This window comes from Miscanthus floridulus, chromosome 17, assembly GCF_019320115.1.
Source record: "Miscanthus floridulus cultivar M001 chromosome 17, ASM1932011v1, whole genome shotgun sequence".
Taxonomy (NCBI): domain Eukaryota; kingdom Viridiplantae; phylum Streptophyta; class Magnoliopsida; order Poales; family Poaceae; genus Miscanthus; species Miscanthus floridulus.
The window spans coordinates 31,159,133-31,231,221 of record NC_089596.1 but is presented as its reverse complement, the minus strand read 5'-3'; the positions used below and the strand labels follow the sequence as shown (position 1 = coordinate 31,231,221).

The 72,089-nt window shown below is 43.6% G+C and overlaps 2 protein-coding genes and 1 pseudogene across 2 annotated transcripts; 2 read left to right on the top strand and 1 right to left on the bottom strand.

The window, feature by feature from the left end:
• The first annotated feature begins 46,277 nt into the window (after nucleotides 1-46,277).
• On the top strand, nucleotides 46,278-58,419 carry LOC136518125 (NAC domain-containing protein 10-like). The gene is made up of 7 exons (XM_066511791.1): nucleotides 46,278-46,537; nucleotides 52,978-53,110; nucleotides 53,205-53,382; nucleotides 55,304-55,830; nucleotides 56,414-56,629; nucleotides 56,806-56,895; nucleotides 58,093-58,419. Exons 2-7 carry the CDS (start codon nucleotides 52,994-52,996, stop codon nucleotides 58,174-58,176), a joined length of 1,212 nt encoding a protein of 403 aa, XP_066367888.1. The 5' UTR covers nucleotides 46,278-46,537; nucleotides 52,978-52,993; the 3' UTR covers nucleotides 58,177-58,419.
• Nucleotides 50,263-51,207, bottom strand: LOC136515489 (uncharacterized). Its single transcript, XM_066509062.1, has 2 exons — nucleotides 50,800-51,207; nucleotides 50,263-50,409 (listed from the first exon to the last, which is right to left on the bottom strand). The coding sequence occupies exons 1-2, from the start codon at nucleotides 51,205-51,207 to the stop codon at nucleotides 50,263-50,265; spliced, it is 555 nt and encodes a 184-aa protein (XP_066365159.1).
• A 12,240-nt stretch (nucleotides 58,420-70,659) lies between the features above and the next one.
• Nucleotides 70,660-71,633, top strand: LOC136518398 (stem 28 kDa glycoprotein-like; annotated as a pseudogene).
• The last annotated feature ends 456 nt before the right edge of the window (nucleotides 71,634-72,089 follow it).

The window sequence follows — 72,089 nt, the reverse complement described above, 5'->3', positions numbered from 1 at the left end:
GCTTAAGGTTTAGGATATACATGTAGACATGTTGATTCAGATATGATTATAACTTATTAGAGAACAACTCATCGATTAGGTGTGGTAGGGAGCTAGCACCCTACCCTACACACATTTCAAACTTGTTCATTCAATGTACAAGCAATACAAACACGTACCATTGTACACTAGACGTAGGGGAACCAGTATAAATCCTCATGCCATAAGTATCCTGTAACTCATAAGTGATACACCTCTGATTTACTGTATGGAATAAGTGGTGAAAACACTGATAGTTGACGCATTAGGTAGGGCTTTTGCACTACTACAGGATGGCCTTGTTGTCCCAGGCGGTAACGGCCTTTAGTTCCGGTTACCGCGCCGGGACAATGATCCCAGGACTAAAGGTGGAACCTTCAGTCCCAGGTCATCGAGCCAGGACTAAAGAGGGACCTTTAGTCCCGGTTGGTGTTACCAACCGGGACTAAAGGCCCTCCAGCCGAGCAAACGTGGCCGCACCCTTTAGTCCCGGTTGGTAACTCCAACCGGGACTAAAGGTTCCTTTTCTTTTTCTTTTTTTGTTTAATTTGTTTTTAGTTTAGTTACACATATTTGTTTAATATATAATGTTTTTATGTACGTATTCTACGCTGCTAATATAAATACACGCACGCAGATAATTACATCTAATTCTCATCTCGAGTATTATTATATTCGAATAAAGTATGAAACTATATATATTATAGATATATATGTATATATACAACACTTTCATAATCTTGTTCTTGAAAATAATGATGTCAATAAACATTTAATTTACATCATTTATTCTTTAGGATCAAAGTAGAACTCGTCGTTGGGATTTAGCACTTTTTCTAGAAGAAATCCTGCTATTGACTCTTGAACTGCTTTCAGATGGTCTTTTTGCATGACCCTTTGTTTCCACCATTCAGTCTTGCATTTGAAATAAAAGGAAAAGTATTAATACATATATATATATATTCATTTAAAAATAAATAAAAAATTGATATATACGTACTCTGAGGACATCTTCAGGAGTTCTTATGTGTGCAGTGATAAATTCGCAAACGTAGTATCCACACAAGTTATTACTTGATTGCTGCCGCAAACACCACTGTACGAGAAGAAGATTATTCTCATCATCTCACACGTAAATTGAAGTACGATATAGTAATTATACATGTGAGGAAGTATATATAATACAACTTACTGGTATTTCAACTACATTAAGTGGTGCCTTGCAATCCTTGCGGTGTTGCCGAATAAACTCTTTCCAAACACTGTGCGACCAATAATGTACGATCGTTAATAAATTATAGCAAAGTCTATTCAATAATAGTTGTGCGTGAGAGATCAAAATTACCCCTGGATAATGTCTATCATATCTTGGTATAGTGCCCGCTCTTTTCTCAACGAGTCCAAGATTACTAACCGACTTGAGTTTAACTCAATGACAATGAGTATCCAGTGAAACCTGCATTGGTTTATAAACACACGTACATGCATATAAGTTGTATTGATATTACATAAAATATGTAGACTACATTATTATTAACACTTACTCAAAGTTGTACGGGAAAAGTATTGTTGTCTTGTCGTGCTGCTTCACGAAGATCCTCATGATATTCTTCTGTGCTCCAGATACCCACTGCTCCTTGACAATAATATCGGTTTTGAATACGATATAAGGATCAATGAAGCCAACACTGGTGTCTTGTATTCTTTGGAGCTCTGACATCTAGAATCTGTATATAAATATAAGTTACATGTGAGGATAATTATATACACGTACGCATGGAAATGAGTTTATTAAATAAAAGTAAGAATCACTTACAAACAAAAGCAGCTAATGATTGATTTGTCCAAAGCGTCCATGTGGTATAGTTGATGCAATTCTTCGAAACTAATATGTAAGATGTCATTGCCACGGAAGTAATGATGGTCTCTAAATCTAACAAAGATCCACTCCTCACCCTTGCCACATGCCTGCATGTACCACTTGTTGAGCAAGTACATTTGCGTACCCAATTCATTCAGAGCCGCAGGGTTGTACAGACTTTTGCCAAATTTATAAGTCTTCTAGGTATCAACTTCTAGGTTCTAGATTGGAGCTTTGCCCATCAATTGATCCAAGGTTAAACCAGTTAGTTCAAAAAAAGCATTAAGGTCTTGAACCGACACTTCTCTAGAGTTGTCTGGTCGATAGACTTCTATGTTGGAACCATATTCATTAGCAACAACAAGATTTTGCATTAGTTGCTTCTGTTGTTCGAGCTGTGGGACATCCTTCCCTGATGCTCATTTCCTTTTCTTATCTGCATCATGTGACTTCACGAGGGAGCGGTCATAGTCTGATAGTGGCGGAGGCTTATGAAGTTTAAGCATCTTTTTCTTGTGAGCTTCGACCTTCTGCCTCAGCAGATCTCGTGGTATGTAAAAGTACGGCTTCTCCTTAAGCTTCGCTTGTCTCTGCTTTTCGATATCTATAAAAAAATATTTCACTTTTTTGTCTTCTTCAGCTGCTATTTGCTCATCAGTCTTTTCAGGAAGTATTTCTTGAGAAATAACTCTTTTTTTGGGGTCTTCTTTGCCACCGGGACCTTAGACGTCTCTATAGTGCGTCGCTGTGGAGGGGGTGGGGGCGGTGTTGGAGACTGGCGTGGAGGCGATGAGGCCGGTGTTGGAGACCGGCGTGGAGGCGTTGGAGATCATTATGGAGGCGGTGGGGCCGGTGTAGGAGTTGGAGATCATTGTGGAGGCGATGGGGCCGGTGTAGGAGTTGGAGATCGCTGTGGGGATGAAGTCGTCTCACCCCCTGTGACGCTGTGATGAGATGGGGAATGAATGATTGGGCTAGGCTGGGGGAGACCCTGCTACAAAAACAAGTTGTGAGTCAATTATTTTTGAAGCCAATATAAAATTAATGGAAAATAATATTTCATTCACTTTCATTCGTACCTAGGGTGAGGTAGGGGAAGCGGTGGCACCCTAGGAATGATGATGAATCGTTTGCACCATTGAATAAATGTCTTCTCTGCTTCTCCTAGTGTCTTCTCCCCATCACCACCTTCAATGTCAAGAGGAACATTGTTGTAACCTTTGAGCACTCTATCGACTGAGACGCTAGCATATCCAGGTTGAATAACTGACCCATGGATTCTTGGTGTCTTCGTTCAGTCTATTAGAGATACAACCCCGACAGCCACCATGATTGATGCATTATTACCATCTGGAATGTGCAGCTCACATGTTGTTAGAGGCTCGGTAATGTCATCAACAAGGAAGCGCAACCCAGCGTCATCTTGAATAACTGGCAGCTCCGTGGAAGCACAACTGCTTTTCATCTAACCAACGGGGCTAATGGTGACTCCCGGCGTTGATTGCGATTGCATTTGACTCATTACTAGCTGCACTTACCTCTTGATCTCCTCCTGCATTCTTGCCTCAAGAGATTTTTCTCGTTCACGTGATTCAAGCAATGCTTGTCGTGACTTATTAACAAATTGCTCCAATACACGGATTCAGTCTGCCTCCTCATCCTTCTTTCTCTGGCGGCTTCTGTAGGTATCCTTGTATGCTGGGAATGCTTATAGCCATGGAACCGCCCCATAGCCTCTTGTTCGACTACCGTGTTCAGGATTCTCTAGGGCATATATCAATTCATCCTTCTCTCTATTGGGCTTGAAAACACCACTATCAGCTTCTTCCCTAGCACGAGCTAGTCTCTGTGTTGCTCTCTCAATTTTTTGGCCGAAAATTAGCTTGCCAGTGTCTGGGTCTAGGCTTCCCCCATGAGCGTAGAACTAATTCTTCGCGCGTTGAGGCCAGTTCTTCTCTATTGTTTTAGGTATGATTCCCTTGGCAGTAATCTCTGCTTCTAGGTTCTGCCACTTGGGAATAGCACTCCTATAACCACCTGATCCCATGCGATGATGGTATTGCTTCTATCGGGCATTCTGCTGATTCCTCATCACACGTTCCTCACTCTCTTAAGATGTCTTGTATTGTATGAAGTCATCCCAATGGGACTCCAACTTGACAAATGCCTTAGCATTGAAATCCGACGTATCATTCTTCAAGATAAACTTTTTATACAATGTCTTCTTCCAACTCTGGAATAATGTTGCCATCTTCTTCATTGTCCAATCCCTCACTAGCTCCTTCAAAGCATCATCTGCTTGTAATGTGAAATGCTGAGTGATATCTCTCCAAGCTAGGTTCTTGTCACAATCAGATACAAAACTAACATTAGGAGCGGATATCTTCTGATTTCATTCACGAGCACTAACTGGGATCCTATCCCTTATAATGAACCCACATTGATTGACATATATCTGAGCATGTGGTCCCAATGGTTTGCCAATGTTGATGTCGAATTCTGATATTATGAAACAGCCTTCTAATGGCTTTTTTGGCCCTCGGACTTTTCTACTCTTACCGGTGGTTGATGTAGATCTAGAGACCAGCTACATGAGTAGAAACACAATGATTAACAACAAATATGCGTACGCATGCATCTATAAGAGATGATAGATAATCGAATATACCTCGCCAGTATTTTCTTGCACGACAATTTATTGATCTTCAACCACCAGGATATTCAGGATATCCTCATAATCAGCAAAGTACTGACTCGTGTCATCTACATCCACATTGGTGCCAGCGTTGATAATATCCGCCATTATGTCATCATTCAAGTTATCATCCGGAGCAGCCATTTGTATCTTCAAGATAACACGTAGATAGAATTACTATGGCACATAACATAAGTACATATGATAACACATATAGAATTACTAAATCTAATTAAATATAATAACACATAATATTTCATAAGGATAAACAATAATAAGGTATAGGCTTTGGAATCGAATCAAAAACACTTTCGATCCAAAAACATGGAAATAAATACATGTATGTATACACATAGAATGATACAATGTTCTCTCTCTCTCTCAACACATAGAAATAAGTGCATATGTATATATCTCTAGATATGCATGTGATAACACATAGAATGTCTCTCTAGATACAATTTTCTCTCTCTCAACACATAGAAATAAGTACACGTATATATACACATAGAAATAATTAAGTACATATGTATACATATAGAATCTCTCTCTAGATATGCATGTGATATAGATAGAATTACTAATAAAATATCCAAGTGATATATAGATAGAATTACTAAAATAAAATATGCATGTGATATAGAGATAGAATTACTAATAAAATATGCATGTGTCAATTACTAAAACAAAATTAAATCTACCATATATATAGAGAGATAGAATATAATTACTAAATCCAATTAAATATAATAACACACATATATCTAGATAGAATTAATTACTAAATCTAATTAAACCTAACATATATACATAGATAGAATTACTAAATCAAAATTAAATCTAACACATATATAGAGAGAGATAGAATAATAATTACTAAATATATCAAAAACTATAATAAAAAACTATCTAAATAAAGTACTAATTAAATTTTAATACATTTAAATCTAACATATATCAAAAACTATCTAAACAACTAACAATAAACTACTAATTAAATTTTAATACATTTTAATCTAACATATATATCAAAAACTATCTAAATAAACTAGTAATTAAATTTAACATACATTTTAATCTAACATATATATAAAAAAAATCAAAAAAAATATGGCCGAGATCAGCAGCTAGCTAAGGCTAGCTGGGGCGGATGGGTGGGCCGGGCAGGGCGTGTTGGCCGGCCACGAGGCCGAGTTGAGCACCTTGCGCGAGGACGACGACGGCGCGGCGCGGCAGACGAGCTCGACAGCCGCTGGGCGGGGCTCGACGACGAGGCCGCGGGCAGGAAGCGGTCGGTGATAGAGGGTGTGGGCTCGGGTGCGGCGGCGGAGAGATGGCGGATGGTGTGGCCGGGCAGGGGTAGACGACGGCGGCGGCGCGACAGAGACGAGCTCAACGGCCGGGCGGGGCTGGGCCAGCGACGGAGGCGAGATCGAAGATGGCGATGGCAGCGGCAATGATCGACGTGTAGATTGAAAAGTAGAAGATGAATAGAACAGGAACCGTTCGATATATATAGGCCAGGACCCTTTAGTCCCGGCTGGTAACACCAGCCAGGACTAAACACCATTTAGTCCCGGCTAGTAAGCCGAACCGGGACTAAAGGTCCAACCCTTTAGTCCCGACTCGGCTTACCAGCCGGGACTAAAGGAACTTTAGTCCCGGTTAGTGTTACCAGCCGGGACTAAAGGTATTTTTGGCCGAAATTGCCGCCCACCCTTTAGTCCTGGTTCCTGGCATGGGCCGGGACTGAAGGCCTAAAAATTTTGACGGCCTGCCAGAGTAATTGGAAAGGCCTAGGATTTTGATTTTGTTCTCCTTGTTTAATACTAGGTTACTCAATTAATTCTATAGCAACTTCAATACTTTGCAATATTTATTTTAAAAAATACTATTGATTAACTAATTATTTAATGTAAATAGGAAAATTTTGTAACTTAAAGTTTTTAATTTCTTTTATGAATATAGAATATAAATGTTACTAATACTAAGTACTTTGTTAATGCAAAAATATATTTGTAACTTAAAATTAATAAAACTAATATTATTCAATAGGAAATTTATTATCACATTATTATAACATCAATGTTTCAATTTTTTCTCGTTTTTTTATCAAAATAACAGAAAAATTTTGTTGAACCTATAAAAATAAAGAAAATATAGTATTTTTGTTCTACAACTTTTTCAAATGAAAAAATAGCCTATATAAGGATTGTAGATCTTGATGAGTTGAACAAACTTAATATTCAAAACTTTTCAATTTGAGACAATCTATGGTTCCGAAAACTAGTTTATAGGCGTTAAAATTTAAAAATCACAATTTGAATAGTCTAAACTTTCTCAAATGGAAAGTTGACCAAAACAAAAATTGTATATCTTGATGAGCTGAACAAACTTGGTATTCAAAATGTTTCAATTTGAGACAATCTAGAGTTCCGAAAACTAGTTTGTAGGCGTCAAAATGTAAAAATCACAAATTTGAACCGTCCAAACTATCTCAAATAGAAAGTTGACCAAAACAACAATCGTAGATATTGATGAGTTTAACAAACTTGGTATTCAAAACTTTTCAATTTGAAGTCATTTAGAGTTCATAATACTAGAGTCAAAGTGTTGTTTTTTCATTTGACCAAATTTGACTTGGTCAAACTTGCTCAAATGAGACACTAAATGACCTCAGATGAAAAATATCTAAATACCAAGTTTGATCATCTCAGCAAGATCTACAATTGTTACATAGCTTATTTTCCCATTTGAGAAAGTTTTATCAAACACTAGTCACAAATTCTTGAATCTCATATAGACTTTCTAAAACTATGTCACATACTTGTGAAATTTGAACTATATTTTATTCAAACTTTCTCAAATGAAAAAATGACCTATATAAGTATTGTATATCTTGATGAGCTGAACAAACTTGGTATTCAAAACTTTTCAATTTGAGACAATCTAGGGTTCCGAAAACTAGTTTGTAGGCGTCAAAATTTAAAAATCATAAATTTGAACCATCCAAACTATCTCAAATGGAACGTTGACCAAAAGAAAAATTGTAGATATTGATGAGTTTAACAAACTTGGTATTCAAAACATTTAAATTTGAAGTCATTTAGAGTTCATAATATTAGAGTCAAAGTGTTGTTTTTTCATTTGACCAAATTTGACTTGGTCAAACTTGCTCAAATGAGACAGTAAATAAACTCAGATGAAAAATCTCTGAATACCAAGTTTGATTATCTCATCAAGATCTACAATTGTTACATAGATCATTTTCCCATTTGAGAAAGTTTTATCAAACACTAGTCACAAATTCTTGAATCTCATATAAACTTTCTAAAACTATGTCACACACTTGTGAAATTTAAACTATATTTTGTTCAAACTTTCTCAAATAAAAAAATGTCCTATATAAGGATTGTAGATCTTGATAAGCTGAACAAACTTGGTATTCAAAACTTTTCAATTTGAGATAATCTAGGGTTCCGAAAACTAGTTTGTAGGCGTCGAAATTTAAAAATCACAAATTTGAACCATCCAAACTTTCTCAAATAGAAAGTTGACCAAAACAACAATTGTAGATATTGATGAGTTTAACAAACTTGGTATTCAAAACTTTTCAATTTGAAGTCATTTAGAGTTCATAATACTAGAGTCAAAGTGTTGTTTTTTTATTTGACCAAATTTGACTTGGTCAAACTTGCTCAAATGAGACACTAAATGACCTCAGATGAAAAAACTCTGAATACCAAGTTTGATCATCTCAGCAAGATCTACAATTGTTACATAGCTCATTTTCCCATTTGAGAAAGTTTTATCAAACCCTAGTCACAAATTCTTGAATCTCATATAGACTTTCTAAAACTATGTCACACACTTGTGAAATTTGAAATATATATTAAACATATTACAATGTGAAGTCATAACATATTACATAATATCCATCTCTAAAACATAATATATTAAACATGCATCGTTGTATCATGCGGGCACAATAGTAAATTTCTTCTTGACGTATGACCCTTGGTTATGATCTTGTCGTAACCATGGAGTGTCTTCATCATTTAACATGATGCTTGGATCTTTCTTCACTATGAAGGGTAGAATTCAGACATTTCTTTCATAATCTTCTGACATGTCTGACTTGTCTTCAATTCTCACTATATTTATTTTCCCAGAAAGAACTATGTGGCGCTTTGGCTCATTGATCATTGAGTTGATATCTTTGTTTTTTCCTCTCTTTGATTTTGTAGACATGTCTTTCACATAGAACACCTGACTCACATCAGCAGCAAGGACGAATGGTTCGTCTTTGTACCCAATATTATTGAGGTCCACTGTTGTCATTCCATACTCTTTGTCGAATGTTACCCCTCTTCTGGTCAGCTTCACCCATTAGCACCGGAACAAAGGGACTTTAAAATTAGGTGTGTAGTCTAGTTCCCATATCTCTTCTATGCAGCCATAATATGTTTGTATATTCCCATTTGGATCTGTACCATCTATGCGAACACCACTATTTTGATTGGTGCTCCTTTTATCTTGGGCAACTGTGTAAAATATATTCCCATTTATCTCGTACCCTTGGTACGTGAGGATATGCCACGATGGTTGCCTAGCCAACAAATACAGTTGCTCATCAATATTGTCATCGCCTTGACATTCTTTTCGCAACCAACCACTGAAACTTTCCATGTGCTGACGCCTAATCCAAGCTTCAGTCTTCCCTGGAAACTTGGATCGTAAGAACTCCTTATGTATCTCGATGTATGGATGCACCAATGACGAGTTTTGAAGAACTGTGTAGTGTGTTTTATTGAAATAATCGTCTTCCATGCCAATATATGTTTTCTTCCCTAAAGTTCCTTTACCACTGAGTCTCCCCTCATGTCGCGATTCAAGAACGCCAATTGGGGCAAGGTCAGGAATAAAGTCAACACAGAACTCAATGACCTCCTCTGTTCCATAGCCCTAGGCGATGCTTCCTTCAGGCTTAAAACGGACTTTCATATATTTCTTCAAGACTCCCATAAACCTCTCGAAGGGGAACATGTTATGTAAGAGCACATGTCCAAGAATACTAATCTTCTTCACCAAATGAACTAGGATGTGTGTCATGATATTAAAGAAGGATGGAGGGAACACCAACTCAAAGCTGACAAGACATTGAACCACATCATTCTGTAGAGTAGCTAGTTCCACTGGATTGATTGCCTTCTGAAAAATTACATTGAGGAATGCACATAGCTTCACGGTGGCTAGACGTACATGTGGAGGTAGAATTCCTCTTAAAGCAACTGGAAGCAAACGTCATAAGCACGTGGCAGTCGTAGGACTTTAAGTTTAGGAATTTCTTCTCTGGCACATTTATTATACCCTTTATATTGGAGGAGAATCCCGATGGGACCTTGATGCTGCTTAGACATTCGAACATGCTATCCCTCTCTTCTTTGCTAAGCGTGTAGCTAGCAGGACTTAAGTAATGACGTCCATCATCTGTCTTCTCTGGATGAAGGTTGTCTCGTTCTTTCATGCCCTGCAAGTCCTGGCATGCTTCAAGTGAATCCTTTGGATTCCCGTACACACCCATAAATCCTAACAGGTTCACACAAAGATTCTTTATTAGGTGCATCATATCGATTGCATTGCGGATCTCTAGGACTTGCCAATAGGGTAGCTCCCAAAAGATGGACTTCTTCTTCCACATGGGTGCATGTCCCTTAGCATCTTTGGGAACAGATTCGCTGCCTTGTCCCTTTCCAAATACTACTTTCACATCCTTAACCATTGCGAGTACATCTTCCTCGGTTTGGTTATGAGGCTTCTTCTGGTGGTCTGGCTTACCTTTAAAATGCTTCCCTTTCTTTCTTACTTGGTGATTCAAAGGAAGGAATCGACGATGGCCAAGGTACACGACCTTTCGACATCTTTTCAAATATATACTGTCAATGTCATCAAAACAATGTGTGCATGCATTATATCCTTTGTTTGTCTGACCTGAAAGATTACTTAAAGCAGGCCAATCATTGATTATTACGAACAACATTGCTCATAGGTCAAAGTGTTCTTGTTTGTACTCATCCTAGACACGTACACCTGGTTTGTTCCATAAAACTAGAAGTTCTTCAACTAATGGCTTCATATAGACATCAATGTCGTTGCTAGGTTGCCTTGGACCTTGGACGAGGATCAACATCATAATGAACTTCTGCTTCATGCATAACCTTGGAGGAAGGTTGTAGATACATAGAGTAACTAGCCAAGTGCTATGACTAGTGCTCTGCTCCCCAAAAGGATTCATACCATCTGTACTTAAGGCGAACCTTAAGTTTCTAGCCTCATTTGCAAACTCTAGAAATTCCCTGTCTATCGCTCTCCACTAAGACCCATCAGCTGGGTGTCTCAGCATATTGTCTACCTTATGGTCATCTTTATGCCACCACAACAACTTTGCATGGTCTTTATTTCTAAACAAATGTTTTAAGCGTGGTATTATAGGAGCATACCACATAACCTTGGTAGGGATTTTCTTTCTAGGATGTTGTTCACCCTCGACGTCACCAGGATCATCGTGCCTGATCTTATACCGTGATGCTTTACATACGGGGCATTATCCAAATTCTCGTATTCATTGCCATAGTAGAGGATGCAGTCATTAGGACATGTATGTATCTTCTAGATTTTTAATCCCAAAGGGCAGACAACCTTTTTTGCTTCGTACGTAGTGGTGGGTAATTCATTTGGCTTCAGAAGCATCTTCTTTATAAGGTTCAATAAATTCCCAAATACCTTGTCGGATACACCATTCTTTGCCTTCCACTGTAGCAATTCTAGTGTTGTACCCAGCTTTTTTTGCCCCTCTTCGGCCGTCGGGTATAGCAACTTCTTATGATCCTCAAGCATGTGCTCGAACTTAACTTTCTCTTTTTCACTTTCGCATTCTTGTTGTGCATCACGAATGGCATCGCCAAGAGCATCACCGAGATCATCTTCTGCCGCTACCTCTTCTTCATCTCCCCCATTGTAGTATCATCAAAGGCACCATATTGAGCAATAATGTCATTAATGTCTAAATCTTCTCCTTCACCTTCTTCCATCATGACCCCACTTTCTCTATGCTTAGTCCAACATATATAGTTTGATATGAAACCTGACTTAAGCAAATATGAATGAAGACTCATTGAGCTTGAATATTCTTTTAAATTCTTACATAGGGCACATGGACAGCATATGAAACCATCCCGCTTGTTTGCCTCGGCCACACCTAAGAAATAGTGCACACCCTCAATAAAGTCTTGGGAGCGGCAATCGGCATTGTACATCCAATGGCGTGACATAATCTGCATTACATGACAAATTATGAAAACCTTGAACATAATTAAGTATTTTATTACACAACATAGATGACACACACACGGTTGATTAATTAACTAAGCCTAGCTACAACGTAAGCAATCCCAACTATCACTAAACAAACTAAAACTACAATGTACTTCAATAACATAATTATTTCATGACTGTACGCAACTAAAACAGACAAATCATTTGTCTGTTGAATATCAATAAGCTTCTCCTACTGACCCACTGCCTCATCATCAGCAGCCGCTACCTCAAGCGCACCCGAATTCTGCACGTATGTAGCATAATCTTCCTCCTAGTACCAACCATCGCATCCATTGCCCTCCCACTGAAATTAAAGCCAAAAAATATTTAGTAAAAAATATTCAAGAAAAGCAGGTCAATTAGCCATAATAATCAAATGTGTAAGAAACTCACATCGCGATCCAGGCACTTGTAGAAAACATGACCCTTGTTGGGTCCCTGTCTCTTGACTCGGTATTCCATCACAATCTTCTGCTTACACTTGCCGCAGATAATGAGAGGGAGTTCTGGCCTCAGTCATTTCGCAACCAAACGAGAGGCCGAGGATCCAGTACCAGTTGTCATCTACTTTCTATACTTATTTTTGCAAACTAGTGCAAATTTCACATTTTCTAAAATAATATATTTAAACAAAACTAAAATTATTTATTTATCTAACTAAACCATGAAATATGTACTATGTATAATAGTAAAATACCAAACTATCAAGTGATTTTACTATTGTAAATCATCATGTGATTTTGAGCTAAAATGACATAGAAATCATAATCAAATCCACCATATCAAGTTACTTTCTATACTTATTTTTGCAAACTATTCTAAATTTCTCATTTCTAAAGTAATATATTAAAAAAAATATTTATTTATCTAACTAAACCATGAAATATAGTACATATACTAGCAATACTAAACTATCAAGTGATTTTGATGAACTAATTTAACTTTTGTTTATCCAAACATATATGCAAATCATCATGTGATTTTGAGCTAAAAATGACATAAAATCATAATAAAGTCCAACATATAAAGTTACACATGCATCTACATCGCAAAATGAGATAAGCTATTGATAAAACATAAGAGGATTAAGTTTGTTACCTCCAAAATCGAAGAGCAACACCAATGGAGGGGGAGAGAGCAAGAACAACAGTAAGCTAAAGAACAGAGGCAGTGAGTTTGAATGGAATGGCTTGGGCTCGGGGAGGAAGAAATGAGCCAGTCTATAGGCTAGGATAATTAGTCCCGGTTAGGAGGCCAAACCGGGACTAAAGATTACTCTTTATTCCCAGGGCATCACCCAAACCGGGACTAAAAGCTTTAGTCCCGGTTGGTAATACCAGCCGGGACTAAAGATCCCTGCCCCGCGGATGACTGTTGGGTAGGAACCTTTAGTCCCGGTTGGTATTACCAACCAGGACTAAAGGAACCTTTAGTCCCTAGGGCAAAAAATGCCGAGGCTAATGCCAAATTGAGACATCGTTCTAAAGTCTGTTCTCTAGTAGTGTTGGATGCACATTCTTGCATGCATCCTATTACCCAACAACTAAGTACTCCCTCCATTCCAAATTATAAGTCATTTTAGCTTTTTAGATTCATAGCTATTGCTATATGTATCTAGACAGAGTATATCTAGATGCGTGATAAAGGTTATGTACCTAGAAAAGTAAAAAAGACTTAGCCTCATTTCTTACCATAAAATATGGGTACCGTCCGTGGCTATTTGTGATCTTAAGAGGTGCCTCACTTAATGGACCTTTAATCATCATATGCCTAAGTTCCCCAACAACATACAACACTTCCTTGAAATATCTACTATCTGTCTCTATAGATCTCCTCCAACTTTGGTGAATTAATCTAAAACATCAGTTGTGGCCAACCACATGAAAAAATATTGCAACTTGCTCTTCTACACAACTATGAATGTTGTCCCTTAGCAAGTTTCTCTCCCTAAGCAAGCTACATATCTTAAAAAAGGGCTCTCCTCACGCAAAGCATGTTTACACACTCTATATCCCCACATCAGGACATAACCAATTCGATATCTGTAGGGCTGACCAACTCTCCTACTCATGATGAATACATACATAGCAGTCACGATGAGAACATAATAAGCATGTGCCTCTTTTCTTCTGGATCCATCTATGTACACGATGAGAAAATAAATAGAGCTAAGATTTAAAGTAAGTAACATCATGCATGGACATCATCTCATAATAAAATATATCATATCATATGCAGGGACAAAGTTCATGAAAATACATCAGAGGCATGGACAATAGCTTAGAAAATCATATCTATCATAAAAGGCATGGACAACAACTCACATAATTACTTGAACCATCATAGTCATGTGGACAATAGCTCAGGTTAATAATCACAAACATGGACAATAGAGAACCATCTCATCGAGAAAGGCATCACATGCAATCAACCACAACAAAACATTACCACTACCAGCAAAAGAAGTAAGGAATAGGGTTTATTCATCTTTTCTGAGCCTGGTCGGAGAAGGAAGCCACCAACAAGGACATATCAGAGGGGAAAAGAGGAAGTACCACAAGATCTACAAACCTACACAAGAAACATCCAGTTAATGGAGTGAAATAGATGTGCCACATCCTAATCTAGGGTTTGCAGCAAGGGGAAATCAAAAATGGGAGGGTGGAACTTGCCTGCACAAACCCACTCACCAGGATCTCACCACTACAAATCGATGAGAGACAAGAGGTTAGGTGCCACCATGGAATTGAGGGAAAGATTTTGAGAGGAGAGGAGGGGGTTCGCCTGATCGATCCTAAGGGATGAAATGGTGAGCAAGCAGAAGAAGAGCGGGTCAACAAGGAGGATTTATGGCGATTGATGGTGCAAAACGGGGGTGGTAGCCCCAACCTTCCCATGAGTGCACCATAGCAAATTTGGGAGCCCACATGCTCCCCCATCCACTGCCATGACTAGGCTCCAAGGTGATCCATGATAGGAGGCGGCTTTTGCATGGAAGTGACCTGGCGAAAACCCTAGACTAGAAAACCAATCACGTGTATGTTGCATCTGGTAGGCCCTGGTTGGGCCTCATATAGGCAACCAATCATGCCCTAAAATATAGCTACAAATACAACAACAAAGTGACTATCTTATATTTTAAAATAAAGAGTATATAGCTCCATAAAGACTATAATAAGTAGATAAGTCCTTCTCTAAAGCTTTGGCGCTGAGTACGAGTATAATTAAGGAATTGTGTTTATTCACAAAAGAAAATATTTGATTTTATGCAACTATTAAACCATATTTTTTTGTAAATCACGGTACCAGCATAGACACTCATATACATGGACGTATACATACATCCTATCCGAATGTGTACACCCACTGAAAGATTGATCCGGTAGATCTCGATAGTGATAAAATTGCCACAATTGTTTTGCTATTGATGACATGTTGCCTATCGTGGAAAATGCGAGCATCCACATCAAGTATAGAAATCAAAATTAGACGAATATATTTCACCATAGAAAATCTAGAGTAAATTGAATCCACCATACAACAACTTGTATGGTTGTATGTCTTTGGTCTAACAAGTTGTAAAACATGTAAATAAATACACGAACTTGTCACATACGTGCATATCTTCAGTCACATATATGTCATGTTGTGTATTTTTGCCACCATGGCAGGTGATACTGGCAATTTTATGCATGTTGCCTCCTTTCTTCTTTTCCTCCTCTCATTTGGGTCCTATGTGGTTTATTTCCATTCATTTCATCAATTGTTCGTCTCTTCACACATCACCTGGAGTACTATAATGAGTAACGCCAGATCAAATCAGATCAGTGATGGTACCTGCTGGTAGCCTTCAATGTCGATGGAGCCACACGGCATGAACAAGATGGACTTCCTTCGATTCTGGTTCATAATTATTCTCCTATTTTTGTCTGCACAAGTTCACTTTTAGTCTATCCACCATTACTATAGAATAGCACTTCACTGCCGGCCTCATCACTGTCGGAATTAGGAGAACCGGCAGTGTTGACCCTTCACTACCGGTTCTTTGCTCTGAAAGCCAGAAATTAATTTGAGATGTGACCAAACTGGCAGTGATGACAACTATCACTGCTGGTTTGTGTCTCTAACCGACAGTAGCTTGATGGCCGCATATCACTGCCGGTTCAAGCCAAGAGCCAACAGTGATTGGGCTCTATCACTGTCGGTTCTATCCATGAACCAACGGTGATAAGCCTACAATACAAAAGACTGCATCCGTCCTCTCCTTCCTGCTCTCTTTCATCCCAAGAACAGAGGCGCGTATTTGGGCCCTTCCCTCCATTGTTGAGGCTGCTCTTCACCATGAAGCTAGCACTTGGATTTTGAAGAATGGCTTGATCTTTTTGCTTTAAGGTTAGTAACAAACATCCACTCCTTTGATTTTATTGCTTAATTAGCTTCGTTTTGATGGCTACATTGCTTGATTCTCATTCTAGTTCTTTCTCCATTCTAGAGAGCACTTTTCCAATTGGACATTTGTGCAAGGCTCAAATTGTGGTAAATCCATCATCCAAAAGGTTGGTGTCTATGAACATATTTAAATTCCTAGCTAATTATTTCATGGTGGTCAAGATCATCATTGTTAGTATGTGATGTTATAATTTGTTCTTAGAAGTAGAGTAGATTCTTTTACAATTTGTTGAGAAAATTAATCTATGTGTCACATAACAACACATTGTTTGGAGCTACATTGTTGTTCATGATCATGTCTCCAATTTTAGACTTATTTTTAAAATTAGTGTCTCCATTTTTATGTGACATGGAGTAGAATAATTGTTCTTCATTATTGTGCAATAATTTTTTATGGGGCTGTGTTTTTCAATTTATATGGGCATTGTTTGGTGCTACATTGTTGTTCATGATCATGTCTCCAATTTTAGTCTTTTTTAAAATAAGTGTCTCCATTTTTATGTGGCATGGAGTAGAATAGTTGTTCTTCATTATTGTGCAATAATTGTTTTTTACTACGATTTTCAATTTACAAGGCCGGGGCTACCAATTTCAATTTTTCAATAATTAGTGTACAATAATGTTTTCCAAAAATGGTACCTTTGAGCTACAATTGTTGTTCATGAAGCTCGATTTCTTATTAATTCTTTGTAATTACTGTCTCAATAATTTTTTGTGTAGAGATGGATCAAGAGTGGATGCATCTATCCTGAATGGACAAGCGGTACATGCATGGCGTTAGCCAGTTTATCACCGATGCCAAAGCCCATGGTAGGAATGGGAACCATGTCTTCTGCCCATGCAAAGATTGCAAGAATCAAAGGAACTTTCATCAAATTGAGTATATACGATCGCACTTGATTACCAGGGGGTTTATGCCAAACTATACGATATGGACTATGTATGGCGAGGTTGGTGTGAATGTTCTATAGGAAAATGATGATGATGTGGACATGCCTGACATAGCCATCCACGTGCTGACGAGGACCCGGTGTCAACACGGAACCTATGGACACAGTTAATAATGTGTTTAGGAACACGCTTGCTGACAACACCGAGGATAATAACGATGGCATTTCTCAGCTGCTACGTAATGTAGAGGTCGGATGTCTTAGTGAAAGACAGCTGAGAAAGCTAAAGAAAATGAGACAAGATGTCAAAACACCATTGTATAAGAATTGTCCAATGAGCAAACTAGAAGCCGACATCATGCTGTTAGAGTTCAAATCGACAAACGGATAGGGCAATAAAGGCTTCGATCAGTTGTTAGGTATAATAAGGAAAATGCTCCCAAGAAAAAATGAGTTGCCAAAAAAGACATACTTGGCCAAGCAAATGATCTGCCCCATTGGCCTCGAGGTTGAAAAAAATCCACGCATGTTTCAATGATTGCATATTGTACCGTGGAGAAAAATACAAAGACTTGGACAAGTGCCTCAAGTGTGAAGCTCCATGGTACAAGGAAGGGCCCTCAGATGAGGGTACCAAGACCAGAGGAGGTCCCATAAAGGTCGTTTGGTATTTCTCTATGGCTCCTCGGGTGCATAGGCTTTTTGCATGTGCAAAGTCAGCCTAGCTGTTGCGCTGGCATGATGAAGATACAATGATGAGGCACCCCACCGATGGGCATGACTAGAGGACTGTCAATACTATGTTCTATAAGAACATCGGTGGAGAGGTAAGGCACCTTTGGTTTGCTTTGAGCACAGATGGGATGAATCATTTCAACCAGGTTAGAAGCAATCATAGCACCTAGCTAGTGATGCTCTGTATATACAACCTTCCACCTTGGGTCTGTATGAAGCGGTCGTACATCTAGATGCCACTACTAATCCAAGGGCCAAGACAACCTAGGAATGACATCGATGTGTTTCTAGAACCAGTGATTGATGAACTAGTGGAGATGTTTGAAAAGGGTGTGCTGGATGTTTGGGATGAGTACAAAAAGGAACATGTCATGATCAAGGGAGTACTTATTGCTACAATCACCGACCTGCCAAGTCGAGGTTTGTTGTTCGGAGAGATGATAAAAAGCTATACTGGATGTGACGAGTGCTTGGATGACACTAATGCGGTAAATCTGCCAAACAACTCAAAGATAGTTTATATGGGACACCATAGGTTCCTACCTAAGGATCACCCTTACCGTAGGAATAGAAAAGATTTCAACAGTACTATTGAGAAACACTTAGCTCTAAAATATTGAGATGGGCCTGCGATACTTTGAGAACTCAACAAACTGGAGGTTGTCCTTATGAAGGGGAACAATGCAGTAGTAGTGCCTAATGGGAGCATTTGGAAGAAAAAAATGGTTTTCTAGAAACTACCTTACTGGCCTTTTCTAAGTGTATGCCACTATCTTGATCCCATGCACATCACTAAAAATGTGTGCGCTAACACGCTTAACACCTTGATGGACACCGGGGGGACATCGAAGGATTCACTAGCCACACTCCTGGACATAAAACACTTGGGAATCAGGAAGGAGCTGTATCCTGTGGAGCTAGAGAATGGCCAGTTCGAACTTCTGGTTGCGTCATGGATATTAAAGAAGGAAGAAAAGTGTGCGCTTATTTCTTTCTTCAATGAACTCAAAGTCTCGACGGGCTATGGTGCGAACCCCAAGAGGCTAGTTGTGGCAGAACCTCCTAAATTATAGGACCCACATGCACTTATCAGTGTCCAACGACCTTTGACGACTATGCATATGTTCCTGGTAACTTAAGAAGTCTGTCGGGTGTCCTCGGGGAACCCCGAATCATCCACGATTTCTGAGCAGGATCCCATTACAGAGTCATTGTAGTATTACAACATTTATTCAAATATATATACATCAGAGTAAATTAGCGGAAGTCTTATGATAACATAGTTTACAAACCAATTGTTTCAAACCTTACAAACTAAGTTTGATAATTATTACAAACCATAGTAGTAGCAGAGTGGCATAACTAACATAAACATAACACACAAAATAAGTATCCTACCCAAGGATCACACATTCATTTATCGTCATCGACCTGAACAATGGTCATGCAGCAAGGTCCAAAATAGACCTACTCATGAGGCTCACCTGCAACAAGGGTTAACAAACCCTGAGTACAAAAGTCTTAACAAGACTGACCTGACGTAAAAGGGGGTGAAAGACTTTAGAGATGCAGGTGTTGGGACAAGGTAAGGATGTAGCAAGATTCAAAAGTTCTTTGCTAAAAGCTTACTATTCTTGATCCCATTTTCAAGTTTTCCCTTAAGTCTTCTTAGTTCATTATCTCAAACTAAGTGTTCATATCCCATGTTCCAATCCTTTTCATTCCATTCCTTTTCTCAAATTTTAGTAATTCACCAGTCCTGCATTGCTTCTATAATGAATCAAGTCTCCATATCCGCGGAGCACCAGCAATTCGAATTGATTCAAGTCCTAGCTGGGGATTCCTTATCACACGACATATGTAGAACTTAATCTTGCATATATCAACCTCGCTACTGGATCCTCCTATACTAAGCTGTCTCCACGCCACCCGAGAGCACAGCACACCTCAAATCCGGCCACATTCCAGCTACGAGGGTACACGCTACTCCCACCATCTCTCCACTCCTAGTGCGTGGGCATTCGTCTTAGTATCAGATTAGCCGAAGTAGGCTTACTGGAGTATGTGACCAGTACTACAAAGTGTCTCGTTTAGAAGATCCACAATGAGTGGCCTTTAAGCGACATAGTCGGCAACAATACCCAACATTCAAGATAAGTCACCCGACTAGTCTCTAGTTCATTCTACCTTCTTTCTTTCTTTGGCCAGTATGCCATCTTTGATTGTATCAAAACTTTTATTTTGAAAGCCTATCATAAAGCATACTAAGCATTCTACGCCTTTGTAAATGAAAGCATCTTCAAGGACGGTAAACAATTAACAAGGTAGGCAATGCATCAAGTAGGTAACATTTGAATTAATCAACTTAATGCAATAAGTAACATAGGTGATAAACTTTTCAAAGTAACAAGGTAAGGGTTTAATGCATAAACCGGGGCTTGCCTTGGTCGGCAGAAAAGGTCAGTTCCACAGAGAGATTATGGAGTTAGACTTGACAGCATCACCATTGATGGATGAACCTTCTCCAACACTTGATCAACACGAGCACCATTGAATGATGACACTCATCCGAAGATGAGTCAACGCAAACCTTCTCACTCACGTATGCACTACACGTAATTAAATAATGCATGCTTTAGCATGATGGATTGTATGACATGATGCATGGAGGTGCATTGGTGAAAGCATAAAAGATTAACTAACTTGAATACAACTCTCCTTCATGGTACAGTTACAAGTCAAAACTAACTAAACCTTTTTTATAAACCCAACTACTTACTTTAAGTACCAAGAATCATCTTATGCTAATAACCCAAGGTCATCACTCAATCAAAATTTCAAACAAAACCTAAGTCATCAAGGTTTACTATTGAACTAACATCACACAACTAACTATAGAGAGCAAGCACATCAAGCAAGACACAAGTTTAACAAGGTCACAAGTATCATAACTTGACCATCAACAAGGGTATAAGCCACACTTAGCAACACATGGAGTAAACAACCATAACTAGCATATGTCTATTTCTGGACTGGAAACAATAGGTTCATGTTTGGATCATAACTAGAGTTTTACAAACCCAATAGCCATGCAACAAGACATTCTGGAAAGCTTATGAAATTTTCTACAACTCATCTTTAATCATCTTAGCATGATTCTCAAGATAACTAAGTCAAATATACTCATTTATAGAAACTGGTCCATAATTGACAGAGAGCAGCCATTTCTGAAACCCAACTTTAAACAGGCATAACTCACAAACCACACGGTCAAATACCACAAAATTTTAACAGCAGCTAGATACATGAATTATCTACAACTTTGTTATTAACAAGTTTCCCGAAAAACATCATTATCATGATGTAATCCAAACAGTCCCAAAAACTGTCTCGAAACGACAATTGCAAGAAAATAATTATTAACTCACGAATACAACAACCAATGACCATGAAATTTTTATCACATATCAAACATCACATGAGTAGCATGCCATAAACATTTCACTTCATTTGGAGCCCTACATCTGTAGTTATGAAAAAGGACAAATACAACTAGCATTAAAACCCTAACTTCACAAATCTATTTTTGCAGCTAAAACTTTAAACTAAAACATGCCATATTATAGATCTATTGCATAGATAATTTCACAAGGATTCAAAAAAGTCCTCATTTGCTATTTTACGAATTTCCTATGAATTACTATGAATTTTCAAAGTTCTAGCCGATTTCAAAGCAAACAGGTCCAAAAGGCACTATTCACATGAGTCTGCGGTTCACAGAAAAGCCCCTCACAATTCTTGAATTCAAAGCCAAAGTCCCTGGTCGCGATTTGAAGAACAAAGGACGCCGGAGAAGCTCGATTTCCGGCCAGCTGATGCTCGCAGGCGGCGAAGGAGAGGTGCTGGAGCAAGCAAGGACCTGTGCACACCCGTGTGTGGACGAATTGTTGCCGGAGATGGCCGGTGAAGGGCTGCCCACGTGCACCGGTGATCTACAGTGGCGGACATGGCGGCAGGCTGCGTTCCGTCGTGTCCTGTGGACAAGACGAGCAACCGGTTTGCTTGTGAGCATCACGGCACAGATGTAAGCGCAAAACAAAGAGAGAGAAATGTGTGAGAGCAGCCGGAGTAGGCCGGCCACGGCGGAGGTGAGCTCGGCGGCCATGACGGATGGCCGTGGCGTGAACGACGGGCGCGGCTGTTCCGGTGGCTACAGAGCATGAAAGGTTTAATCGGTAAGCTTCTAAGCATCAACAAGGTACAAGGAACATAGAACCAGCCTTGGAAGGGGAAGAGAGCTACTGGAGCGTGCTGGCCACGGTGAAGTGAGGCTCGACAGAGCTGTGGCCGGTAGTGAAGGAGACGACGTCGTGTGGCGGCTTCCGACGAAATTAGGTGGCAAGGGTGGGTCGGCTAGGTCCGTTAGGTGATTGCGGAACTGGTGGTAAGTGCAATTGGATAGATAGCAAGCGAAGATGGTGAATTGCGTCGGCGAGAGCTGCTCGGCTAAGACGATGGCAGAGAGAAAAAATGAGTTTGATGACGACCGTCGAGCCAGTCCAGGAGAGAAGTATGGCTTGGCAACCAGGCTGGGGATGTGGCGAAGCCGACCAACCTATCGCCTGCTCGGCATGGCACAAGAAGGTGCCAAGAGGACACGACGATGGTGAGGAACAGAGAGAGAAGAAGAAGCTCACGGTAGGTTACTGTTCACCGAATTCACAGAATTGCCACTCGTTTTGAATCCCAATTTACTCCCAAATTTATGTGGAAACTCAAAAATCTCGAAAAATAAATGTTGTTCCAAATTAAAAGTTCTACAACTTTGCTTTTATAACCACCCCCTAATTCGGTCTACATTTTGAAATACAAATTTGAATTCAAATAGGGGACATTTAAAGAATTTCGCCTTTTCAAATTACTTCAATTTTTCATAACATCTTTGAAAACTCCAAAAACAAATCTTGTATAACTTGACAAGCTCTACACTTTTGCTTTTAGGCTCAACCCCAAAATATGCTTAGATTTTGAATTGGGTTACCCAGGGTAAACTTAAATGCTGGAAATTCGGGTTTTCGAAAATCTAATTAAACACAAATGTTTGAAATTGTTTCATCCATACAAGTCAACACATATCATAAAACAAGGTCCACACCAAGCATTGCAACAAGATTTGACTTGTTTAAAAGATTCCCACATCAAGATTCACAAAGTTTCCTAATCATTATTATTAACATTATTTTAGGAAATATATAAAACACTCCATAAAATAACATTTGCATACTATAATATAAACATGAAATGCACTCATGAGTTGATGTGTGATGATTATGCATAATGATGACATGATCACCTTCTTAATTATTATTTTTTTAACATCGGGGATGTTACACTAGTGAACATGAGAGAACTCAAGTTCAATTATGGCTCTATGATGGCCCATGACTGTCATGTCATTATGACTCAGCTGCTCCCTATTGCCCTGTGTGGTATCCTCCCCCCAAAGGTCCGCACCCCAATCATAAAGTTGTGCTCATTCTTCAACGCGATCTCAAAAAGGGTCATTGATTTGTCCACCCTAGAGCAGCTACAGCGGGATATAGCCAAAACTCTCGTTAGGCTTGAGATGCATTTCCCGCCGACTTACTGTGATATCTCATTGCATCTGCTCATTCATCTTGTTGACTAAATTAGAGCCCTTGGCCCAATGTACCTGCATCAGATATTCCCTTTCAAAAGATTGATGAAAGTTTTCAGGAGGTACATTAGGAACAGATTTAGGCCAGAAGAGGGCATGGTTGAAGGATGGTCAACGGAGGAGGCCATTGAGTTCTGCACATATTATCTGGACATCAAAAGGGCCAGAGTTCCACAATCTCATCACAAGGGAAGACTACGTGGCAAAGGAACGATCGGGGAGAAATCAGTTATAGTAGATGACCCTGTTTCTTTTAGACAGGCATAGTTCGCTATTCTCTAGCAAGCCGAGGGTGTGATGCCATACATTGACGAGCATAGACAATTGCTGCAAACTATGTATCCGAGCTGGTCAGATGCTTGGCTAGATAAAAAACATAAGGAGGAATTTGTCAACTGGTTGCGACGCCGCTTGCTTAGAATAAAGTTGGGTAATCAACTAGATGCCTTAGCCAACAAACCTTCGAGTACATATCTTAAGTACCAAGGGTATGAGATCAATTGATTCACATTTTATACAAACAAGCAAGATGGAAAGAGCAGATACCAAAATTGTGGTGTTTGTTTTGATGCTCACAATGAAAATGGCAACGTGCAGGCGACATACTATGGTTTCATAGAGGAGATATGGGAGCTAGCCTACAGTCCATTGAAGGCAGCTCTTTTTCGCTGCCAATGGGTTTGGCTCGAGGAAATCAATATTAACAGCGAAGGGTTCACTACCGTTGATCTCACTAAGACCGCATATAGAGACAACCCTTTCGTCCTTGCAAGAGATGTTATGCAAGTCTTCTATGCAAGGGACAACAAGATAAAAGGAAGGCTAAAAGTAGTTCTAGAAGAAAAAAGGAAGATTATCGGTGTTGATGGAGTGACGGATGAAGAAGACTGCAGGGGCTGTTAGGAAATGCCTCCATTTGGCATGAACGTACCCCTACCTATCCTTCAAGAGGGTGACGAACCTGCTTACGTATGGCTTGATCACAATGAGGCCCTCATTGTTGATGCACCTAAAGATAGTTAGATTATAGTTAACTATCTAATCATTATTCGGACGTTGTTCACCAACTATATAATCTAATTGATATTTTATACGCTTCTCTAAAATTAAATAATTGACTATGTAATCAAATATTGAGATGATGTTCAGAAACACTATTATTTGATAATTATAGACCATTAATTAATTATCATCGAATTAAATAATCAAGACACAAATATTTATATTTTTTGCAATAAATTATATGTATTTACATGCACTAAATGGATAAAAGAAAAAACATAACCTAAACTAATGTAATCCCTAATGCTAGCATAGCGGTTAAGGCCCTATAATCTGGACCTCGAATTAATTAACTCCCGTTCAGAGGATAAAACAAAAAAAACATACCTTGACGTACTCCCTATCATAGCGCAGTGGTAAAAGTTAGCTACTGTGAAGCCCGCGCCCTTGCTTCGAATTCTAGGTGTGGCAAACTTTTTTTTATATTTTTATAGAATTAAATGAACCTCAACTTAAACTATAAAAATGATAACAAAATGTTTCCTAACGCAGATCCTCCTTTAACACAGTGGTTAAGCCACTAATCCCTCTTTCTCGCTCCCTCGGTTCCAAACCCAGGCAGGACAATTTTTTTATTTAGAGCCCGCGGCAGTGGCTCTGATTTCAAAAAAAAATAAAAGCTGAGCGCCTACGGCAGCGACAGCTATTTGCTAGGCCTATCACTGTCATTTTTTTCATAAAAACTGACAGTGATACATGGAATCATTGTGGTTCTAAAAACCGGCACTAATGACCCCTATCACTGCCTGTTTTTTTATCAAAACCAACAGTGATAAGAATATTCCCTCCACGGGCCAACAGTGCTCCCGCTGATCACCACAACAGGAGCGCTACTCCCACCTACCACGATAGTTAGCCTATAAAATGGCGCCCTACTAGGGAACCTCTCCACAGATTGTTGATTTTAGCTAGGGCTTATCAGCCATGATATAATATTTTCCTCTCAGAACAAACCAGCACCAGCCAAGCTTATCTGCCTAGAAACCAACCAGTAGGTTGTCTATTTGTTTGCTGTTTACTTCTCTATATCGTTCTCTGCTTGCTAGTTTCCACATACATGGCCTCTCTGTGGGAGAAAGCCCTCGACATACAAAATTGTTATGCGTCGTAGTCCACCAAAATGGTGCACACAAGAGGTACTAGAAGAATGCTACTGAAGATAGAGCAACGCCGAAGATTGGAGACATCGCGAGGTTCATAGAGCCATCTACTGTGGTGCGCTCTGGACTGTATGTCTAGAGAGACATGGCATCCTCCATGCTCGGCCTACCTGGTGTGCTCTGGGCAATTTCCTGTCCTAGAGCAGCATTGGTTCATCGGTGCGGTGCCGAGCTGAATCCGGTGTGCTCTGCTGTGGACTGTACCGAGAAAAAGGCCATGTACAGCAGAGGCATGGATTCATCGATGCCACCTTGTCATCTCCAACTGGTATTGCTTGTGGACCACCTCAGCGCTGGTGTTTGACCCTAGTTGGTGCTAGAAGAATGCTACTAAGGTGGTTAAATTATAATATGTTGATACACATTGATTATAACATTGACTTGTATGCAAATAGGTCTTTGTTATCGTATATGTAATTTATTTCTAATATTTTTGTTATTTTTTATGTATTTTTGTACTCTATCTAAATAAATATATCGTTGTTGTTAAAACTTTCCCACGGTCCTTTACATATATGCACCTTCACTGTCGGTTCTATTTAAAAACCGACAGTGATATTCACTTTCACTATCGGTTGTAACTGAAAACCGACAGTGATGTCCATGCCCCCCTATATAAAACAAACCGCCAGCCACATACATCGATCCCACCCACCCATGAACTCTCATAGTCTCATTTCTCATATTTCACTCTCACTTCTCAAGAAATCCACTCTCTCTCTACGTGATTTGGTCATGGCTCCTGTATTTTTTATTGGTATTGATATGTTGTCTTCTCCAATATTCTATCTATATTCATTTGATCTATATTTATATTCTTGTTTCTTTGCATTCTACATTTATATATATTCTTATTCCATGCATTCGATCTACATTTAATTATGTTGCCACATTTTACTTGGAAGAATTTTTTGTGCATATATTTTATGTTCATATTTTTGTTGCATTTTATCGATCAGGTGGTATGAACAACGGACCTCCCCCACTGCAAGGACCAGGTTTCCACCCTAGCGATGAGCCATTCGCTCCTAATATGGCCTTTCCGTGATTCCCTATTCCAGCTATTGTATAAAATATTTTCCAACATATTTTGTTTTTTGATGCTAACAAATAAGTGTAATTAGTTTAATATCATTGTTGCATACATATATGTCGCAGACTATATCCCCAATAGATTGGCTGCGAACAACACTTAGCTGGTTCTTTATCTCGAACATCATCGAGAACATGACATCTAATGCAAGTGGTCAGCTATGGACGTGTGAACTTAGTTTTTCCATCCCTTTGAGGGGTGCAAATCATCGGCACCTTATCCACGAGACGGGAAGACAGAGCCCAGATGTGATAAGCGCCCAATTCAGTCATGGTTATTTATTGTTTATTATTGTAATAACAATCTCTATTTTTTTCTTTTTCTCCGCATGCAGATTGCGCTCCAAGACCTTACCTATGCTGCATGTGGCTTGTGGGCCGTTCTAGACCAAGCTACGGAGCAACTCAAGTATGATTGAGACTTTTGCAATGGAAACCTCGGCCAGCTCACTATAGAAGGACGCCAGTACTGCATAAGGATTACTAATAGGGGTAGGAATGAGACGAAACCGACAGTGATGTTGGTTATCAATGTTGGTTTGTTTTGAAAATCGGTAGTGATTTATAAAAAAATTAAAAAAATTGTGCTAGCCCTCGGGTTCGAGCTTGGGTCTCGAGGAGCAGAGTTCTGAGTCTTCACCGCTATGCTAGTATAGGAGGTGTGTCAAGGCTAATTTTATTTTTTCTTTTTAACCTTTTAGAGCACATAATAATTTATAAAATTAAACCAAAAAAATTGGGCTGCTTAGGACTCAAACACGGGTCTCGGGGGCTATATTGCGCAGTCTTAACCATTGAGACAGTCGAAGAATTTCAAAAGAAAGGTAAAAGATATGCTTCTTAACCCGTAACCGCTACACCCCCATCACTATCGGGTCCAGGAATAGCCCGACAGTGATGTTGCCTCATCACTGTCGGTTTAGACCTTGCAACCGGTAGTGATGAACCATTGGGATAAAAGCAAGGCGCGGGGTGAAATTTTCCAAAGTCATTTCAACCCTGTGCCAACCCCTCCCCCCGCGTTGCCGGAGCTCCACCCCGCGCCGACAGACACCACCGCCCCCCGCGCACCCATCCACCGCCCCTACACCACCATTCCTAGCCCCGCGCTCCTATTCTTCGACGCTGATGCCCGTGCGTCCCCTCGATGCATCCCCGTTAGTCCTGCGCCAGCGACCATGACACTGTCCACCGCCCCACACTGGAGCACCACGCCGTCCATGATGTCGGCCGTGCCCCTCCTCCTCCATGCCTGCACTCCCACCACCGAGGCCTTTAGGAGCACATGAACAACTACTTCCCCACCCCCCATGGTGTGTACATGGCTCATTGCCCACTATGTGTTTGATGAAATGCCCCACGGTGAGTACGTGGCGGCGACAACCAAGATTTGGTAGGTCCTCTCCTACATTGACTCGTGATCCATGTGGGACTTTAGGGGTGGGCATTGGGAGGTTTTTAAGGCAAAATGATAGTATCATGGTTTACTAGTGTGGAACTGAGCATGCCGGTGTGATCTGTTTATCTATACCGCTGACCTCAGTGTACATCATCCTAATTTTGGCAATGTCACTCTCATTGCTGTTTTTTGTTAGCTCTATTCAGTTTGTTAGTAATGAGCTACTGAACAAGCACTGCAGCTGTAGCTAGTGGTGTAGTGACTGTAACCTATTTGTAGTTGAAGTAAATTTGGATGCATTAGAAAAGTTTGAGTTTAGAACTGCAAGGGCCAAAAAATGCTTAGAAAGTCCTATAAATTATGGGAATGTCAATCTGGTATAAAATTATCTGGAAGCTTTATCAATACCTTTACGCCTGCTTTGCTAGTATTAATTTTTTTAGAGCCAACTTATGAGAAGAACTGCAGTTACTTAGCGGGGAAAAAACGTTAGGCCAATCCATTGTAGGAGTACTAGCAAAAGTACCTAATGTGGTTAAACTCTATACATTCACTGTCATATACTTATAATCATGTTGTATAATTTATCATTCAGATATGAGGGTTCAATAAGATAGCACAATTACTCTACACATAAATGTCATTCTTATTGTGGTATTGCAATGTTTAAGAGTGCCAGTTTTTGCTTGGCAACTTAACTTGATGGCATGATCTAGCCTTTAGGAAGCAACTGTTTAAATTGGCCATGTTGAGTGGTATGTTCTTGGTATTTGGTAACTCCACTTTTAGTGTGATATTTGCTAGAACTATGGTAGCATGGTCCACTCCATGGTTCCTATATAATTTTGGTATTGTGCATGAGTATACAACCTATAAAGGCTTGCAATTAGAATGAGCTTAACTAGATGTTGGTATCTGCATTTATGCTTGCATTTAGTAGCCTACCATGATTGCATTGTTAGAAGTCATACTAATCATATTGGTGGGTGAATCATTATTGGTCATATATGATCTATGATTTTTTTCAGTGGTTGCTAACTTGCTATGACAGTTGCCCTTTATGTTCATGAATCATGTTTTGTGTTGAATGTTGGCATGTGCTTCGGCAAGCTACACCTGGAGCATCCTAGAGAAGATTTCGGCTTCCCCGGCTCACCGGAGGCACTTCCTCAGTTCCAAGGCTTGCCGATCATACTGCTCATCTAGAGAAAGTAGGTATGTGGTCAAGTGAACCACAGTTGGACTGTCCTCTTGCACATCCCACCCTTGCAAAGCCTCCATGCGAGCCCTCCATGCCCATCGATTCTTTTCCAAAGGTGGAAAGAACCTCATGGGAGTACGAGCAATGGGCTCTTCATAGATCTAGCAAAGATACCGCAAGGCTTTGTGGGCCACAACCTGGTAGGTGTCAACAAAGCGAAACCCGGTTGCAGTCACATTCCAGGCTTCAATGAGGTCGAGAAACTCTTCACTCTTCCCAATGTAGATGGTAACCTCACACTGCTCGGTGCCATGCTTCTCATACTCATGGCCCTCATACTTAGGATGATCTTTGACTCCGAGCTTTTATAGGGTGGCATGCAGGATTCTAGGAAAACCCTCAACGTTCAGGCAGTAACTACTAACCTAGGCTCCTGCCATTCCTGGCGGTGGTTGCAAAGGAGGACTAAGCGAAAATATAGCTCAAAGAAAAACTAGACGAGCTAAAGTGCATCGAGTGGTGGTACCAATGGCTAAGTCAGGCTCTGCTTATAAAGGCAGAGCGAGTAATGGTCCTAGCACAGTTCACCAGGGTTCCTGCACGAGATCACTACGAATGAATCGACCAAAATTCCGCGCGTTCGAGGCGAGTGATGTCCGAGGCCATTACTGACTAGTACGACTGTAGGGCAAGGGTCCAACAAGAGCGCAGAAGAGGGGTATGAGGAGACGTGGGTCACGATAGGCATGAACCACGAGTGAACACGGAGCATGAAGCCACAATGCACAACCAGGATATGCATGAATGCACATCCTATACACCCTACCACTGTTGCTAGCATATAGGGCAACCGTTCTCAGATTTTTGGCACATCGTTCTCTCCCTGTAGCTAGTCGGTACTATCGAACTATGCTCGAGGTCAATGTACCTACAGAAAAATTGATTAAGTCTACCTAAGTTAGCAGAGTGCCATCTATCCTAGGTATATAACCATAGTAATAGGGCTACTTATATAACTTTGCAATAAAAATCTCCTACTCTTTGAAAAGAATTTGTTGTCAAATTTTATTTTAGAAAAGGTTTTTGAAGCTTTATTTCCTCATTTATGCACTGATACCACCTGTGGTAGAACCGCCTAATCTAATGCCTCCTAGGAGTAGTTGTCTTCCATTAGACACTAAGTACTCAAGGGAGAACACTAAATTACGTAGTCCCATCGGGCACACCCCGAGGGAGAACCCAAAAATCCATATTTTTCCATCAGGATCACAAATGAGATAATAAAGCTTACATCATTATTAATCATTTCTTACATCACCTTTAATACAACATCAGAGTATAATATTTATTACTTATAGTAGTGGAATATAACATGTGAACATAATTACAGCAGAAATAAACATCTATTCATGACATGATGAAGCATTGATATACAAACTATGACAACAGATTATAAAACCTCCATTTATAAAAACATTTAGTGAGAGTTATAATTAAAAACTATGATCGCAGCATAAAGAAATCCTCTCTGAGCCCACCAGGAGGAATCCACACACAAGAGTCAGCTCTAGCATCTGCCTGTCACCTGCAACAGGGGGAAATAAAACCTTGAGTACTCAATTGTACTCAACAAGACTTATCCAATAGCAGAAAAGAAAAGACTCTAAGGATATGCAAGGCTATCTAGCTTGTGGGTTTATTGCATCTGCAGGAGCATTAGTAAAAGTGCATCCTTATATTTGATTTTTATTAGCAGTCGTATTGGTTCATTAACTAACCATTCTATGTAACCACGTGTGCTACTTTCAAGCAGGTGGTAAGCAATCAGATTTCCTTTTACCTTCTTTCATCTTCTAGTTCTTACTATGATGCTAGATTGTAGACAATCCGTATCGGATTGCCTGGCGATTCGTGAATCAATGCCCCCAGCTGAATACCTAGAAAACACACAGCCCGCTTGTACCCTAGGCATAAGTAGGATAAACCCACTACCCTTCTGTCATAGGGTCTAGGTCCCCATCTAAACTGGGACTCCAAGCCCCCGCCCCTAAGTCCTAGACTTAGTGCGGTGCAAGGACCTCCACCCAAAAACCACCCTGACAGTCGGTCCAAAAAGAGCCAGAACCCATGACAAGAGAGTAACAAGTCTTCCCTGCGCCCATACCCAAGTATGTGCTCAGGATAATAAGTCTGTGACTTGCCTAGAGTCCAATGCAATGGCCAGTCGTTAACCAACATAGACAAGGAAAATAATGTAACCAAACTATGCCCTATTGGCCGCAGGACACAACCTTTTACACCCACCAATACCCAAACCATATCCTTGCCTGGTCACCATTTTTTCTTTCCACCATTTATATTTTCCAAGTGATAATAATACAGTAATATATTTCCTATCTCTCGTGAGTGACAGACAATCACTCGACTTCTATCGAAGTCCTGTAGCATAGCAATCTATACGATCCTATCATACTAGTAAGACTCATGGGATAATGATATATATGCAAGTGGGTTTCATTCAACTCCTTAAGACTTAATGCACAAACATAATTTAAAGTGCAGAAAAGTAGGGGTTATGCACCAGGGCTTGCCTGGGTAAAATTTAACCAAAAGTTAGTATTCTATCTTTGTGTCCTGATCCCTGGCACCATCTTTTCAGCTACTCCGTTTGATACCATCGATCCACCGTCGTTCCTATTATGATATGCAATGCGATGCAAAGATGATGCAATAGTTAATTAACAAGTCAACAACAACTCTTAAAATAGGGTACATACTATGAACTAACAAGCTAGCTCTAATGACTAACGTACTAATCTATGTATCAACATCGTCGAGAAAGGTGTTATCTCCCAACAAGTGTTTTAGTTAAACAATTTCAAGGTGTTTCTTTATTTTATTCTATCAATTTAATCATTATTCGAAATAGGGCATCATTATCTACTCTAGTAAACTAATTATTATTGTGCTACAAAAATTACAGTGAGCAGCTAATAATAATAGTAATTTACTATGAAATTTTCAGAGTCAACACTATCATTGATTTATCACAGAAATCCCTACAAGTTTACATTTTAGCAATATTAAATATTTTAAAATAATTAGAGCAACCCTAGAAACATTTTAAAACTAGATGAACCAAATACGCTGATAGATAGATCATGATTTTAGGAGACAAACAAAATTAGTTTCACTATTTTTGGACACCTATACAATTTTATTTTAAATTTATAAATTTACCTTATAAGCTAACTTAGAAATTGCTCTACAAATCGAAACGGGCCGGCGTCAACAACCTTGGCCTAGTGTGGAATGGGTGCATGTGGTCCAGTAGAGCCGGTGGCCCAGACAGGCGGGGCGCGCGCGGGTGTGAGTGGCCCAGGCGCGGCAGTGACCCAGGCTCGCAGTCAACAGCAGGGCGGCCTAGCGCACAGGCGGGACACGCGCAACCACAAGCCATGGCCCACAGCGTGGCAAGCGCAGCCCAACACGGTGTAGGCGGTGGCCCAGCATGTCGGCCCACGGGGGAGAACCCAGTGACGACAGTGCCAATTTGCACTGAGGCCCTCTTTCTATTACTTAATCCACCCGTAGGACATAGCACTACTCAACACTATTAACGTGAGTCACGTATTTAGCAATGAGAACCCTGTATTAGTTTCTTTCACCTTCTCCCTCCTTTGGTGAAGCAGAGGAGCAGAAGACGGTGGCTCCGACGACCAAAATCTAGCCATCCAACGCACCTGCCGGTGGAGGGGAGATGGCGGGGGCAGCGGCGGACCTGGATGGGCATGGGTGTGGCCCAGGCTCTCCCCGCCGTGGCCCGCAGAGACACGACCACGCATAGCGGCGGGCACGACGGTCAGCAGCTAGCAGCGGTGGTGCTGCTAGGCATGGTGGCTAGTAAGGTCGGCTCCTTGGCACCAGGTGGACTTAACGTGGATGATGGTGGGGTGTTGCGGCTCTAGCGCTGGACCAAGGGAGTCCGTGTGCGCTCACAAGGGATGGGCAAGAGGCATGGCGATGGTGGGGCACTGCGAGCTTAGGCGCGCTCATGAGAGGGGAAACCAGTGATGAGCGGGTGGTGGCGTCCGTGGCCTAGTGTTGCGGGGCTACGACACTAGCGTGGGAGAGGAAGCGAAGAGCCACGCATAGGCTCAGGTGCGCTATGGGTCTAGCACGTGCTCGTGATGGAGGTAGGGTGATAGCAGGTGTAGCCTAGGCGGGTGCCGTAGGGCAGTGGCATGGCATGTGCCGACTCACCGAGGCCAGCAGCAGGAGGGGAGCTGGGGAAGAGCAGGAGCTGGGGCGCCTCCAGCATGGATCCAGGGGAGCTTTACGCACACTCACAAGGGGAAAAGGGGTGAGACGACGGACGGGCGATGGTACTTTGGAGCTCAAGGCGAGCTTGACTAGAAGAGGGAAAAAGGGGAGCAAAGACATGTAGAGGCAGACATTGGCATTCATGGTGCAACAGAGATGATGCGACAAAGCTGGCAGATCGACGGTGGCGCTTAGCAGGGGTGTGTGCATGATAGAGCCATGTGCTCCCATTAAAATTACAAGACACTAGCAAGGGAGAGAAAGAGTGAAGGATAGTGGCTCAGGCAAATAGCCACAGCGTGACGGGATAGCGAAGACCACCAGCTCCTTCGTGGTTAGGTGGGTCACGCAGAACACCGGTTCACGGACAGAGCACTAACGACAAGCCCTCAATGCGTTCTAGCAAAGTTCGGTCAATATTTGTGTGGGCATCGTAACTCTAACGTAACCACGACCTGCACCACGTTATAGTATACACCTAACTGCAACCGATCATGCGAAAACATAGATGTAGTGCTTAACCATTTTCGTTGGAAATCAAATGTCAAAATAGCATTGTCTAAGAATTTGAGGTTCCAGCGAGAACTAGCACTACAAATTTTATTTAAGTACCAATTATGAGTTATATTTTATTTTTGTTTATAAAAATTGTTTTTCGTGCCAACAAGTAAACTGCTTCTCGTATTTTCTTGTTAAGATTTCATTAGCACAATCAAGTAATTACTCACTATGTTAATAGATCTATTTCTCCTACCGTAATGTCAGTGCTAAGCGAGCTCGTAACACTAGAGGTGTTACAACCAACCCCCCTTAAAAAGAATCTTGTCTCGAGATTCAGAGCAAGAACCAGAAGAGGGGAAACACGATTACATTTCGTAGATAAAAAATTACACAAAAAAATTACATGACTTCAAATACTAAACCACACCGGGATTAAAGTTACATGGTTAGGAGCAACCTAATACAACTGAGACTTAATCCAGAAGTCGAGATAGACAAGAGCAATGTAGAAACAACAAGATAATGATTATCCAAAACATGGCGTATGACCAACAGATCCAGAAACATGAGACTAAGAAATCAAACATCGTGAACCCTAAGACCAACTTGAACTTCTTTGGAAACCAGATCCTTCTTCTCAGATTACACCATCACCTCAGACTGACGAACCCAGCTCCATAATAACAACTGGATCTCATAGCTCTGCGTTAGGTTCGATGGGATGGGGATGAAGAAGAAGAGCAAGGAGCAAGGGTATCTTATAGTGGCGAATGGAGGTGGAACGCAATGCACCGGAAGTGGAGAAGGCATGGATGGGATACACAGGCAGTTCATGCTGTGGGGATAAACATGGCCATGGTGCGCTCCCTGCGTAAGTGAGTGGAGGAGAAATAAAGGAGGGGAGATAAGAGGGTGCACTCGACGAGGGAGGCGTGGGGGCGGTCGTGTCCCTAAAAGAAGAAAGAAGGGAGGGGGAAGGGGGGGTCCGGTATGAGGGATGAGGCATGGGGTTGAGAGCCGATCGGATGCTGGGAAAAGGAGAAACGCACAGTGCATGAAGATGGCGAGTGCGGCACGATGCCACGGCCACGCAAGAATGGGTGCTAATGGACCCGACATAGACGGCGTTAGTAGGGCACACAGCAAAATAACCCAGCAGGCATAGCGTGGTCGAACTAAACACAAGTCTTAGGACATGACATCCACTCAGGCTTCTATAATCAGTCCCTACTACCCACGACTACTTTCCTTACTGCTCTTCTTTTGCTTTCCCTTCCTTGACCACATCCGTCTTTCATGTAGACTAAGACCATGTCCTACTTTCTTCCTCCAAAACCATGTTCTCTTGCTTACTCTAAGAGAACACTATTTCATCAACCCATTGTGGATTTCCTATTCAAACACCTAAACATTTCCAAGGAAATTATTTGTAGCAAAAGCAGTACGACGGTGCAACTTGGTAAAGGTACTTGGTCAATAACCTCGATACCAGTGCATGCCAAATAGCGTCACCATGTGGCAGCTATTCCATAGGGGCCCCTCAGTTTTATTGTGGCACCATAAGCTATTAACCAGGCAACTACTACCAACTTACACACCATGAAGGCACTGGGGTCATAGACCACAGAGTAAGAGGAGTATTGCAAGGGATGATTCAACAACAAGGGTTCCCTTCACAACAAGGGACAAGGAATTCAAATCCAATGACGGATTTGTTTTAAAGAGATTCAAGTGTTCTACTGGGACATCCACAATTAGTCAATATAGTGGCCTATGTTCTCCAATCATGGCTGGTCTGCTGGTATCTGAATGGTAACTTCTCTTGTAACCCACTTAACATTGCCCTTAAAAACCCTAAACACATCTCATGAAACTTAAGGGTAGATGGACACAATAAACACCATGAAATAAACAAAATGCACATTCTAACGGTCTTATACGGGACATCATACAGGCATCCACTCTCCCTTTCACGACACATCATTCACCTCACCTACTGGCGGACGGTCTCAACAACTATGGACGAAAACAACAGAAATATTACACTACCGTAGGACAGTGATGAAAAGCACTACTACTATGGGTATAGCATCACAAGGCAACTAATCTACTCTAGACCACGCATCTTCATTCCTGAGCTCGGCGGATTCTTCTACTGCCCTAGCTATGGATCTACCTCCTCTCTTGGCAGTGGCTGAGTGAGAGGAATCAAGGGTTCTACTTCTGACACTTCTGAGGGTGGAGGTGCTAGCGGTACTACAACACTGGTTCTCCTTCTTTCTGGCGGGTGGATAGGAATTACCTCCAAGATCGAGGAATCCTGCCATTCCACAGCCAGCATCCTCCGCTTGGCCCTAGTGACAAGATAGGCTTCTCCCAACTGATGGGCATGCCAATCTTTAGCCTCCTTTAGAGCTTCCAACTTGGCAGTCTCCTGACTCTCAACAGTTGTCGCACTGGCATGTGCTTCGGCAAGCTGCACCTGGAGAAGATTTAGGCTTCCTCGGCTCACCGGAGGCACTTCCTCAGCTCCAAGGCTTGCCGATCATACTGCTCATCTAGAGCAAGTAGGTACGTGGTCAAGTGAACCACGGTTGGACTGTGCTCTTATGCAGCCCGCCCTTGCAAAGCCTAGGTAAAATTTAACCAAAAGTTAGTATTCCATCTTTGTGTCCTGATCCCTGGCACCATCTTTTCAGGTACTTTGTTCGATACCATCGATCCACCATCGTTCCTATTATGATATGCAATGCGATGCTGAGATGATGCAACAATTAATTAACAAGGCAATAATAACTCTTAAAACAGGGTACATACTACGAACTAACAAGCTAGCTCTAATAACTAACGTACTAATCTACGTATTAAGGTGTTTCTTTATTTCATTCTATCGATTTAATTATTATTCGAATAGGGCATCATTATCTACTCTAGTAAACTAATTATTATTGTGCTATAAAAATTATAGTGAGCAGCTAATAATATTAGTAATTTACTATGAAATTTTTAGAGTCAACACTATCACCGATTTATCATGGAAATCGCTACAAGTTTACATTTTAGCAATATTAAACATTTTAAAATAATTAGAGCAACCCTAGAAACATTTTAAAACTAGATGAATCAAATACGCTGATAGATAGATCATGATTTTAGAAGACTAACAAAATTAGTTTCATCATTTTTGAACACCTACGTAATTTTATTTTAAATTTACAAATTTACCTTATAAGCTAACTTAGAAATTGCTCTACAAATCAAAATGGGCTGGCGTCAACAACCTCGGCCCTACGTGGAACGGGCACATGCGATCCAATAGAGCCGGCAGCCCAGACGGGTGGGGCGTGTGCGCACAGGTGTGAGCGGCCTAGGCGCGGTAGTGACCGGCCGGCCCAGCGGGGCGTGCGGTCACGGGTGTGGGTACGGGCGGCCCATGCGCGCAGTCAGCAGTAGGCCGGCCCAACGCGCCGCCAGGACGCGCGTTACCACAGGCCGTGGCCCATGGCATGGTGGGCGCGGCCTAGCATGGCGCAGGCAGTGGCCCAACAAGCCGGCCCACGGGGGGAAAACCCAGCGACGGCAGTGCTAATTTGCATCGAGGCCCTCTTTCTATTACTTAATCCACCCGTAGGACATAGCACTACTCAACACTATTAACGTGAGTCACGTATTTAGCAATGAGAACCCAGTATTAGTTTCTATTCACCTTCTCCCTCCTTCGGTGAAGCAGAGGAGCAGAGGATGGCGGCTCCGGCAACCAAAATCCGGCCATCCAGCGCACCCGTCGGTGGTGGGGAGATGGCGCGGGGCAGCGGCGGACCTGGATGGGCATGGGTGTGGCCCAGGCTCTCCCCTCTGTGGCCCGTAGAGACACGACCACCCACAGCGACGTGCACGACAGCCGGCAGCAGGCTGCGGTGGTGCTGCGGGGCATGGTGGCTGGCAAGGTCGACTCCTCGGCACCGGGTGGACTTGGCATGGAAGTTGGTGGGGTGCTGCAGCTCCAGTGTAGGACCAAGGGAGTCCGTGTGCTCTCACGAGGGATGGGCAGGAGGTGTGGCGATGGCGGGGCACTACGGGCTCGGGCGCGCTCGCGAGAGGGGAAACCGGTGATGAGCGGGCGATGGCAGTTGTGGCCTAGCGCTGCGGGGCTATAGCACTGGCATGGGAGAGGAAGCGAAGAGCCGCGCACGGGCTCAGGCGCGCTATGGCTCTGGCACGTGCTCGCAATGGAGGCAGGGCGACGGCAGGTGCCATAGGGTAGTGGCATGGCATGCGCCGACTCGTCGAGGCCAGCTGCGGGAGGCGAGCTGGGGCACCTCTAACGTGGAACCAAGGGAGCTTTGTGCGCACTCATGAGGGGAAAAGGGGAGAGACGACGGATGGGCGGCAGTGCTTCGGAGCTCAAGGAGAGCTCGACTGGAAGAGGGAAAAAAGGGGAGCAGAGACACACAGAGGCAGACATCAGCATTCATGGTGCAACAAAGATGATGCGACGAAGCTAGCAGATGGACGGTGGCGCTTAGTGGTGGGCATGGGCACGACAGAGCCATGTGCTCCCATTAAAATTCAGACAAGACACTAGCAAGGGAGAGAAAGAGTGAAGGATAGTGGCTTAGGCAAACAACCATAGCGCGATGGGACAACGAAGATCACCAGCTCCTCCATGGTTAGGTAGGTCACGCAGAACGCCAGTTCACGGATAGAGCACCAACGACATGCCCTCAACGCGTTCTAGTGAAGTTTGGTCAATATTTACATGGGCATCGTAACTCTAACGTAACCACGACCTGCACCATGTCCTAGTATACACCTAACTGCAACCGATCGTGCGAAAACATAGGTGTAGTGCTTAACCATTTTTGTTGAAAATCAAACATCAAAATAGCATTGTCTACTATCATTTGATACTTAAAAGAATTCGAGGTTCCAGCGAGAACTAGCACTGCAAATTTTATTTAAGTACCAATTATGAGTTATATTTTATTTTTGTTTATAAAAATTGTTTTTCATGCCAACAAGTAAACCGCTTCTTCGTATTTTCTTGTTAAGATTTCATTAGCACAATCAAGTAACTACTCACTATATTAATAGATCTATTTCTCTGACCGTAATCTCAGTGCTAAGCGAGCTCGTAACACCAGAGGTGTTACACATGGCATGGTATGTAGTGCATGTTGGTCACGTGCCTGGGATTTACCGAACCTGGGAAAATTGCTTTGCTCAAGTCAATCGCTACCCTGGTAATTTGCATAAAAAATACAACATAGAAGCTAAAGCTTTGAGGGCCTACTATAGTCATCCAGCCTACCTTGCAAACCATGGGCAACCGGTCAACTATGGTCCAATGAATGCAAACCATGGCCATCCGCCGACACTAGAGATTGAAGAGAAGCCACCCACTGGAGATGTGAAGATTAGGAGAATTGCTCCTTGGTCTTGGAAAGATGTCTTGCTTTTATTTATGGCTATGGTCATTGCTTTTCTTATTTGGAAGTTGATGTAGGCTTAGTTTCATATAACAGTAGGTGGACTTTGTTGTATGTGGTCAATCAAACAATGAATTTATTCTAGGTGAACATATGCTATTATTAGACTTTGTTGTATGTGGACTTATTATTAGACTTTGCATTAAACATATTATATATATATAATATGAACATATGCTATTAGTAGTTGTCCGTAGCCAAAAGTAACCATGATCGTGTCACAGCCATGACTCGCCGTCGCCTGTTACCCCATCGCCGAAGAACAGATCGGCAACAAGAAGCGGCTAATATCGCTGGGATGGGAGAGCCATATTATCCGACAAATGGTGATGGTGTCAATTAGGACAGTGAGAATGAGTAGCCATGGACCCCATCCGACCTGCTTGAGCTGGGTCAAAATGACCAAGATGGCCAGGTAACTTTGGTATCATGTGACTATGTGGCCACACATGCTAATCAATTGAGAGGGTCATAGCTTACTTGGTGTCTCTAGCAGGAGCCTCCGCTGGCCGAGGAGCCAGAGGGTTCGGGTAGCCGGAAGGCCAGATCCATGTGAGGCGTGTCAAAGATTCCTGTTGGTAGGAATACACACTGGCACATCACTGAGTTTGATGAATTCGGGGATCCACTCTCACTGCCTATAGCTTTGACCAAATACAAGAATATCCTCGAGTTACTTGTAAGGAACTTCATCCCGATTAGGTACAGGAAGTGGATTGGAAAAGATAATGACCCATGGAGGGTTCCCAAAAGTGAGAAGGATTACATATAGGATATCAAGATCCTAGAGTATTTCATTTTCCCAACTGAGTATGACAAGGAGGTAGTCAAGAAAAAAGCAAAATAAATCATGGAGACATGCTTCAAGAATTTCAAGGGGACATTGTACAAGCATTTTGTCCTCTAAAATAAAGAGCCAGATTTCAATGGTGGACAGTTTAGCAAGCAGAAGGATTTCTAGCATGATTTCAAGGAATACAGGTTATCCAAGGAGTACTTAGAACTGAGCAGGAAGAATAAGGAGAACTCGTAGAAAGCGATGAATCCTCATCATCTTGGCTCTCGTGGCTACGCCAAAAGGATGCTAGAATTTGAAGCAGAACTTGAAAGAGATGGACCGCCTTGCTGAGGAAGGCGTTCATGTTGCGACCACGAATTGAGATCTAAGATCAGTAATAAACTGTATGGGGAGGAATGTAAGCCACGGCAAGGATGGGAGATTTAGCTCCACAAATCCACCCATGAGCGAACTCATCCAGAGGATCTCCTAGGTAACTGAGGAGGTGTGGAAAGGGACTCGCACTTCTAATAGGGAGAAAGACGTGCTCACCCAAGCACTCGAAACCAAGGAGCACCCTGGTCGCACTAGAGGAACCAGTGTTGTTCCTTGGAAACTAGCATTCCTCGAAGAATCTCACACTTACCGGAGCCGCTCGAGGGGTAGAGCGGAATAGGAGGTAGAGTGTTTGAGGCGACTAAAAGAGATGGAAGACAGAATGGACGCATGGATTGAGGTGACTGTTGAAGCATGAGTCCAGCAAATTTTGCTGTCCAAGGGGTCAGGAGTACCACAAAACCCTACTCCTATTGCCTTTAGCCCACAGTTGAGGGGTCGTAGCAGCTACGGATCGACGCCGCTCTATAAAGAAGATGCGAATGTGCCTCATCCGGTGGACGGCACCATTAAACCTGTCAATGTCAAGTTGTACATCCGTTAGGAATGGACAAAAGACAAGGTGGTGCTGGGCCTGGCCTGGCCTACGGGAGATGGGACCATTAATGGCCGCCTAATTCCATAGTGGTACGCTCATGTCACCATTGACATAATGCTTGATAAGAAGTATAACAAGATACACATTGAGTACCCCGCAGCGTAAGATAGGCCAAAACTTGGTCATAACAAGTGCTCTCAAGTGGCCTGGCGCAAGCGCTTCATTAAGTTTGACCACCAATTGTCCTCTAATGATGAGGACGACTGTGAGTCTTCGCCCACCCACGATGATCACTCACCATTTTCCAACAGAGATCACTCCCCTCCTCATCCCTTGTCATCACCCTCGAGAAGACAGAGGTCTCCTTCTATTCCTCTTCGTCCGACTCCATCTTCATCAGCCCTGAGAAAAGAGAAGACTCCTCCTCCATCTTCATCAGCCCTAAGAAAACAGAATTCTCGTCGTCATCCTCCTCCTCCTCCACCTCAGCCCAAAATAAGATCAAAGGCATCTTCGCAGACGCAGAAAAGGTCCTTGGATTCGGTCGCTAATGCTCCCAAAGTGGACCAACAAAAAAAACAAAAGGTCGTTCAGTGGCAGCGTTACAAACTTGATGAAAGAAAAATTTATAGCACACATCTCAAAGGAAGATTGTGTTAGTTTCTTCAATCTCTGTGCCTCACTGCCTCAGTATTTGTTGAAGTCCAAATTTGAAAGGCAAACACAGAATAAGTACGCTATAATAAAAGCCAAAGAAATACACAACGAAGCTTTAAGGAAGATACAGAAGTACGTCGAAGACAACCCCAAATTAATCATGGAAGAGGCCGCAAACATCTATTATGATGTACAAGGGATGGGAACACCGGCAATGAAGTATCAAAGGGGCAATCTTTTGGTTCCCGATGACGAGTATAAAAATTGGACAACATATATGCGCCATTTGCATGAATATTACATGGCTCAAGCAACAGAGACGGAGGACTTTGGTTTTGAGGTTATTATTCGTTCGCCACATGTTTTTCATTATCTTGAAGAAGAGAAGTTCGATGTCGAGTGGGAGTGCTTGTTCCAGCTATACCAGAAATGCTCTCTCGATTCACAAATATTGACGTTGTAGACTATGTAACTACCCTACATGCATGATATTACAATTAACTACTCTCTCGAGACACAAATTGTTAACTTTTGAGCACTTTCCATGATTTTATGTAGGCGTATAGCAAAATTTTGCATACTAAAAAGCAAATGGGATAATATAGGCTTCTTGAACCCCGGGCGAGTCAATGAGAAAACATGTTTAGGCCTCCATGGTTGTGACGTGGAAGACCTCAAAGAGAGATTGATTATTGTTTTCGATGAATTCAAGATGAAGAACAAAACACATATACTTCTAGCCTACAACTGCGAGTATGTGTTCTCGACTTTTAATTTTATGCTTCTTTTTTTGTTAAGATTATTCGATAATTAGGATTCTGTGATTGCAGCAACCATTTCGTCTTCATTTGTGTCAATCTTGCTAAAAATCTGATCGAGGTGTGGGACTCGAAGAAAAAACAATTTCATCATCTGGATGCACCGGTGGCAGTGCTGAATTAGTAAGCGATCCTAATAACATATTATTTTCTAATCACACATACCGCTTTCTAATGTTTCTCCTTTTAATGTTGCGCAGTATCAGAAGAAGACATATCGGTGGGACGCAAGTCACATTTAAGGTTGTCGAAATGGAGGGGAAGTATCCAAAACAGCCTGTGGGAACCAATAAATGCGGATTTTATGTAATGTGGGCAATGTTTTGCTACATCAGCGAGATATTGGAAGAAGCAGATAAGTTGGTGTGTATAATCCCCATTTTATTTATGTCTTTTAATAATTCAACAAAATTATTTACTGATTACTCTTTAGATATCATCTTTTTTGAATGTCAGCGCAAGAAATATAACCATGAAAGGTTGTTAGACATGGAGATCGTCGCACTGCAATCGGAGCTGGCAAAATTCATCTTAGCCGAGGTATTGGAAAAAGATGAAGTATTTTCCATTGCACAATCCGTGAAGTTCAAAGACCAGTATGGCCCAGAGCGGCTCGCTAGATTATTGTAAGAAGTCAGAGAAGCATGCTTCATCTTATCGAATAATTTCTTTTTTATTTTGAGGGATCGAGATCTTGATAAGAACATTTGAACTGTAACCGTAACATTTATAATGCTTAATATTGATAGACCCGTCGTCTACGTAGCGTATATAAAGCGAAACCCGATTCCACGAAAAAATATTAATTAAAATAAATTATAAAATAATAAAATGCGAACGGGCCATCACTGCCGGTTAGCAACAAACCGATAGCGATGGCCAAGATGGCACTGCCGGCTTGAGCCACAAACCAGCAGCGTTGGCTTAGTTATCACTGCCGGGTCTTGTCACAAACCGGCAATGCTGGTTACGACAACACTATCGGCTAAAAATAAAAACCGACAGTGATGTTCGAGGTTACACTGCCGGGTGGTCTCACGAACCGACAGTGTTGGTGAAACTGAACTCTGCCGAGTTGTGTAAAAGACAGGCAGTGAAGTTGAAGAACACTGCCGGTTTGTAGAAACCGACAGTGATAGCTAATCCTCATTACTGCCGGTATGGTTGTGCCGGTTCAAAATCCGACAGTGATGGAGTGTTTTGAACCGGCTGTATTATCCTGATCTGGGGTAGCGACCTTCGAGGAGTGGTGGATACATGCATGTGCATGTCATGATACAAGGCATTAGATAGGTCCACAGTGGAGCAACTCATTATTGCTTCAGCAAAAAAGGATCAGAGCGAATGACCGATTATTGTTCATCATTAGTACTAGTAACTTGCAAGTAGGACTACCGTTTCTTTCCATGATTTTTCATGTTGTGAATTTGCAGTACATTGGCCATTAAGAAAAGATTAGATTGAAAGACTGGTCAGTCGTCTGTATAAACAGTTATACCAAGATCTAGTCTACTACTTATGATCATAGCATAGCAGCAGTTTACACAAGCATGATGGTATAATAGACCTACAGCTGTGATCTATCCAATGAGCCATGATGTATTGTAGTGAGATCATGGTGTGGCTGGCATGCACGAACTGATGGCATAGTCAATACTCGCGCTAGGACGTCTTGATGCATTCCAGTTCCACGGCAATCATCAACTACGTGCATGAAACCCGAATGAGAGGGGGACAAAGACATGGTTCTATATATATGCCAGTGGCGCAGGTAGCGCCCGGACGTCTGGACGGACGGCAGCGTCCGGATGCCCTCCTCCTCACTGCCCGCCGCCACCTCGGACCCGCTCTAGCCGCCGGCTACCTCACCGCCAGCCGCACCCCCACCACTCCTTTCCACCCTTGCCTAATCCCAATCCGCCGTCGACATACCTCCTCCTCCTCCTGCCTGTTGCCACCTTCGGACGCTGCCCTATTCGCTGGCTACCTGACCGGCGACCTCACCATCAGCCTCCCACCCCCGCCGCTCCTTCCCCGCACTTCCCTAATCACAGTCCACCGACGACCTAAGCTTCCTGTCGCCCCCGCCGCCGGCACTACCCACCAGTTGTCTAGCACCACCCGCTCGGTGGCGCCAGCGCTGCCAAGCTTGTCGCCGGTCGAACCATCTCCACCGCATGTCCGACCGCCGTCCCCAAGCCCCTCCCTTTCTAAGGCCACCAGGTGTTGGTGGTAGTGGTGGCGGCACGCTTGCAGTCGCATCCGAAGGAACGGACGCCCGCGTTGTATCATCATTGATATACTAGGGGCCAAGCTACATTATATGCATAAAACCGTCCACATTAAATGTCATGTCGGCAAATACGCTACACGACACACATGGGACTATAGATACACGCATTTGACAAGTCAATGCATATATTTGCACGTTCTACGACTTGTTGGATCGAAGCCATACAACTACACTACTTGTGTTGTATGGGTGGATGTAACTTTAACCCGTTGAGTTATGCTGAGGGCCTGTTTGGTTTTTGCAGTACCTCTTAAAATTCCTGTCACATCGAATGTTTAGACACATGCATGGAGTATTAAATATAGACTAATTACGAAACTAATTACACAATTTGCGACTAATTTACGAGATGGATCTTTTAAGCCTAACTAGTCCATGATTTGACAACGTTGTGCTACAGTAAGCATGTGCTAATGACGGATTAATTAGACTTAAAAAATTCGTCTCACAAATTAGCCTCCATCTATGTAATTGGTTTTGTAATTAATCTATATTTAATGTTTCTTATTATCTAAACATTTGATGTGACATGAATTTTAGGAGCGACTAAAGAACCAAACACCCGCTAGTTTACTGTTAAATTATTTTATTAGAGGGAACAACGCTTGAAAAATTCCATTCCAGGTGGTAGAGCCGTGGCATGGTGGTCTGACCGCGTTTGACAGGTGGTTGAGGCAGTATCACGTTTGCTGACGACGTAAGCTTATTTCGGCGGCCGACGCTTCGCGAGGAAGATTGGAGTAGGCTCTTTTCTCGTGTCCGGCCGGTGGACCCCAGCCGGCCCCCAGGCTACTTAATTACTTCTTTCTGTTCCTCCTCTCCTTCGTCGGTCCCATCCCATCAGATGCGGTGATAGCGAGAGCAATGATGCCCGAAGCTCCGCGGTGGCTTGGGTAGCAAGGAAGCGGCGGCGGCACACAAAGCCCGCACGGGATCCTTCCCGTTCATACCACACACCCCCTCGGCCTCGCCTCGATCTTCTGCTCTCTGCTGCTTGGGTGGTACGGTGTTCTCCACTCCTCTTGCTCCTCTCCCACCCCCCCTCCGGCCGGCAACCGCAGCGATCCGAGCTGCATCGCGACGACGGACCACCGCCGCCGACACCTTGTGAGCTCCTTTTCCATTTTTTCGCGTTTTCTCTCTCGATCTCGTGCGTTTCTCGGTTTTCCTTACTGCGCTTGTCAGATCTATGATCTAAATGTCCCGCTGGGCGGCGTTGTGCATGATTTGGGTTTGCAGTAGCTCTGAATCTCAGCCACACCGACCTTGTCTATCTGCGGGTTCTCGATTTATTAGCTCGTTGTCTATGCCCAGTAGTGAGTAGTCGCCACTGTTTGAATGCTTCCGTTCACCCATTTCTGGGCTCCTTTCAGTGGTAACGAGTGGTAAGAGAAACTGGTGATCCGTGGCTGGAATAATCTGCGTGTTCAAAATAGAAATCAGATGACAAGTAGTGTTCATATATATGATATATGCGCCTTTTCCCCAGTGCACACTGATGACATTTTAGCTTTGGTGAGGCTACTACTGTTTAACTGTATAATCAGGAGGCCAAAATTCTTTAGTCTCCTGTTTTAAAGTTGAAGGAAATCCAGAGCCACCTACCTGTAAATTCTTATTTCAATCTTATCGTCATCAGTCCTTTCTTTTGCTTAGTTATTATATTTGCAATATTTGGAAAGTTTGGGCTCCACCAAAGTACAAATTCTTCTGGTTGCTTGCAATTTAAAACCGCATAGGAACTTCTGATAGACTCTCCAAGCCCAGGGATGGCCAAACGTTGGTGTTTGGCCCCCTTTGCCAATGCAGCCTGGAATTGGGCATCCACTTTTAAATACTGCTGCTTCACTAGGCGTGTCTGGAATTGGTCTGTTAATTTGGGTGGGTAATGCGCAGCTTTGATCACATGCTTTGGTCAGCGGTCGACTCAGTGGCAGTTTGGTGGTAAAGCATCGACTGCATCCCATCAATCGCAAGACTGATCGCACTCCAGCATTATATGTTGCCCCTGATCTTCCACACGAACGAGCCGACCACCCACCGATGTTGCCGACCACACATTATGGATAGAGATAAAAAAAAGAAATGAAGAACAGAGCGTACACACACAACACAAGCATCAGTGTTGGCTGAATCTCTGCAGAGGAGATGGTAAAACTGAATTTGCTCACTTTACTGAGTTGCAGTGGGAAGTTATAAATACAACTATACCTATCTAATCCTAGTACACATACATGTCATGCTGCTATAGTGACTAAATGTGACAGCTGGGCTGACTTTGGCGCCTGCCCCTACTGTGACTACAGTGCGGCAGGAGAGCCTTTCGGCGCCTGCTCCTGCCGCGGCTACAGTGCAGCAGCTGGGAGCCCTTTCGGCACCTGCCCCTGCCACGCGTTCAGACTGGGGAGAGCAGCAGATTACTTTACAATTCTTCCCCTAATCCTGCTGCTAACCCTAGAACCTCCACCATGCCGATCATTTTCTTGAGCTCCGTGAACCGAAGACAGTCGAGCGGCTTGATGAGGACGTCCGCGAGTTGCCGACCAGTTTCGATGAACTCGATGACGATCTGCCCTCCATCGACACAGTCCCTGCGAAAGTGGAACTTGATGTAGATGTGCTTGCTCTGGTCGTGGAGAACCGGATTCTTCGCGATGGCGATGGAGGGCTGGTTGTACACCATCAGTGCTGGTGGGTGAGCTTCCATACCAGTCAGCTCACCCAGCAGCCGACGCAGCCACACAGCTTGGCACGCCGCTATGGCCGTCGCCACGTACTCTGTCTCGCACGTGGACAGTGCCACCACCTTCTGTTTCAGCGACAGCCATGAGATTGGAGTCGACCCGAGGAAGACGAGTACGCCAGAGGTGCTCCATCGTCCGTCGATGTCTCCCGCCATGTCTGCATCGCTAAACACAGTGAGCTGCAGCTCACTTCCGTCGGTCTTAGAGAAGACGATCCCCTGATCCACCATCCTCTCGGCGTAACACAACAGCCGCTTCACCGTAGCCCAGTGATCCTCTCGGGGATCCTCCATGAAGCAGCCGACGTAGCCTGGACTAGGTAGTATAGACCGCCGACGATGCTCCGGTAGAGTGTTGCATCTACCTTCGTCACGGTACTGGCCTTCGTCAGCTTCAGCCGCTCCTCCATCTGAGTCACGCATGGCATGCACTCAACCATGCCGCTCCGCTCCAACAGCTTCAAGGCGTACACGCTCTGACCGAGCGTGAGCACCTCGTTCCCCTATCTCACCTCGATGCCGAGGTAGTAGGAGAGCGCGCCGAGATCGCTCATTCGAAAACAAGCCGTCATCTCACGCTTAAAGCTGTCAATGTCCTCTACACGCGCGTCGGTGACAATCAAGTCGTCCACACACACACTGACAACGAGCTCCTCCTTCCCCTGTCGCCGTGTGTAGAGCGTGTACTCGGTTGCACACCATGTGAACCCAAGCTCGTCCAGCGTGGCGACAAGCTTGGTGTTCCACGCTCATGGGGTCTGCCGTAGTCTGTAGAGCGTCTTGCGCAGTCGGAGCACTCTGTGCTCCGCTCCCTTGACGGTGAAACCTGGAGGTTGCCTGATGAAGACCATATCCTCTAGCTCACCATTGAGGAAGGCCAATTTTATGTCCAGGTGATGGACGCGCTAGTCCTTCGCTGCTGCCAAAGCCAGCAACAGTCGGATAGACTCTATGCGCGCTACCGGCGCAAAGACTTCCTCGAAGTCGATGCCCTCACGCCAGACAAAGCCTCGGGCGACGAGGCGTGCCTTGTGCTTGACAATGGCACCGCGCTCGTCCCGCTTGACCTTGTATGCCCACTTCAAGCCGATCGGACGACATCCTAGAGGAGGATCGACGAGCTCCCAAGTCTCGTTTTCCTCGATTGCCTTCATCTCCTCCAGCATCGCCCGTCACCAATTGGCATCGCGCTCAGCTAGCGTGAACGTGGGTGGTTCCTCTGCACTGATGAGAAGCAGCTCTGGGTCATTGAGCAGCTGACCCACCAGGCCTAAGGACCCTGTGCCGCCGACGATGTTGTCCAGCCAGCGGAACTGCACCTCCTCACGATCGTGAAAAGCATCCACAAACTCGGTGATGTCACTTGGAGGTGAGGCAAACTCGATCAGCGTCGATGGAGTCCCCTGTTCCGTCGGAGTGGTCAGCACAATACCTAGAGTGCTCGGCACGCCAGCTGCAGTGCTCGACACTGCTCCTGGACCGCTCGTCACCACTCTTGGAGTGGCCGGAACCCCTCCCGGAGTGCTCGAAACCACCCCAGGAGTGCTCGGCTCTGTTGCTGGAGTGGTCGACACCTCCTCTCCAGCGTCTCTACCACCGTGGATGACCAAGTGCTCAACGACGAAGGTGCTGGTGAAGCCGCCAGCTTCACCCATGCCCGGATTGTCTCAATCCTAGGCTGCCTTCTCGTCAAACATGACGTAGCGCGAGACAACCACCTTGCCACTGCATGGGTCATAGAGTGAGTACGCCTTGGTACCTTCCTTGTAGCCCAGGAGTACCATTGGTGTGCTCCTATCCTCCAGCTTGGTGAGGACCGACTTCGTCTTACTAATGTGGCCGATGCTGCCGAATGTCCGGAGGAAGGACACGCTACGCTTGCGCCCATACTAAGCTTCGAACGACGTCTTTCCCTTCAGGGCCTTGGTGGGCGCGTGATTGAGGATAAACACCGCCGTGGTCACCGCTCACCCCAGAACCTTGCCGACATACTCTTAGCCTTCATCATGGATAGAGCCATGCCGACCATCGTCTGGTTCCGCCGCTCCACCACGCCATTCTGCTGTGGCGAGTACGACACGGTGTGGTGTCACACCACACCCTGACACGCACAGTACGCAGCAAACTCCACCAAAGTTAATTCGCCACCACAATCAGTCCGCAGCACGCGCAGCTTCTTACTGCTCTCCGCCTCCGCTTGCGCCTTGAACTTATTGATCACCGCCTCCGCCTCGTCCTTGCTCGTCAGGAGTTGCAGCCACATTTAGCGACTGCAATCATCCATGAGCAGTAGGAAGTATCGACGACCACCGTTTGTGGCTGGGGTGATTGGCCCACAGAGATCGCCATGGACGAGCTCGAGAGCGTCCGCCGCGCGATACTTGGCTGCCTTTGGGAACGGTAGCCTCCTCTACTTCCCAGCCAGGCAGCTATCACACAGCTCGCCTGCGTGCTTGATTTGGGGCAGCCCTCGGACCATCTTCTCCAGCCGACCGAGCGTGTCGAAGCTGAGATGGCTGAACTAGGCATGCCACAGCCACGGCTGCTCGGTGTGTCGTGCTGCCAGACACACCGGCTGCTCCACCTTCAAGTCGAGAAGGTACAAATGATTACGTGAGCATTTTACCTTCGCGAGAAGACGTCGCTCCCGATCTTGAATCTTTAGGATCCCGCTCTCGATCAGTACCTCGCATCTGCGCTCGTCCAGCTGCCCAATGCTGACGATGCTTGAACGAAGCTGCGGGATGTAGTACACTTCCGTCAGCGCGCGGTGTTCATCATTCTGGCACCTAAAGATGATGGTGTTGCGCCCTTGAATCACCACCCTTGAGCCGTCACCGGACTTCACCGTGCCGGTCACGTTGCCATCGAGCTTGGAGAAGGCTTCCTTGGAGCCCGTCATGTGGTTGCTGGCGCTAGAGTCCAGGTACCATCGCTGCTCCTGTTCATCGCCCACACGTCTGAGGTGGACTTGGGCGCGTGGTTCATCGAGGTTGGTAGCCTTCAGAGCCTTGCCGTGCCCTTCCACCGCCATCACCTCTCCCTTCTCCTTGGCCTCAACATTGTGCAGTGCACAGAACGTCGTCGTCAGGAGAGTGGCCTCATCATCCTCATCAGCCTACGCTAAATGAGCCTCAACCTTCTTCTCCTGCTAGCGATTTGGACACTCCTTTGTCTAATGGCCCGTCTTCCTGCAGCGGCGGCAGGCGTTGAGGTCGACCTTCTTCTTCTTCTCCGAAGAAGTATTGCCGCGGCGCTTGCCATCGCCACCGCGGCTGGAGGAGACTTCTCTGGACTTCTTCATCTAGGCAGCCCACTCCTCCTCTGTCAGCAGTAGCTTGTCGCTGTCTGTCGTTGCTGTGGCCTGCTGCATGCGCTCATCCACCGCCCGTAGATGGCCTATCATATCCTCAATGGTGAGGGTGGACAAGTCCAGCATCGTCTCTATGGAGAGAGCGATCTGGATGTACTTCATCGGTACGGAGTGGTGGTACTTGGAGACTGCCTCATCTTCGTCGATGGTGACGCCGTGGCTCCTCAGCTTGCTGATGAGCGACTGTAGGCAGAGGGAGAAGTCCTCCACTAATTCACCATCCTTGAACTTCAGGTTGGCGTACTCCTACTTCAGTAGCTGGGCCGTCGCCTTCTTTGCGTGGTCGGAGCCGACGCGCATCGCTGCAATGCCCTCCCACGCCTCCTTAGCAGAGTTGTTTGCCCCCAACGGCTCCCTGTACTCCGCTGGCACAGCAGCGAGAATAGCCTCCAACGCTGACATGTCATCTTCTTCGTTGTCGGTGCCCTTATCAATGGCATTCAAAGCCGTCGGGCTCTGAGCTTGACCTTCATGGTCACCACCCACTCGTCATAGTTGGTGCGAGTCAGTGTTGGCCAACTGGTGGCGCTGACCTCCTGCACCGTGCGCACGACAACCTCCTGTCGGGGCTGGGCAGTCACAGCAGCGCCGCTGTTGTTGCCCATCTCCAAACCGTCCGTCATTGCCAGCGGTTAGTCCGACGACGGCGCTTGTATGACTTTAATAAGACTTGTTGGCTCCTGATCTTCCACACGGGTGAGCCGACCGCTCACCGGCGTTGCCGACCACACACTATAGCTAGAGGTAGAAGAAGGGGGGGAGAACAGAGCGCGCACACACACAGCATAAGCACCAGCGTTAACCGGAGCTCTGCAGAGGAGATGGCAAAACTGAACTCGCTCACTTTACTGAGTTACAACTATACCCATCTAATCCTAATACACAGACATGTCAGGCTGCCATGCTGCTACAGTGACTAGATGTGACAGCAGGACTGACTTTGGCGCATGCCCCTGCTGTGGCTACAGTGCGGCAGGAGAGCCTTTCGGCGCCTGCCCCTGCCGCGGCTATAGTGCAGCAGCAGGGAGCCCTTTCAGCGCCTGCCCCTGCTGCGTGTTCAGACTGGGGAGAGCAACAAATTACTTTACATTATAATCTTGGGTTGCTGGGAAGTGTGGAAAGAAAGAAACGCAGGGATTTTCTAGTGCAAAAGGCATCAAATCATCAAATTTTGCAGAAGATCAAAGATAAGGCTTCGCTTTGGTCTAGGACGGGAACAGAACACTTATCTAGGCTCATCCAACGTTTTTGACAATTGTTTTTCTCTCTGACGGTCAGGGCTAGGGATTATAGTCCTTGCGGACTAGGCCAGCATCTTTCTAAAAGGCATCTTCCTAGCTTCTTTCATTTTAATACAACATGCAGCTCTTCTTCTGTTTTTTTTTATTTTACAATCTACTGTGCATAAATGCGTGAATCCAACATGAATAGGGGGCACTCAAACGCCATGAGCTGCAGCAACAGCACCTCCGACCTCAGCGACGAGAAGCTTAAGGACCAACGACGCTCGACACCAGCTTCACGGCGCTGCCCTAGCTGCGACCATGAGCTCGACTGCAATCCGGTATGCTAAATTACTAGTTTGCAGTAACAATGATCCTTTTGTTTTCCCTAAATTCTCATACATACGCATATGCATTCAAATGCTGCTATTGCAGGACATGGTTGGGTTTCCAGCCGGTGTCAAGTTTGATCCGTCGGACCAGGAGCTCATAGAGCACCTGGAGTCCATGGTGAAGGAAGGAGGCTCCAGAGCACACCCCCTCATTGGTGATTTCATACCCACACTTGAAGGAAACGACGGCATTTGCTACACCCATCCTGAGAATCTCCCAGGTGTGAGATTATACTCCCCTTCAGCCTAGCCCTCAATATACACGCACTGCCACCATCATGCATGTATGTTTTATCAGCTACTACTTATTTAGAAGTATGTTCTGACAGAATTCATTTAATTTTAGAAAGTGAGCGTAGCTCATCTAGTTAGGTGAGTGGTGTGGTAAAACACCTAATCACTTAGGTCCTCTCTTGGCTTGAATTTATGTGCCTATTCTGTTCTTAATAAAAAGGACACAGTTAACGCATGCATGACCGTGCTATTAGCATACCGCACGCACACTTCTCCACTGAGCGCCCCGGCCTCCCCCTGGCTCCGACGACAAAATGCCTCCTCCCGCCTGGCTCTGGCGATGAAATGTCACCTCCTCTGCCACTCACAACCGCACCCTAATCATAGTATCCATCTCCTCCCTCTCAAGCCAACAACCCTGCCGCTAGCATTGGCCCAACCGGCCTCTCCCACCACCCGATGTGCGGCACCCCTACCTCCCCTCTCCCACTGTCACCACTGCCGGTCAATCGGCCTCCCCAATCTTTCCTTTATAGTCGAAAACAAAGAAATCCCCAACTCCAAACTCAAAACCCATAAACCCTAAACACTAACCTAGTCGGCCAGGGTCGCCAGAGATCCACTCAACTTGTTGAACGAGGTTCAACGTCGTTGGATCTGCCCGATTTGTCAGAGGAGGGCCTATGGCAGCCATGTATTGAGGGAGAGAAAGAGACAGGAGAGGAAGACAGAGGTCCTTGGAAGACGGTGGCCGTGTGAGTGAGGATAAAGCCTAGTCATGCACTATGCTCTGAAGGCCGAGCTAGGCCCATGTGCGTGCGTGGTGATCCCCATCCTGCGTGCAACATAAAGGCTTTACCTAATAAAAGACTGCCTAGTTCCTCCTAGATTAGATCTGTTTTTTGAATTCATCTAGTTTTTGTTGCAGTTGAGTTCTATTTCATAAAGATTTTCTGTTGACATCAATCTAAATCTAGTGTTAGCCCCTCGATCTCCGGTAGGAAGATATCCGACTACTCACTAGTGTTGTCGAGCACACACTAGCGATGCCGACCACGAACTGTCGTTGTCGACCAAACACTATGGCTAGAGGTAGAAGAAGGGAGGGAGAACAGAGCATACACACACAGCAGAGACACCAGCGTTGGCCGGAGCTCTGTATAGGAGATGGCAAATCTGAACTCGCTCTCTTTACTGAGTTGCAGTGGCAAACTATTTATACAACTCTATCTATCTAGTTCTAGTACAGCTGCTCTGCTGCAACAGTGACTAGATAACATAGCAGGGCTGACTCTGGCGTCTGCCCCTGCTGTGGCTACAGTGAGATAGGTGAGCCGTTCAGCGCCTGCCCCTGCAGCGGCTACAGTACCACAGCAGGGAGCCTTTTCGGCGCCGCCTTCCCCTACCGCGTGTTCAAACAAAGAAGCAGTAGATTATCTAATATCTAGATCTATATTGTGGCCATATACTCTTGTTGATCACTTGAACTTGGTGTGCTCATCTACCATCTTTTAACGGATTTGGTATTATCCACCACCACGTGTCCATGGGATGTTTGCAAATACACTCTTCATCTATGCAAAATTGGTGCTGAACACACACTTTGTTCACGTCTCCCTCATGATGGGAAGATGCTTCCGAAGTTTCCAAAATATAGATAGCTATAGCAGTAGGCTACCTTTTGTTTCTCCCGCTGGGGTTAATTTTCTACACTTAATTTGCTATATATAGTGGTTAAATATGTTAATAAACATGCACTTGTAGCCATAATTGACACTAATCACCAGACCTTACATATTAGTATGAGACAAAACAATTTAACTGATACGCATCTCAACTTGTTACTTGTATATATGCCATGACTGCACAAACTCTTGTGCTTATACCAAGTTAATTGATTATCACTAGGTGTGACAAGAGATGGCGTCATCAAGCACTTCTTCCACAGGCCATCCAAAGCCTACACCTCTGGCACAAGGAAGAGGAGAAAGATCCAGTCAAAACGCGGTGACGATGTTGGGGAGGCGCAGTGGCATAAGACCGGCAAGACACGTCCAGTAATCGTTGCTGGTCGGCAGAAGGGGTGCAAGAAGATCCTGGTGCTGTACAGTAACTATGGAAAGCAAGGGAACAAGCCGGAGAAGACCAACTGGGTGATGCACCAATACCACCTCGGCAGGGATGAGGAGAAGGTCGGGGAGCTGGTCGTGTCTAAGGTCTTCTACCAGCAGACGCAGCTGCGTTCTACCGTGACAATGATGGAACAGAACGATGATGAAAAGGTAGAAGTGACCTCAGAGGCCATGAAAGATATGCTCCCTGGGTGTGGTGCGGAAGCCGCTGAAGCTGCGGACACCATGCAACTGCAGCAGCACCAACAGCAGAGGCAGGCTGATGGCCACAGCAGATTTACTTCTGCCAAGATGTCCCGTGAGGTAATTTGTTACTAGTTGTTCCCTTCATTCTGGATAAGAATCAGGAGTTTTAGGCTATTTGCATTATATTGAACAAAATTAGCAAAATATTAGTTAGTTTGGAATGCATTTGAATATGCCAGTATCCGACACTTGGTCTTCTAATTATGCAAGCTTGCAACTTGCAAGCTGCTAGTCCATTCTCGTACAGTATATATCTATAGGTAATCATGAAATAACCCTTTCCTTTCATCACACAAGCGTCTTTTCACCTTTCTTTTTTATAAAAAATAAATACAATATGTTTTAATAGTTAAAATGTTACATGGAGAACAATAAACAGGTAATTGGTGTATGTTCAACTTTGAAGAGAGTGAATACACACACAATAAAGCAAGCAAAGAACAATGCAAAACACTAAGGCAAACTTCTGGATAAAATTGCATCCGCCCACCACAAAAGCAATGATTATACCAATGATCTCCTTTTATCCAATTCAACTAGTTAATGTGTCAGCAACTCTCTATTCCTTTATGCACACGACGAAGAGTTTTTCAAGGAAATGTACAATAATCTTATCCATACCATTCATGTTTTGATGCAGGTTGGTGTAGGCGACCCATTAGCAGGTGATCAAGGACAGCTGCATGATGAAACCCACCACATACCATCACAACATAAAGTCCGATCAGTGCTCGTGAAACCAGCAGTGCACACCATGTCTTTTTTTGAAAGCACACTCTTGAACACAGAATCAACCAAAGTATCACCTGCAGTGCAACATGACTCAGCCCTCCTGAACAATGGTGACAAACAAGAGGTGCTGTTCAGTCTATTGCACAAAGATGCGGTAGAGATCATCTGCTAATTCTTCATATATATACTCAAAAGGAAATGTCTTGTTATATTATTTCTGCATGTTGGTCATTTACTGATGCAGTCCATTTTCTTTGTAATAATATAGTATATGACATATATTTCAACTTGAGCTAACAGGATCAGCAGCAGCAGAAGAAAGTTCACTGCAGAAGGCCTTGTAGTTCGCAAGAAGCCATGATAGCGTGCCAAACAACAAGCATAGAAGAAGTAAGATTTCTGTACTACCTTGATACTGCTACATAGTCTATGGCATGATTAGATTAAAGTAACCTTGGGCATACCTCTCGTGCTCTATTTGCTTATCGTTTTATGCTGACAACACGACTCTATTTTCACCCCATTTTTGCTTCACTATTTGGGTGAGATTTATATGCCTTTAATTTGTTATAGCATGCATATCTAGACAAAAGACTATCCTACTAGCCTTTACACGTTTTGCAGTACTAGGGCCTAAACTCCAGTGTAAATGCAAGACCTGACTTTCTTTAATTTCAAAAGCACATCAGCACGGACAGATGCATGAACCTTTATATGTCCCTTATCATGTCATGGCATTGCTCTTCTTTTACTCGTATATTGTGTCTAATGTAGTTCTTGAAAATAGATGCAATAAAATTGGTATGGGTCATATTTCCATGCTATAGACTAAATGTTTCAAGTTTATTCTCACTAATTAATGTAATCTTGAGATATTGAATTGAGCAGAAAGATATTTATCTTTTCATATTTTTGCTGTTCATGTTGTTCCTGTAATAGGAACAAAGGAAACGAAACATGCATTTCCATTTCATTTGATGGGAAATCATTTTCTACTTGTGATGCAAAACACAGATTAAAAAGCATACCCCGCATGTTGCTGCGGGACTTTCTTAAAATTCGTTGCATGTATATATGGGTTTGACCTATATGTTGCATTTATTCTTATCAAAATTGAGTTGTCAATGAAAGAATTCATTAAAAAACTAAGAATTAGATCAAATTATAAGATGATGGAATCACAAACAAATAACATGCATGCCCTGTATATTTCTTATATATTGGAAATGGTCATTACACCTAGTGGATGTGATGTGGATGGATTGCATTAATAGGTTGAAAATTAGTGAGCTGACATGGCATTAGTGGGTGATGATGTCGATAGTTAGTGAGGAATGATGTGGATGGCTTGCATGTTGTGATAGAACTTGTAGTGGGGTTTGAAGATATAGATATAGATATACTTAATAGGAAACAATTTGCAAAATTTATTTTGGTCAGTCATGTAGCAATAAGTTTTCCATATATACACTAAAAAGGGAGAAGCAACAACCATACAAGTTACTTTTCTTACTTTGATGATTTCAACATTGTCAATGTCATTTGATTTTAGATGTGTACATTGTTTTGGCCTGTTCTGTTATGTAGGATGGGCAGGAAGCTTCAACTCAGCCCAAGGAGATACAACGGCCTTATGAACACTGGCCTCCTGATCACCACCAAGATGGATAGCACTGCTAGCTGTACCATCAAATCAAGCTGTTAAGTCGTGAATCAATCCTAGGAGCATCAAATCAATACTGCATTACTGCCTGGTGCTTCCTTCTCTACCACAAGGTTTTTGGTAGAGCTAGAATTTTTAGCTTATGAGCATTGGTGACATTTGAGATGAATCTCTACTACTTGCTAAGTAATATAAATACACAAATTGTTCGGGATATAATAAATGTCTTGTCATATTATAAGTTTAATATTATGGGGGGAAAACTTGATTTTTACTAGTTATTTCTCTTTCTTTTTTGAAGAAATTCGGCTACCCATCAATGTGCAGACTACGTATAGACCAGTAATATTCTAAGTAATAGTTCTCGACAGATTGCAATATAATCCTTGGACTTTTCACTACTGGAAAGCAAAAATTCCTGACAGTGCACTTACCGTCAGGGAAATTGAAAATATCGTCAGAAAAATATAAAATCAATTTTTCTGATGGTACACCGTTAGGAAATAACCGTCAGGGCTAGCGCGATAGGGAAATTAAAAAATGTCTGACGGGGCACCATCAGGTAAATTAATTTTTATTTTTCTATCGGTGCTGAACTGACAGGGAAATTGGATACCATCATGGATCCGACAAAAAAAAATCATACGCTACCGTCAGGAAAATTTAAATTTCAAATTTGAGAAATTCAAACGTAGTTTTCTTTGACAAAATGAATTCAAATAAAAAAATTGTCAACTACAAAGTTTTATAATTTTCTGAGATATACAACTTTTATTTTGGTCATTTGTTCATCCGACATAGTTATAGTAACATTGTTCATAAATTTTACATATTCCTCTTATAGTTTATGAAACTATAATAGAGATATGTAAAATTTATGAACAATGTTATTACCACTTTGATGGATGAAGAAATGACCATAAAAAAGTTGTAGATCTGGATCATTTCTACAACTTTTATCTTCACGACTTTTTCAGCTGAAATCATTTACTCCTTCAAGATGTTGTTTGAAGTTGACATTTTTTTAAATTCAAATTTTCAATTGATAAAACAAAGTCACATGAAAAGGTGACAAAAATAATAGTTGTAAGTTTTAGAAAAATTTAGGAAAAAAATCATCAAATTTTAAGTTAGTATGAGAGAGAAAGACTAGTTACAAGTTTTAGCCAGATATTAAAAAGAGAAATCAGAGTTCTTCAATAATTTAAAATTGAATTTCTAATAACCATTTGAAACATTAAATAATTTCAAATGAAAAGTTGTAGACAACGAAGTTCTATAACTTTTTTAGATCGACAACTTTTATTTTGGTCATTTCTCCGTCCGAGGTCATTTGAAAAAATTCAAATTTTAGTACTTAATTTTTAATATTTGGTGTCTATATTCAGCCGCCCCTACAAATTTTTATTGGAACATTGTACACCAAAAACTTCTTGTCATTCAAGTTTGTAGGATTTTCTAGCAAAGTTTTGAATTACTGCAAAAATTTTATGTTAATTTGGATATAGAAGGATGAATTATCCATAACAAACAAATGATTTTTTTCAAAATGGGTATCCAAACAAATGTTTTCAATTGGTAGATCATGATTTTAGAAAGAACTAGGAAAAAGAAGCATATCATTTGGAGTTAGCATGAGGGAGAAAGACTAGTTACAAAATTTGACTGCATATTAAAAGGAGAAAACCTTTTGTTCATGTTCTTGAGTTTCCAGTTTTTTCCTGTGTGTTTTCAAGAAACCATCAAGATAATGCTATTTACCCTGACGGTTTATGCAATAACCATAAAAAATATGAAACCATCAGGAAATTTGGTATTTTCCTGATGGTTATGTACAGTCACAAGTTAATTAAGAATTTCCCTGATGGATTTTAATTTCCCTGAGTGTTTTGTAGGAACCATCAAGATAATATCAATTTTCCTATGTGTTTTTCACAAACCGTCAAGATAATGCTATTTACCCTGTCGGTTTATGCAATAACCGTAAAAAAAATCAAAACCGTCAGAGAGTTTCAAATTTCTAGTAGTGTTTACTAGCAATTATGTACGTGCAACTGCCAATATATCTTCGAATTGGACTCTATATCATTGCTGAATCCGAGCTGTCAAGGTTGTTACGAATTGGATCCTAGGAAGTATTGTTTTTTCTTGATATTACCAGATCGTAGGATTCTATTGTAGTATCGGGACACTATTAGATTTTATAAATTATATATTTTATGTAAGATTTGAAATATGTTGTATAGATTTTTTCTGACCCAATTATGTTGTATAGATTGAAGGCTATAATATTGATTTTGATTAATTTATATCACTTTTTTACATTTAAGTGCTATTCTTGGCATTATTATCAAAACCCCTTGACTTTAAATACTATTTTATCTACAACCAAATCATAGTATCGTAAGATTCTAGGAAACGAATCCGGGTACTAAAAATCTCGCTAACTCATATGAGCACGGGTCATGAATCTAAGTCACATATGGGATAAGGAGCACGGTAGGATAGTTTAGGAAGTAAGAAAAAACAGAATGGAAGAAACCATTCACTCTTTAATATTAGGTATATATGTATAATGCTTAACCATGTGGATGAACACACTGAATTTTGTGTTGGAAGTATTCCAAGAGCCAAGTTCCAGCCATGAATTGGTCCAATCAGATTGAGCCCAGGTCAGGATAATTGGACTGGATTTGGTCCATGTGGTGGAAGCCCACTATGACTCTTTTCCTATTTTTGCTATAAATGGATGTTGAGCCAGGGGTGCTAGTGCGGCAGTGCATGAGGCCTAGTTTTGATCTACAGCCACACCTTCCCTTGTGCTCCTGTTTGTCCAAACTCCAAAGCAAGCCGGACTGTTGCTCCCTGCATGCAGTGTGAGTGTGTGATGGCTTAGATTGGGTTTTATCATTAGGCTGCACATCACGCCAACAGTGGCTAGCACATCTGTGTGTAGTATTTGTTCCACCCCTACATGTAGATGACTTTAGAGAGATATTGTTGGGTTGCATGAAGTTGTACGATAATTTTTCTTGATGTCGACTATATTGATCTCATGTGTTTTGCCATGTCTTCCGCGCCACATGACGGGAAGTTATAATCTATGATCATCTGCATGAAACTGATCATGATTATACGGAGCCATGCTTGAGTTATTTTTTATCCAGATTAAATTTGTGAGGTAGGATGTAGAATAGATTGTTTTAAAGCACCAGCGTGCTATAGGAGTGCCTCGGTGTGCCCTCAGCGCATCTCGGCCATAGTGGGAGAGCCCATGACCAGATCATGGTGCTCTAGGCACATTGATGTTAAAAAGACGAGACCTCGTGGCCCTACTTGAATGTCAATGGCTTGGTGTGGGCTCCTGGTGATCTAAGACCACAACTAGCACAATAACTTGTTTGGTCTGGCCACTCGATGGCATGGCAGGAAAGAGTCCAGCATGGATAGGAGAGGGTCATGGGAAGCTCACTAAAGGCGCATATGAAGATATATAGGATCATGCCATAGCGAGGAGGTGATGTAGGGAGGCTCAGAGCAACGATGTGCATCGCAGCAGCTGCACTAGCAAGTCTTAGAGGAAGAAGACGTCAAGGATGTAGGGAGCGAGTCTCAGCGTAATGACGTGCATCACAGCTACTCTTTCCTGGCTTTGGCACTCCTACTACTAGTTCCTCGGGTTGTGGTCTGCTTAGGTTGGTGGAGAATGGGAGGTAGGGAGCTAGCCCCCTAGCAGCTATAGTGGAGGAAAGGGATTCTATGCTTGAGTGCTCAACATCTCCAACTTCTTATAGGCGAGTGCCAACAGCTCTAGGGTTGGGATGAATATGCCATCATGCCATTTGTTAGTGTAGCAATGTGGTGATCGCCTATCTGTGATCCAAAACATGAACAGGTCCATGCTTGCATCGGCGAGGTCACAAAAGTGCGGGGAGGGGGGAGGGCAGGCGTTGGTAGGAGTGGAAAATGAGAGCACTTGCAAGAAAGAGGAAACGAGGGAGAGGCAAATCATGTTTGTGAGTTGGAAGAAGCATAGGGGTGGACAGGGAGGCTGTAAGTGCAATCCAAGCCTTAAATGGATTTTGGTAATGTTGACCACACAATTAATGGTCTAATGGCTTTTGTTAAGTGTTGACAACAATTTAGTGGGTGCATGACATGTAAAAGGAGATCCCCAATTCAAAAGTGATGGCTTCGAAGCTCAAAAGGATTAGTCAAAATTGATTTTATCTTTTGAAATTGATTATAGTACAAGACCTACTATAAAGGGGGATCGTTGGTATGCTAGGATGAATCAAGTGCTCACAATACAATACCAATACACAAAAACATCTTGCCTACCTTAGCCAAGAGCTTACCTTTCATATCTTTTTTCGCTTGCGCGGAACCTCTGCACCACGGAGCCTCTGCATGTTATGGCAGAGCCTCCATGCTCTACCTGATCGATTGTTTATGTGAGAGTTAGGAGAAACTCCAATCCTTTGTGGCTCCCTCAATAACATAGACTTAGACAAGCCTTAGTGGTGAGTTGAACCACGGGAGAAATCCTTTGTCTCTTGTGTGTTGTGATTTTATTGATATCACTTGTGTTTGGATTTAATTTCTAGGGTTTGGACCCGATCTACTTTCTCCACAAGTTCTAGGTGCATCCATTGGTTTGGACAGCTCAACACAACCCCTAGGAAGGATGGTATAAGGATCAATTCAAGGTTCTTTCAATATGCAATCTACATATACAAGGAAAAATCCAATCTACATATAAGGAAATATGCAATCTACATATAAACTTCCGTTAACACCTTGCAGTAGTCGTATCATGAGGTTCCCGAATGCAAAGACTGGAGCGAAACTCATTGAAGAACTAATAAGTTGGGAGACCTTTGGTCATGATATCGATCAGCAAACTGATGACTCGAGGGGAGATGCAGAACTTGGAACCTGTCCTAAGGAAACCATCTCACGCACAAAATGAATGTTGATATCTCAATATGTTCTATGCGCCGATGATGAACTAGGTTGGAGGTCATGTACACTGCGCTCACATTATCGTAGTAGAGGTGGCGATATGAAGAGGATGATGGAGATCTTGTAGCAAATAATGAAACCAATAGCACTCTACAACAGCATGCGCTACTACATGGTATTCGGCCTCGGCACTGGAACATGATATCATAGTCTGCCGCTTAGAAGACCATGAGACAAGGTTGTCACCGAGGTAAATGCAGTAGCCAGATGTGGAGCGCCAAGAATCAGGGCAGCCAGCCCAATACGCATCTGAATATGCTTTGAGAGATGTCAGTGGTGAGTGAGCTAAAATGTGAAGACCCATGTCCAGAGTACCTTTAACATAACACAAGATGCGTTTATTGAAATGGAGGTGTGGTTCCTTGGGATCATGCATGTAGAGACAGACCTACTGAATAGCATTTGCAAGGTCTGGTCTAATCAGAGTGAGATACTAAAGCGCCCCAACAAGACTGCGATACTCTATAGGATCAGAAACTTGCAAACCTTCCGCAGCGGAGAGTTTGGCCTTGGTGTCAACAGATGTAGCAGTAGGGTGGCATTCAGACATACTAGCACGTTGTACGAGATCAACTGCATATTGGCGCTGGGAGAGAGTCAACTCATCAGCAGAGCGATAGACATCAATGCCAAGAAAAATGGAGATCACCGAGATCAGTCATGGAGAACTCCGAACAAAGACGACCAATAATATCCTAAAGGAGTTCTATGGTAAAAACTGTCAAAATAATGTCATCAACATAGAGCAATATGTAGGCAAGTACAGAGCCATGCTGAAGGACAAAAAGTGAAGCATCTGACCGTGAGCAACAAAACCGAGGTACGGATATAAGTGGTGAACCACTGGTACGAGGCACGAGGGGCTTTTTTCAAACCATTGAGGGACTTCTGCAGGCGGCACACATGGTCGGGATGAGCGGCGTCAATGAATTCGGACGGATGCTGACAATATACTATCACGGAGATATTCCCATGAAGGAAGCCATTTTTGACATCCAACTGAAGACTGGGAAACCCTGGTGCTCAGAACAATGCGGATGGTGGCAGGCTTGACAACTGGACTGAAGGTCTCATCAAAATTAATACCGGGACGCTGTGAACAACCACGGACAGCCCAACGAGCCTTGTAGTGAGCCAATGAACCATCTGAATGAAACTTGTGTTTAAATATCTATTTACCCATCACAATGCTGGCACCTACTGGTTTAGGCACACGAACGAGAATCCCAGTGGAGTTGTTGATGAGAGGATCAAATTCGTCTTGCATAGCCTGACGCTAGTGAGGGTCCGCGAGAGTTGATCTGTAGGTGTCGGTCCTAGGATTTTAAGGGCCCTCTGGCGATCTCGTCGTAACGGTCCCCTTGACTATGTATAAAATCTTATAATATATTTGCACTAATTTTATTTGTAAAACAAAAGCAAATTCAATAACAAATTTTTAATTTAACATGTCTGATAATTATCGAGGAACAACATAGATTAAGCAATATATTTGTAGGTGTATGATAATTCAAGGAACAATGTAGATTAAAAAAACAACATATTCGTTTTCTTTTCTCACCCATGATAAATGTTTCTCAGGTAACATTCTAAAATTCTAACATCTAAATTAGAAGAAAAATATGACTATATGGGTACAAAGTACTGGAAGTCTGGAATACTATATAAATAATTAATTTGGATTAAAAATAAAAAGAAAAAATATCTTGGGCCTAAACAACTGATCGGTGATCGCAATTCGTAAGAAGCCAAAAATCAAGATGTCGTCGTCGTGGAGCCTTGTCTGGTCGCTGTCCTTGTGCGCTGTGTCCGTGTCTCTGGTAGTCTAGCTCTTCGCGGAGGCGCGGCTCGCCAGCTCCGCCTGTGTAAGGCGTATGTCGCGAACTCACGATCAGAGTGTGTTGTGTGCAGCGTGACTCCTCGCCTCCTCTCTACTCGAGGGCTGTGGAAAAAGAAAACTAGGAAAGAAATATCGATGTTGTCTTTTGGGGCCGTCTGGCCAGTTCTATGTCTCTATTCTCATTAGTTTGCTAATGCCTAATGGACTATAGGATCTAGAGATTTGTATATCTGGGCTTGGGCCCCTCCTCCGCGTGGGCTCTCGGCCGTCGCACCTGATGCCCTGCCCCTAGGGCCGGCACTGTGTAGGTCACAAGGATAGGTGAGACATTGGAGTAACTCACATGAATGTTGAGGCGATCCACCGGCTTTTATGATGCCGTGCTATGAGTGTGTCACCATGTGCGACAGAGCCAGCGGTGGAGGTGGTTAAGGTGCACGAACCACGGAAGACTGAGGAGCTAAGGACGAAGACGATGCCAGTGTCGCGCGTGGCTACATGGGGTCCAGTGCTCCAGGCAGCGTCAAGGGGACGCAAGCGAGGAGAGGCACCAGATCATCATTAGCAGTAGTGACTAAGACATCCTCCGGAGGACCTGTAGGAGAAAACATGGAACTCATCCTGGTGGATGTGTGAGTTACATGCATCATAGAGGTAGTCAAGGGAAGTGATGCCATTGGGAGGAGATGACACGGCGAAGGGGAACACAAACTAATCCAAAATCATGATGAGAGGTGATGACTCACTGTGTGAGTGGATTGTAGCACTGGTAGACTTTGTGTTCGAGTGGATAACTAAGGAAGACGCAAGCAGCGGAGCAAGGAAACAATTTGTGGTCGGCAGTGGACGCTAAGTTGGGATAACAAAGGTAGCCAAACACACAGAGAATACTGAGGTCTGGAGGTGCACCGAAAAGGCAAGCAAACGGTGTCTCGAACCCGAGGGGTGCTATTGGACACTGGTTAAGAAGGAACACGGGCGAGGGCCTCGACCCAAAAGGAGGTGGGCATGTTGGCATAAAAGAGCAATGTGTGAAAAACACCATAAGATAGTGCGAATGGCATGCTCGTCCTTGCCATTTTGTTGGGAAGTATGTGGACAAGAAAGCCAAAGAAAAATTCCTTGTTGACGAAAGAAATCAACATTTATACAATAACGAGTTTGCGCCCGTTGTCAGGCTAAAAAGAGCCAACAGAGGAATGGAACTGGTTTTGCACATAAGCCACAAACACAATTAGCATATCATGAACTCCAGACTTATAACATAGTGGAAAAGCCTAGAAATAATTAGTACAGTCATTCACTATAATGAGGTAAAATTTGTAACCAGAAGGGCTAATAATAGGGGAAGTCCAGAGATCACAAAGAACTAACTGAAAATAGGGCAGTGATAATGGAGGATGATCTAGTAAAAGGCAGACGGACATGTTTGCCAAGTTGACACGCATGACATATAGAGCTACTAGCTAGTTTATTATTACAAGAAATCATCCCCGTTTTATTCAAGGCTGCAAGGACATCGTGACCCGGGTGACCAAGACGACGATGCAAACATCTAATGACGTGACCAACAGAGAGGAGGGTAGCAGCAGATGCGGGGGTGCGGGCGCCAAAGGTGTAGAGGTCACTAACACTATTGCAACGAAGAATCGTGTGTCGAGTGCGAAGATCCTTGACAGAGAAACCAAACGGAGATAAGGTTTTTAACAATGGAAGGAACGAGAAGAATATTATGTAGGTAAAAGTTGGATGAAGGAGTAGATAAACGAGAAGACCCCACATGTGTGACCGGCAAGGAAGAACCGTTGCCCACAGTCACGGAGAGCGAGGGGGAGGGAGGGTAGGAAAAGTAGAAAAATATCTTCATTGGATGCACATGGGAGGAAGCACCCGAGTCCATGACCCAGTCATCTGCGGACTGATTTTGCATGGTGTTGAGGGCCGCCATCAATATATGCGGAAGTATTCCACAGCGCGCCAGGGAAGTCGGTGGACATCTATGCCGTCACGAACGTTGTGTAGGCTTGCGCGGGGGCAGGAGCAGAGCACGGGCCTAAGACGCTGGGGCAGAGCTGCCACGGTCGCATGCCGTGCCCTGACCTAGAGAGGGAGCGGTGGTACGTGGCACCTCTACACTTATATTTTTGGAACGGCTAACATTACAACCATCTCCGGTAAAACAAGCAACCTTTCTATAAATCATCTTTGTAGTGGTGGGACCGACCATGAAAGCAGGGCTAGCCCACAAAATTCAAGTTTTAATATTATCCTATATATAAGCATGTTTATTGCTAATGATATGTTTAATAACATATACAACTGGGTCTCGTTACACGATAGATCATGAGCCATCTACGTGAGATTTAATATTCAGCCAAGCCATGGACCAAAAGTTGCCACACCAACTCGATCGCTCATCCGATCCAATTGAGGTTGGGCTAGGACCGACTTTAGTCTAGCGTTGAAAAGAGACAAGCTCGACACGTGCAGGGGCTGCGAACAGCACGGAATGTAAACAGTAAAAAACACAGCAGTGTCAGAAAACAATTTTTGTGAACAATATTAAACAATGGGAATAAAGAGATGTCTACACTATAACACAACCTACACTAGTAGACTGATGGGTTTCAATCCCGGTTGAGAACCGGCTTTTAGTCCCGGTTTCCAAACTGGAATTGCGGATTCGGGACTAAAGGCTGGGACCTTTAATCCCGGGTCACGAAACCGGAACTAAAGCCCATCCTCGAAATTAAAAAAATAATTTAAATCCTAGGAGACCTGTCTTGTGGTGCGTGAGATTCGAACACAAAACCCCTTGTCTCGTGCATAGCTTTCTTACCAACTCAACTGCACACCATATGTGATAAAATCCTGGACGCTCTCCTTTTGAATTCACCCGTGGGGGACCTTTAGTCCCGGGTGGGAGACCTTTAGTCCGGGTTGGTGACACCAACCGGGACTAAAGGGTGGCTTTTAGTCCCAGTTAGTGTTACCAACCTAGATAAAAAGGGTCTTTGGCACTACTACAGGAATTTAACCGTGGCGGGCATTTTGGGTTACCCGAGGCGGTTTTCGCAACCGCCTCGGCCGAAAGGTCATGGTGAATCGTGGCCTTAACCGAAGCGATTGCCTGCCCGCCTTGGTTGATTAAAAAAACCAAAAAAAAGAAAAAGCCCAGATCCGGCCCTAACCGGGCCTGGCTCTCCTGCACTTGCGCGCCGCCATCGTCGCCACTGGGGGAGCCGTGACCCACAGCGCTCCGTGCTCCGCGTCCACGCCGGCAACACATTGCATGCCCGTAGCCGCCACGTCCGCGCCAGCATCGCCACCACGCAGATCTGTCGCCGCTGCAGTAGATCCGCCATGGGTGTGGGCGACCTCGTGCGCCGCCGCGGATTGGGGCCGCCCCCTGGATCCGCGCCGCCAGGACGAGCGCCGCCGTCGGATCTGGCCACTCCAAAGCCGGATCCGCCACCAGGAGGAGTGCCGCTGCCGGATCTGGCTGCTCCCCCGCCAGATCCACCACCAGGAGGAGCGCCGCTGTCGGATCTGGCCGCTCCACCATCTGATCAGCCACCAGGAGGAGCGCCACCGCCAGATCCAGTCGCTCCACCACCGGGAGGAGCACCACCGCCGGCCTGCTGCGCCGTTGTGTGGGGGAGGTGGGTGCCGCTAGGCCATGCGACGAGGGAGGAGGTGAGGTGCGCGCGTCGGCCTATTGCGCCGCTATGTGGGTGAGGAGAGGGGCGCCATGCCTTGCGAAGAGGGGGGAGGGAGGGAGCGCCGCCTACGCCGCTAGAGAGAGGGTGTCGGGCTGGAGAGACGGCTCAGTGGGGAGAAGTCAGTGAGAATGAGTTGTGAAACCTTAGAGTCCCATATATATACTCCGAGGGATAAAGCGGGCCGAGATGGACTTTTCTGAATCGGAGTGGGCTTGGCCATATTAACCTAGTCGGGCCTTATAAGATGCCCGCCTGGAAAAATCAGGCCATTTTCCGAGGCGGGCCTCTGTTAATATATTTAAGGAGGCGGTAACCGCCTCGGTTAATCTAGGCATTAACCGAGGCGGTTTAAAAACCTGCCCGTCTTCAAGACCTATTTGCAAACGCTGCGCAAAAGATTTTGTGTAGTAGTGTGGTGCCTGTAAAATTTAGAACCGGAAATAATGCTCGCATTAGTCCTAGACCCCAATACAACCGAGACTAAAGCCCCCTTTGGCACAGCTCATCCAAAACGGCTTCACCGGTGAAGCCAAAGCCGGTGAAGCCAGAAAAACTGGTTTTTCCCGGCTTCTAGTTCATTTTAACCCCGGCTTACAAAACGGCTTCACGCTACAGTGCTCGATTTGCGCAAAATAGATGAAGCCAAAGCCGGTATAAGCCGTGTCAAAGAGGCCCTAAAGGTGCGAACCGAAAGTTGTTTCTCTACTAGTGCTACCTTCATGGACACCTTTTAATGTAGGCAAAAGGTACCTTTCATGATAGATAGCCTCCCACGAAAAGTGGGTCATGGTGTAGTGCTAGTAAATAGTGAATGTGCCTTAAGTGAACAGCATACAAGTGGTCATAAACAGTGGATGAATAGTGCCTAAAGCCCTCACCGGCCTTCATTTTAGGGCATGTTTGATATATATATGGTTAATTACTAGTTAAGGTTAAAAATTAGTTTAAATTAGTCGTAATTGGCTAGCTAGCTAGCTAACAACCAGTTAAAGACTTGGTTAATAATTAGCCCATCTATTAGCTCTCATGTTTGATACATAAAAGCTAATTGCTAGCTATCTAATTTTTTTTTAAGATAGCTAGCCATTAGCTCACGTATCAAACTGGAGGGAGTTAATTAGACAGGCAGTGAATCCAATACGACGAATGTCACTAATAATTACCATATCTTTTTGTCGGACCCCTCGCATGCAGATCGGACTCCAATGCACGTGCTCCACAGTGTCAGAAAACAATTCTTTTGAACAATATTAAATAGTGGGAATAAGGCAACGTCTAGTAAAAAGTGTCCGAAGCGATCAGTAGCATACAAGCAGTGCTCATGAACAGTGGATGGACACTGCCTAAAGCCCTCACCGGACCGTGTTTGAGAGGATGTTTGATACGTACGGCTAATTACTAGTTGGGGCAAAAATTAGCTTAAATTAATTTTGATTGACTAGCTAGTTTTTGCTAACAACTAGTTAAAGACTTGGTTAAAGAATTAGCTCACCCATTAATTCTCCTATTTAGATACCTAGAGCTAATCTTAGTTAATTTTTAGCAAGCTACTCATAGCAATTAACTCACGTATCAAACAAGCCCTTATTCCCTGTTAAGGGGCTTAGACAGGCAATGAATCAAAGACGACGAATGTCACTATTATTTTTTGACAAAACGAATGCCACTAATATTTACCATATCTTTTTGTCGGACCCCTCACATGCAGATCGGACCCCAATGCACGTGCTCCACGCCCATCCCTCACATGCGGATCAGACACCACCAGTTCCGATCCGCATATCCCACCATGCAATGATGCAAAGCAGTAAGCACCCTCTATGTTACCCGCACGGCCAGTTGGCCATCGCAACAAACAATTATACTTCATCCAAGACCAAGAGTAAGCCAGCTAGCATCTAGCAATGGCGGCGGCGGCCAAGGTCGTCCTGCTCGTGGCTGCTGTCGTGGCCACCGGCAGCTGCACCTGCGCCGCATGGGATCTGAACATTATCCGGATGCCCACGGCGCTCACGATAGAGGCGGCCGCGGCCGCTGATCCACGAGCTGCACCCGGTGCTGGGCTCCGCCGGACACCTGGGCCGGCGCGCCGGCGTGCCGTGCGACAGCTGGCGGCTGGCCGTGGAGGCCTACAACAAGCGCGACTGGAAGACGGTGCCCGCCAACTGCGACGACTACGTCGGCCACTACATGCTTGACCGGCAATATCGCCGGGACTCCCGCGTCGTCGTCGACGAGGCCATCGCGTACGCCGAGGGCCTCAAGGTCGCCGGCAACGGCAAGGAGGTGTGGGTGTTCGATATCGACGAGACCTCGCTCTCTAATCTCCCCTACTACGCCAAACACGGCTTCGGGTACGTTCGTACATGTACATAGTTTACATACACACACGGACGTAAAACTATATAACACGCTACGTGCTAATTGTAACCAACCTGCTAATCAGCATGTTTCATTTCTTGATCACAGTACTAAGCCGTACAACGCGACGAGCTTCAACGAGTACGTGCTGGAGGGGAGCGCGCTGGTGCTGCCGGAGACGCTGCGGCTCTTCAAGAAGCTCATCTCGCTCGGCATCAGTGTTCCTGACTGGTTGCACCGAGGACCAGAGGGCCATCACCGTCACCAACCTCCGCCGCCAGGGCTACTCCGGCTGGGAGAAGTTGCTGCTCAAGCCCACTGGCTTCAAGGGCACCGCCATCGGCTACAAGTCCGGTGCACGCCAGAAGCTCCAGAACGCGGGTTACGTCATCGTCGGCAACATCGGCGACCAGTGGAGCGACATCCTCGGCGCGCCAGAGGGCGCGCGCACCTTCAAGCTGCCCGACCCGATCTACTACATTGGCTAATTAAGCTAGGGCGACAGGCAACGCAACTTCGAGCTGCCCGATCATCCAATGGCCGATCCGTCCATCCTGTTGCAAAGATAGCTTGTTATGAGATGAACTGCTTTTAGATTATTGTTATAATATATGCCCTCCGTGCTTGATGATTAATAATAACTCCATGTTGTCGCCTACTTTGGTTTTCTGTTTGAACTTAATTAGAATCGTACGTTGAACTATTGAAGAGATTAACAATAAGCTGGTAACATTGTAATGCAGAGGCCGGAATTTTTCATTTTCTAAAAAAATGATGACATCCGGAATAATGTTCAAAAAGAAAAGATAGATACGCTTGGTTCTGTGTTTTAGTATTGCCTATGTGTTTATAAATGCAGGTTGTTCTCATTTGGTTTTGTCCTAACTAGAAAACTCTCTTTAACTTTGACCAATTAAGACATAATTTAAGAAATAAATTAATACAGAGTTTTAGATATTAATATATTTTTCAT

Coding starts and splice junctions, on each gene's coding strand:
- LOC136515489 (XM_066509062.1), bottom strand. CDS start 51,207: ATGGCGGTGGAAGGGCACGGCAAGGCTCTGAAGGCTACCAACCTCGAT. Junction 50,410..50,799: donor AGCGACGTCTTCTCGCGAAG/GTAAAATGCTCA, acceptor CTGACGAGCAAG/GACGAGGCGGAGGCGGTGAT.
- LOC136518125 (XM_066511791.1), top strand. CDS start 52,994: ATGAGCTGCAGCAACAGCACCTCCGACCTCAGCGACGAGAAGCTTAAG. Junction 55,831..56,413: donor CTGCCAAGATGTCCCGTGAG/GTAATTTGTTAC, acceptor GTTTTGATGCAG/GTTGGTGTAGGCGACCCATT. Junction 56,630..56,805: donor ACAATGGTGACAAACAAGAG/GTGCTGTTCAGT, acceptor TTGAGCTAACAG/GATCAGCAGCAGCAGAAGAA.